Below are 68204 nucleotides of genomic sequence, written 5' to 3'. Positions count from 1 at the left end.
TGCCAAGAATTTGGAGATCATGGATAAAAAGATACTCTATCTAAATATACATGCTATCTAGATGGATAGAGGTTCTGATAAAAACAGGTAATTTCCAACTTCACAATATTCACTCACGAAAATCCACACTCACAGTATTTTCATGGCATTTCTGAATCAGAGATATCTTTACGAAGTGTGGCAGTAACTGGGGAGGGGGGAGGGCGGTGTGTACAGTGATGTGCTGGTAAATGTTGAGCAACAGGCTCTCCGGGGGAAAAGAGCTCTGATTTGTAGTGTTTGCTGATTTCCCTGGTGTAAATACTCCCACCGTGGTTGATTTCAAGCTAACAACATGATGTCACCAAACGCAGACTTGGGAAGAGACGCCAATGGCTGGCTCTCAGGAGCTGGGATGAGCTGACTCCAGCACACCGCTGGATGGGTGGCGTACTCCAATGGAGTTCCAGGGGGTGGGAACCTCTTTGTGGTCCGCGCCCAGAGAGATGGAGGAGAGCCAAAATGATGTGGCATCGCAGCGATCAAGGGGAAAGAGAGTTTCAGGGAGGAAACAGAGGTTGTGCACATTCTCTCCCCAGTGGCATAGAAGGAAGAGGCTGGAGAAGCTGCTAAATTCGGCTGCCTCCTCTCTGCATCTCACCCATCACTCCCCTGGGGACCCCCAGCTCCAGGCTATCTCTGCAGGTCTGGGGCTCTGTCTTGTAAAGGACGCAGGTTCCCATTGGAGGTTCACTCACCTGCGCAGAAGGAGCAAGGGCTGGAGAAGAGAAAACAATACGTTACTGAGGAGACGTCGTGACAGAATCCGCTCTAGAAAAGGACCAGGCCTGCCAAAACTGCCCTGGGTCATCAGCGTGAATTGGGGTGCCAGGATTTTTTTTGGCCCCAGGACATTCTGGGCACCTCTTCTCGGGCCCAAGTGGGAACTCGGCCCCAGGAGAGCGGCTCATTTGTGGCCCTTCCCGTGAGACTCCAGAAGACTCCCTCCTGCCAGATCAGAGTCATAGCAACTGAGAACAATGCTGGACGGGCCGAGCGGGCACTGCGCAGGGGCAGGGGGTCTGGGAGAGCATCAGAAGCTGCTGGGGCCTGTCTTCCCCGAACTGGGCCACTGGTGGGCCTTTCATCTCCCGCCTTCCTCCGGGGCCACTCCAGCGTCCGCATGCCTCTGCCTCTTCCCACCCCACTACCCCCAGTGCGGCAATTAGGGCGCTAATTAGGACGCTTTGATCATCTTTAGAAATGGCCACATGGGGGAGGGACGCTGCCAAGCAATTAGGGGCAGAGAGGCTGGGAGCTCGGGCACCTCCTCAGGGGGTGGGGCTGCAGGGGACCCTCAGACACCCCCTGCCCTCCTCCCTCCGGGAGTGTCTGCTCCCAGCATAGCTGTAAACTCCTCAGGGAGTAGAGGCAGATGGGAATCCCGTCCCCTCATCAGAGCCCTGGAGACAGGGCCAGCCCTTGCCCACCCGCCCCCCTCTGCCTGGCCCCCAGCCCAACCGTCAGCTCTTGTGGCCTGTCCAGGCCCGTTTGATGGAGCCGCAGAAACAACGGCTCCTTTGACAGCAAGGGGGGCCTCAGAGCTGGCATGGTGAGACTTCAAAGGTGAAGGTCGAGCCCACTACCCAGCTCCCTCCCCCAACACTGGCCCCCCACCTCCCGTGTACCGCCCCAGTCTGTCCTCTATATAGCCCCCCAAACCCCATTCCCTTGTGGGCTCCCAGGAGTTAAGGGCCAGGTGAGGCACCAACCAAGGGAAGCGGGTAATTTGATGGAAGAGAATAGAGTCAGATGATTTGAGGGACAAGAACCCAGTGCCCAGGGACAGACAGGCAGCGCAAGGCAGGCACCAAAGGAGAAGCCCCCGGAGGGTGCACTCCAAGGACAGGGTCGCCTGCCCGGCTCCTGGTCACCATGCTGCTGGCTGTGCTGCTGCTGCTGCCCCTCTCAGACTCACGGTCTGTCCACGGGCACCCGCTGTACATGCGCCTGCCCCCCAGCACCCTGCAAGGTGAGCCGGGCTGGTCTGAGGGGGCGGCCGAGGGGGGAGGAGCATAGAAGAAGCGGGTCCCCGGCGGGGGACACGAGCTTGCCAGCCCCCTCGCGAGGACCTTTGGCCCCTTCTGCCCACTCGGCCGGGAGAAGGGCCAGGAACGGAGACACAGGTGGGAGAGGAACGGGGAGGAGGAGGGCAGAAGGGGAAGGGGAGCTGGCGAACACTGCCAAAGGGTGTGCTTTTGGGAAGGTTCGGGTTTAGCAGGGAGGAAGGGGCCCAGGGCAGTATCCCCTTGGCTATCTGGGCCCAAAGGTGGGCAACTCTGCCACAGTTATTTTGCGTCAATAAGCCTGAGTTCTGTGATGTCTGTACCTTTGGGGTGCTGTTTTTCCTTCAAAGTTTTTAAGGAAAGGCCCTTTTCAAAGATTCCAGCCCAGCTCAGTTGAATTACAGAGCTATCTTGGGCTGAGATTCTGGGACCGTGTGCTCTGAGCGCTGGGTCCTGGGGCTCTCCCTCCTCCCCATTCTGCCCCAGTGCTCCTGGAGCCCAGTCTGCTTCCCCATGGGTGTCCCAAGGCAGGGCCTGGGGCCGGGGCAAGGACAAACCTGAGTTTCCTCCCCAACCGTGCATGACTTGTGCCCCGTGACCAGCAGCTCTGTCAGCCCAGGGGACAAAAGTGCTGCAGGCCGCCCAGAGGAGCGCCCTGTGGGCGATAAATCGAGTGGTGATGGAGATCCAGCACAGACTGCACGAGTGCCAAGGATGTGCCAACCACACCACCGCATGCCCCGGTGAGCTTGCACGACTACCCTGGGCCAGTTCTCCCATCCACCGCATCCCCTCCCTTCAGACTTGACTCCCTCTTGGGGACAGAGACTGGGCGGGGCTGCAACCAAAACAACGCTTCTGAAGGTCTCTCCAAGTGGAAAGGCATGCCAGGCTTGGGGCACAGCATGTGTAAAGGCAGGAGGGCAGGAACAGTCCGGGCTCCCTTGGTGAACAGTGAGAAATTTATGCTGCTTGGGGGTGGGGTAACAGAAGGGGAGCCTTAGGGCAGAGAGAAGGCTCAGACCAGCCTGGGGTGGAGGAAGGGTGGGAGGGTGGCATCGAGGCTCAAAGGTCTATTTCTCAGCAGGACCTGGGCGTCCCGGGCCTCAAGGCCCCCTCCTCCAGGATCCACCTGAGCCAGGTGAGGCTGGAAAGGCTCTAGGGGGCAGGGCTGAGAGCAGGGTGGACCCTGGAGAGGCCTCGATGGTGGGGAGGGCCAGGTCTTGTCCCTCATGACACCGCTCCCGCCTTTCTAGGCCCGTGTGGCGAGAGGCGCCCGGGCACTGTCAACGTGACGCGGGCCCACGGCCGCATTGTGGGGGGCAGCGCGGCGCCGCCCGGGGCCTGGCCCTGGCTGGTGAGGCTGCTCCTCGGCGGGCAGCCTCTGTGCGGCGGCGTCCTGGTGGCGGCGTCCTGGGTGCTCACGGCGGCGCACTGCTTCGCGGGGTACGTCGGGCCCCAGACCCCTGCCCAGCCCGGGTCCCCAACGCCCTATCCAACTCTTCCGGGGTTGTCGGCCGGGCGACAGGCGCGAGGGCCGGTCTTTGCTGCCCCCTGGCGGCGGCCGCCCCCCTCCCCAACTCCCCGGCCTCCAGGCGCCCACGCCGCCCAGCCATGGCGCTAATCTCCACCGCCCGGCGCGTTCGGCCCGCTCGGGACCGCCGCCTCCCCGCCCCCAGGCGGAGAAACAGCCTGGCGTGCGGGCCCGCTGGGTGATGCCCATGGGCGGAGGCAGGGTCTCCAGGGGACCTCGCTGCCCTGTTGTCCTGCGTATCACTCGCCACTCGCCCTGCAGCGCCCCGAACGAGCTTCTGTGGACGGTGACGCTGGCCGAGGGGCCCCGGGGGGAGCGAGCGGAGGAGGTGCCGGTGAACCGCATCTTGCCCCACCCCAAGGTGAGAGGGCAGCCCCCAGGCCCTCAGACCTGGGAACAGCACCCCACCCCACGCCTCGTTGACCCTACGCCGCCACCCCTCCCCAGTTTGACCCGCGGACCTTCCACAACGACCTGGCCCTGGTGCAGCTGTGGACGCCGGTGAGCCCGGCAGGGGCGGCGCGCCCCGTGTGCTTGCCCCAGGGGCCCCGGGAGCCCCCCACTGGCACCCCCTGCGCCATCGCGGGCTGGGGGGCCCTCTTCGAAGGTACAGGGCAGGGCCGGGCCTGGGTGAGCCGCGCGTGTGCTGGGAACAATGGGGGCTGGGGTGATAGAGTTTGGGAAGGCCAGGGTGTAAGGAAGCGGACCTAGGCCCACTTGCCTTGCAAAATGCTGCCTGTTCTTGCAAAGGGGGAGGAATCAATGAGGGCGGGGTGCGGGGGGGCTCCAAGCGGGGCCCCTGCTCGGCAGGCCTGAGCCCCCTCCATTGCTTCCCTGTAGATGGACCTGAGGCTGAGGCAGTGAGGGAGGCTCGCGTGCCACTGCTCAGCGCCGACACCTGCAGAAGGGCCCTGGGGCCCGGGCTGCGCCCCAGCAGCATGCTCTGTGCCGGCTACCTGGCCGGAGGCATCGACTCATGCCAGGTATGAGCCCCGATTGATCGACCGATGGTGCTAGGTGGGCCGCTCCCTAGAGCGAGACAGCCTCCTTTCCTTTTACAGTCAGACTGTCACTCAACTTCTCTGAGCCTCTATGTCCTCATCGCTAAAATGGGTACAAGAGTAGTAACCCCAGTAGAGCTCAGAGCTGCCTTACCCTGCCAGGTGTCAGGCTGGCATATGAGGGGGGCAGGTCAATGCAGTGCCCTCTTTCTTGGCTCGGGTGCGTGCAGGGTGACTCTGGAGGACCCCTGACCTGTTCTGAGACTGGCCCCCGCCCCAGGGAGGTCCTGTACGGAGTCACCTCCTGGGGAGACGGATGTGGGGAGCCAGGGAAGCCCGGGGTCTACACCCGCGTGGCCGTGTTCAAGGACTGGCTCCAGGAGCAGATGAGTGGTGAGCGCCTGTTCCTATTCGCCCTCCCCCAGAGTGTCCCGCTAACAGCCCTGGACGCGCCCATTTCCACTCCGTCCACCCCAGCCCCTTTCTGCGTGGGGAAAGCCTGTCTCCCTCCGGGGGAGTGCTGCGGGGTCTAGGGCCCAAAGCAGGGGGTGAGTTGGCCTCTGCTGCCCCCTGCAGCGGCCCCCTCCAGTCGCGAGCCCAGCTGCAGGGAGCTTCTGGCCTGGGAGCCGCCCGAGGAGCCGCTGGCAGACGCGGCAGCAACGCCCTGTGCCTTCTACGGCCACCTGTGCCCGGGGCCCGCCGGCGCCTGTGCGCGCCCGGCGCACCAGCAGTGCCTGCAGCGCCGGCGGAGATGCGGTCAGTCCAGTTCCCGGGGCTGGGCCAGGGAGGCAGGGGGCCTGGGCCACGTCTGACCGCCGCTCGGACCCTCGTCCCGTCCGCAGAGCTGCGCTCGCTGGCGCACACCCTGCTGGAGCTGCTGCGGGGCGCCCAGGAGCTGCTCGGCCCGCGCCCGGGGATGCGGCGCCTGGCCCCGGCCCTGGCTCGCCTGGCTCCGTCGCTCCAGGAGCCTCCCAGGCGCCTCGCCCGCGAGCAGCGGCTGCACGCAGGTACCCCGGGCCCCCGCAGGCCAGCCCCGGCCCCACCCCTGCGCGGCCGAGGCGTTCCCCTAACCCTGCGTCTCCCCAGGCTCGCGGGCTGCAGGCGCGCGGTTCCCAAAGCGGAGGCCCGAGCAGCGCGGGGAAGCGGACGGTAATGACGCCCCCTGCGGGCCATCGCCAGGGGTGTAGGCCCAGGGCTGGCTGAGGCCGGGAGGGAATTGGCCCGGGGTCTGTACTGGGAAGCAGTTGCCCCATGGGACGTTAGGCATCCCCCTCCACCGCAGTAGGGCGGATGACTCTCTGGGGGGACTTGTGGCTTTGGGCCCTCATCAGTATCAACAGAGATGCTGGGCTTGTGTTATTTAACCTCTCTGAGCCTCGGTCTCCCCATCTGTAGCATGAGAAGTCTGCCCACTGAAAGGTGGTCCCGAGGTACTGGTGGGAATCCTACCCCCGGCTCCATGCTGGTGTCAAGTCTCTCTCATTCCCTGGGCGCCCCCTTCCTGCAGGCTGCCCTGGGCTGGAGCCCCTGCGGCAGAAGCTGGCCACCCTCCAGGGCACCCACGCCTGGATCCTGCAGGTCCCCCCGGAGCGCCTGGCCATGGACTTCCACGAGGTGGGTCCCCAGGCTTCCCAGAGTCCTTCACAGTGGCCTCAGAAGGCCGACCTGGGTCAGCCCTAATGACTAGGGGACAGAAGGGACACCCTCCCCAGCAGGGTGGGGGGTCCAAGGGGAAGGGGGTGGAGAGGGCAGCTGTGTGAGCCGGGGTGCTGGGTGGGTGTGAAGATGTGGGGGGAGGTGTGAGTGGGGGGACTTCTGGGGGTGTCCGGAGTGAACAGGAAGTATGCAGGGTTGTGGAGGGGGGTGAAGGAGGGGGGTGGGTCTGAGTGAGAGTTTCTGGGGCCAGGAGGAGAGGGCCCCAGAATGGGGTTGTGGGCCCCTGAGCTCCTTCCTCCCTCGCAGGTCCTGGCCAATCTGGGCTCCAAGACGCTGACCGGGCTCTTCCGAGCCTGGGTTCGGGCAGGCTTGGGGGGCCGGCACGTGGTCTTTGGGGGCCTGGTGGGCCTGGAGCCGGCCACACTGGCTCGCAGCCTTCCCCGGTTGCTGGTGCAGGCCCTGCGGGCCTTCCGCTTGGCAGCCCTGGGGGAGGCAGAGCCCGAGGGACCCCGGATGGATTCGAAGCAGGGCCAGGGGCTGGGGAGGAAGGGGCACCACCCACTCAGCCCTCGGGTTCCCCCAGCGAGGCCGTGAGCCATGTCTCAGCCTCCAGGCCCTGGGCAGGACCTACTGCTCCCAGGGGCTGGGAGGGGTTCGGGGAGCATGATGACAAACTGTCACAGCCACAGTTGGCTGGGGGGTGGGGCGGGGATCCCAGGCCCCATGTGTCTCCCCAGATTTGCCATCAGAAAATCACAGCTGCTTTAATAAACGTTATTTATGACCCACGGAGACAACTCTGGATCTTTCTTGGGATGGGAACCGAGTGGGTGGACATTAGACCTCTGGGGGGTGGGATGGGGGGTGGCAAGCAGGGCCCAGCCTCCAGAAGCAGTGTCCCAAAACCCTGGAGAGGAGCTTCTAAGCCCCCATCTCAGCATCCCTGTCTGCTTCCCAAGAAATGGCAGCAGCTGAACGCCTGTCTCCACTCCCCTATCCATGGCTGACCAGCGCTGCCCCCGCCCCACCGTGTCTGCACTCAGCCCCACCCCCACCGCTAGCTGTGGGAGCACCAGCCTGGGATCTCTGCCTCACGTCCTTGGGCTCCTGCCCTCCCTGTCCCCACCCCCTCATCGCCTGCCCCCGCACCAGAAGCTAGAGGTGTCAGATTGCGTTTCCGGCTGCCTCTTCCCTTTGCCCTCCTCCCCTGCACCTGTCCCCTCCTGCCACCCCCCCACATTCCCCAGCTCTGGGGACAGGAGGGGCAGACGCCAGAGCCAGTCGGAGGGACAGGATGGAGGGGCCGGTGTTAACACTGGGGCTGCTGGCTGCCCTGGTCGTGTGTGGTAAGAGTGGACATCACCCCGCTTGAGGGTCCCTCAGGATGCCCACCTGGGTCCCCCACTGCATGGTCCCCTCCTGCTCCCTCCCACGTGGTGCTCCCTCCTCCAGCAACAGGCCCAGCTCCCCACTCCGCTCTGTGATTTCTCCCTGGAGGGTGCCACCACCAGCACCCTGCTGCTGGGGGGTGGTGTGACTCCTTCACTCCACGGCCCAGCAGGACCACAGGGTAGTTTCCTTCCTGAGCCCCTGCCAAGCACCCCATCCCTGTCCCCGTCCCCCTGCAGGCAGCTGGGGCCTGAACGAGGAGGAGCGGCTGATCCGGCACCTGTTTGAGGAGAAGGGCTACAACAAGGAGCTCCGGCCCGTGGCCAAAGGGGGGAGTGTGGAGGTCTCGCTGGCCCTCACCCTCTCTAATCTCATCTCCCTGGTGAGAGACCGCTCTGTGGCTGGGCTGGGGACGGGAAGACAAGGACAGCTTCCTGGAGGCCTGGCTGGTCTCCCAGACCAGGATGGCCATGGAGGAAGCTCAAAGCCCCTGCTCAGCCCGTGGTAGCTCCTCTCCCCAGGAAACATACTCCCACTGCTGCTCACAGGCCCTGGGCTGATGCCCCTTCCCCTCTAGCTTCAGCTCTGGGGTGCCCCCGAATCATACCCATGACACACTTCAGAGGCCGTGTGCCCGACCTGCTCTAGGTCTGCCCACCCTCTCCCGACGGGGAGTGCTTGGGGCAGGAGTCTGGTCGGGCTGCTGCCATGGTTCCCCACCCCGGGCCCGGCCGGCCGGCAGTAGGCACCTGGGGAACGTGTGCAGGTGAAAGAATGATGCAGGCAAAAGAATGATGCAGGCCCCAGGGGCACAGCCCTCCTGTGTGATTACAGAAAGAAGTCGAGGAGACCCTCACCACCAACGTGTGGATTGAGCACGTAAGGAGAACCCCCAACTCAGAGCAGGGGATGGAGTGAGGGTGCAGGGCCCAGGCTCCCCTGTGCTCGCTTCTGCTTGGGGATCCCCAACCTGCCTCAGACACTGTCCTCCAGGAGGGGCTGGCTCCTCCCTACAGAGAAACCCCACTGTAGGCTGGGGTAGAAACTCCAGCTGCCCTTCTCCCCACCTAGTGCAGGCACCAGCTCAGATAGAGCCTTGGGGTGGATTAGGAGTCTTCCTCTAGGGGAAAATTGTCACAATATCCTGATTTTATTAGAAGATGCTCTCTGCTGTCTGTCAGAAGTTAATAATATAGACATAAATCTTCTGTGTCCACTATGAAAATAGTGCTCCCTTAGTTGTGCAGTGTGCATCCTACACCGCTGTACATGACAGACCTGAGTCCCCGTTCTGTACCTATCTCCCCCAAACCTCTTTTGTCACAGATCCCAGACTCTGTGCAGTCTTCCCCCAGGGAAGTGGGGGGAGTGGTAGAGACTGGACAACAGCAGAGCCCACTGCTGACATTCCTTTCGGGCTTCCAGGGCTGGACAGACAGCCGGCTGCAGTGGGATGCCGAAGAATTTGGGAACATCAGCGTCCTGCGCCTGCCACCTGACATGCTGTGGCTCCCGGAGATTGTGCTGGAGAACAAGTTGAGCGGCAGCCCTCCCTGGCCTCCCCTCCATCACTCTGTCCCCTTGCTTAAGCGCCTGGAGCCGCCCCTCCAGCCCCAAGTTTCTGACCGTCCTCCCTCCGCGGCCTCCCCTGCCCTGCCCGTTCCAAGCTGGCCAGGGCTCACGGTGGCTCTGGCCTCTGTCCCCCAGCAACGACGGCTCCTTCCAGATTTCCTACTCCTGCAACGTGCTCATCTACCCGTCAGGCTCCGTGTACTGGCTGCCGCCCGCCATCTTCCGCTCCTCCTGCCCCATTTCCGTCACCTACTTCCCCTTCGACTGGCAGAACTGCTCCCTCAAGTTCAGGTGCACCCACTTCTCCGGCCACCCCTCACACCAGGGCACCAGGGCCCGAGGGAGGTGAACGACGCATCCTCAGGCAGAGGCCCCTGCTCTATCCTGATTAGAGCCCCCCTCGCCCACTATGGCCCCTCCCACCGTGACCCACTGTACTAGCCTTTCCCCCACCCTCTGCCCACTGCCCTCCCCAGCTCGCTCAAGTACACGGCCAAGGAGATCACCCTGAGCCTGAGGCAGGACGAAGAGGAGGGCCGCTCCTACCCCGTGGAGTGGATCATCATCGACCCCGAGGGCTTCACAGGTGCCGGGAGCAGCAGCCGGTGGGGGGCATCCCTCAGACACTCACCCGCCAATACAGTCACACCGACACCCCCAGAGATGCATGCGTGCACACACACACCTGGGACACGGACACACAGGGACACAGACATGCAGACAGACACAGACGGGCAGACGCACACCGGCCCACACGCACTCTCACCACACACTCACACCAACACAGAGCCGGCATGTTGAAAGGAAAAGAAGCCCCACTGGGGACTGTGTCCCAAAGGCAGAGACAGACGGGCGCCAGTGCCCTACCCCTCCCCTGCCCAGGCCAGAAGACGCTTCTGGGGATGGATGTGGCCAACAGATGAGGGGGCGGTCAGTCTGTCTGTCCTCTGAGAGCCCAGGGGTGTGGTTGGGGCTCCGGCTGTCATCCTGATGGTGTGTATGTTGCCCCCTCCCAACGCCACCCATCGCCTATCTGTGACCAGGCTCAGCTCTTTGACGGGGCCCCCACTGCTCCCCTTGTCCATCAGAGGAGACCCACGTCCCGCTGGTCCCCAGGCTGGTGCGTCATGGTCGGGAGGGGCCTTACTCTCACTGCCTTGTCATCCCCAAGACTCCTTATTTGAACCATATACGGCTGCAGCCGCTACTTTCTCCAAGGAGGAAAATATATCAGTCCCAGAGGAAAACGCCCCCTTCAGATTGAAACTTCCGTCCCAGCCCCCAGGGAGGGACACCCACAAACAGTCCCTGAACCCTTCTCTGCGCACCCGTCTTAGGGCCCTGCAGGCAGGCCTGGCTGCACCTGTGGGCCAGCTCATCCACTTAGCCCCTTGTCCCCCCCAGGGGCCCCCTTAGCCCCCCTGCCCGGCCTGACCCCAAGGCGTCCGTGTGCCGCCCTCAGAGAACGGGGAGTGGGAGATCGTGCACCGGCCGGCCAGGATCAACGTGGACCCCAGTGCCCCGCTGGACAGTCCCCGCCGCCAGGACGTCACCTTCTACCTCATCATCCGCCGCAAGCCCCTCTTCTACGTCATCAACATCCTCGTGCCCTGCGTGCTCATCTCCTTCATGATCAACCTGGTCTTCTACCTGCCGGCCGACTGTGAGCCTCGGCGCCCGTCCCGGCTCCCCGTCCCCGGAGGAACCTGGCATCGGCCACCCCAGCCCTGCCCCCACTTCCTCCCTGGAGCCACATGGGGGTCACCACTCCTGGGGCTCCCTGCCCAGGGTCCGGGCATGAGGGGCACGTGGCCAGTCAAGGAGAGGGCTCTGTGACCCTGTCCAACATCCCCCAAATGGACAGGGCCCCTGGGGGTTCCAACCCTCTTGGACCTGACTTCTGCCTCTCACTATGGGCTTCCCAAGGACCCTAGGGAGAACCACTAGGCTGTCCCTCTGTCAGGGTGGAGACGGGGTCTGTCATGGTCACTACTGTGTGACCGTGGGCCTGGCACAGAGGAGGCCATCAATTGTTGAGCCCATGGGTGGATACAGGGTCTCTAGGAAGCCAGGGCATGGGGGCATGCAGTCTACACTCACCTGGTTCTAGAAGGGCACATGTCGTCAATGCTCCCTCAGCTCCAGAAGATTTCCTATGAGCAGGCACAGCGAGTCCCAGAGACAAAGCGACCCAGCCCGCAGCAGACGGGGTAGAAACTACAGGCCCAGGAGTGTGGCCTGGGGGTGGTGGCACAGGGGAAGGTTTCCTGGAGGAGGCGGTGCCTGAGCTGGAGACGGGGTGGGAGGCACACAGATGGAGAAGGGGTGCTGGGGCAGGGCCGTGGACCCACGACCACAGCAGCCACTGCACAGCCGGCTCAGGAGCTCAGGTGGGAAGAGCAGAGCAGTGCTGGGCTGGGGTCTCTGAGTGAAGGGCTGAGAGTAGGAGCGTTGTCCTGGTGCCAGGAGGGCACCCTGGAGCTCCCTGTGCAGAGCTGTGATTCAGGAGGCCTGAGGGGCAGGGGATGGGCTAACGATGACAGCTGGTGTTCCCTGAGCTCGTTCCCAGGGCCAGGCGAGGTTTAACCCACACTCTCTCACTTTGTCCTCACGACATTTAACAGTTGAGAAAACAGAGGCACAGAGAGGTTAGGCTACTTGCCCAAGGTCACCTAGCCAGTAAGTGGCAGAGCCAGGGTTTGAACCCGGGCACTCTGGCTCCAGAGCCCATGATGTTAATCAGGGCATCACGGCACTGTGGACAGTGGCGCAGAGGCCACAGTGGGATACTCTGGGCGCAGGGCCAGAGGTGGCAGCTAAGTCCGGGCTCCCCCAGGTGGCGAGAAGACATCAATGGCCATCTCAGTGCTCCTGGCCCAGTCCGTCTTCCTGCTGCTCATCTCCAAGCGGCTGCCGGCCACGTCCATGGCCATCCCCCTCATTGGCAAGTGAGTGACGCCCCACACGTCCCACCACGCCCCGCCCCGCCCCGCCCGGGGGCTCCAGGCTGAGTGTGTGCCCGCAGATTCCTGCTCTTTGGCATGGTGCTGGTGACCATGGCCGTGGTGATGTGTGTCATCGTGCTCAACATCCACTTTCGCACACCCAGCACACACGTGCTGTCTGAGGGCGTCAAGAAGGTGAGCGATCTCAGCAGCCAAAAGCTGGAAACTGTCCATGCGTTCCTCTGCAGTCTACTCACACAGGGCCGTACTGTATGACTCCTGCTGCTCCGCACGCCCGCATAGACGGCTCCCCCAGGCGTGAGGTTACAGGAGGAAGCCAGACCCAGAAGAGCACAGACTGGCCATTTCCTTCCTATGACATTCAAGGACGGGCAAAGCGGATCGTTAGTGCTAGAAGTCAGGATGGTGGTTACCTCCAGGGGAGGGTAGGAACTGATGGGGGGAGGCACGAGGGAACCTTTTTGGGATAATGTTCCATATCTTATCTGGGAGGTGTTTACACAGTTGAAGGCATCTGTAAAACTTCGTCTAGCTGTACGCCGAAGACTTGCTCATCCTACTGTATGTTTGTTACACCTCCATTAAAAAGGTGAGGACTGTGGGGCCAGGGTGCCCAGGAGGGGGCTGTCCTTGCCTCTCGGCCACTGCAGGGCCACCTGGCTCTGGGACAGCTAAGGGTGGCTTAATGACTTTTTTGGTCTTTAAGCATTTGAAAAAGAGAGCTCAGCATTTGGGGCATTTTTCTCACTTTTTTGTTTTTTTATATATAATTTGTTTTCAACAAATGAGTTCTGTTCTGTGCTGTGAGTAATGAGGGAGAGTTGGAAGCAACCTAAGTGTCCATCAGTAGGGGATGGGGAGAATAATGACAGGGTCAGACTGGGGAACATTTTGTGGCAGCCAGGAATGGAGTCATGATGTTTGGAGGTGTGAAGGTGACCCACGGTTGTAAAATGGCCTTCCTGTTTCCCCTGACCCGCTGCAGCTCTTCCTGGAGACCCTGCCCGAGCTCCTGCACATGTCCCGCCCAGCGGAGGACGGGCCCAGCCCCGGGGCCTTGGTCCGGAGGAGCAGCTCCCTGGGCTACATCTCCAAGGCCGAGGAGTACTTCTCGCTCAAGTCCCGAAGTGACCTTATGTTCGAGAAGCAGTCAGAGCGACACGGGCTGGCCCGGCGCCTCACCACTGCACGTGGGTCTCTGGTGGCTTGCGGTTTGGCCCAGCCATGGGAGGTGCGGGGGGCACGCCTCATGTCCACCTCTGGCCTGGTGTCCACAGGCCGGCCCCCAGCAGGCTCTGAGCAGGCCCAGCAGGAGCTCTTCAGTGAGCTGAAGCCAGCTGTGGATGGGGCCAACTTCATTGTCAACCACATGAGGGACCAGAACAATTACAATGAGGTGAGTAGCCACAGGGTTGTCATGTACAGGTGTTCAAGTAGTACACTGATCAAGCATATCCTATCTTAAGGCAGCACAGTTACCCTCAGAAACACATACCAACTTAGAGGAGTTCACGGTGCTTGCAGATTTCAGGCCCCCCAGGGAGTGAGAGGCCCAGCCTAGAACCCCACAGCAGAACACTGGGCCAGGCACACAGTCAGGCTCACAGCTCCACCCTGTCCGGGTCGCACTCTGGGCATCCCTTAGGGTCCCTTCTTCCTCCCAGCTGCCAATAATTTTCTTTCCCTGCTCAACTCCAAACCTTATTTGGACACAGCCAGACGTTTAAAAGGCAGCCCTATATGACTGTTCAATATTACACAACTTTTTAAAATTCTCTCTTGAGAAAGGGGTGAACTTTTTCCCGTTCACACATTCACATAGCCATGCTGAGTGGCCGGGAGGGGTGAAGAGGGAGGAGAGGGGCCGATCTACCTTCCTCCACCCCCTGAGAGACTCCTGGCGCCCTGGCTCCTCTGCAGCCCCCAGAGCCCTGCAGTGGGGTGGGGAGGGAGGCAGTGGCTCTGCTCTTGGTCTCCAGGACAGACAGAATGACCAGCCCTGCCTGTGGCCAGAGGGGGCTGGGGCTTGGGGCCTAGGCTGGGGACACGCCAGCACGTCCCATCTCCTGCAAGCCCAAGGTGAGCCACACAGATACGTGAGGCCATGCCTCTGTCACTGGGCCCCAGCTTGGGGTGCGGGTGTGCGTTGTGAGGGCCCTGCTCACCCCACGCTCTCTGCCCCCTCCCCCAGGAGAAGGACTGCTGGAACCGTGTGGCGCGCACAGTGGACCGACTCTGCCTGTTTGTGGTGACGCCCATCATGGTGGTGGGCACGGCCTGGATCTTCCTGCAGGGCGCCTATAACCAGCCTCCACCCCAGCCTTTCCCCGGGGACCCCTTCTCCTACAAGGAACAGGACAAGCGCTTCATCTGAGTGGGCCTGCCTGGCCCGGCCTGACCCAGTGCCCAGGGCAGCACTGAGTGGGGCCCTTGGCCTGAAAGGGATGGGCCTGCGGGGTGAGGGGGAGCCATGTGGACAGGGGTGTCTAAGAGAAGAGAGGCTCTGTGGGGAGGCCAGCTCCTGGCCCAGAGACTCGAGCCCAGTTGGTCCTGCAAGGCTGCGGCGGAGACGAGCCGGGCTCTCCTGAGACCAAGGGAGGGAGGGAAAAGCCCCACTCAGCAGCGGTCCCTTTGCAAATAAAGACAGAGCCATCCAAGGAGGCCTGAGAGTGCACACCCGCTGGGGGTGGGGCAGGACAATTTGGGGGGAGGCCGGGGGCTGCCCCTCAGGCGGGCCTTTTGGGACCCTCTGTGAGGGATCCGGAAGAGAGGCTTCTTCTTGCCTCGCCCTCCCCCAGGTGGGGGTAGGGCAGGTGGCATCCTGTGCCTTCACTTCCCAGCTCCTCCAGCCACCCTCTCCCTGCCAGCCCTCAGCCTCAGGCTTCTGAGGCCCCACCTGGAGCTGAAGTTGGGGGCGCCTCTCTCTCCAGGCCCCTTAGGGAAGTAGGTTTTGGGCAGGGACGGGAGCACCAGGGTAGCAGGATGGCCTTCCCCAGCCCTTTCTGCCTTGGCGGCTCTCTCTGGGTCCCTCTGGGAGGCTGAGGACTGGAGTGGAAGGGTTGGGCTCAGCATCTGCAGAGGCCAGAGCCCATCAACCTCAGGTCACACGCACCATCCTCGGTCCCCAGAACTCAGCCCTCCCCCCAGGAGTGTCCCCTCTTGGGCACCTATCCCTCCTCCCCAAAGCAGGGTTGCCAGGCAAGATTTGGGACATACTTATACTAAAAACTTATTCATTATTCATCTGAAATTCAGATTTCACTGGGCATCTTGTATTTTTATTTGCTAAATTTGGCACCTCTACCCCAAAGGGACCCCCCACCAATCCTATCCCAAGGGCCAAAGGCAGAGGCTGCAGGAACTGGGAGGTGTGGTTCTGTGTGGTAGCCCACCTCCAAGACAGCCCCAGCGATCCCCACCTCCTGATCTTCATATCCTTGTGTAGTGCCCTCCTACACTGCACCAGGACTGGTCTGTGTGACCAAAAGAACGAGGCAGAAATGACAGTATGTCACTTCCGAGATCAGGTTATAAAAGACGTTACCCCTTGTCTCTCTCTCTTTCCCTTGCACTTGCTCCCTCATTGTCACTCTCAATTGGATCTCTCACTTGGGGGAAGCCAGCTGGCATGATGAGCAGCCCTATGGAGAGCCCACATGGCCAGGAACAGAGGCCTCCTGCCAACAGCCACGTGAGTGAACTTAGAAGTGAATCCTCCAGCCCCAGCAGAGCCTTCGGATGAGATCACAGCCCCATGAAAGTCCCTGAGCCAGAACTGCCCAGCTAAGCTGCTCCTAGATTCCTGACCCCCAGAAACTGTGTGAGATAATAAACATTTGCTGTTTTAAAAGGCAAAGTTTTGGGGTAGTTTGTTACACTAGCAGTGTGACCTTGGGTGAGCCACTCTTCATCTTTTAACTTCAGTTTTCTCATCTGCAAAATGTGTGTATAATAAGTCCCGCTCGTGGGGTGTTGTGAAAATCAAATCTCTTAGTAGGTGTAAAAGTTACATGTGTCCTGCAAATTTAAGGGGTGGTTGTTTAACTCATTCCTCATTTGTGGGCCTGAATCACAGAGGATGGGCCTGTGGGGCCCTCACTGGGGTCTCCTGCATCCATGCCTGGTGACTGAGGGAGGATTAGGCAGACGCAGAGGGCCCGATTATTCACCTCCTGATGTACAGGCTTCAGGTCTTCACAGCTCAACCCATTTCCCCTCGAGAGAATCGGGGACCTCGTGAGCCTAGGTATACAGAAGGGGAGATTTTTAGTCTTTCAATGGAACAGAGGGAAAAAAACCATTTAAAACCAAAACTGACCCTAGATAACTGCCTTCCAATATGAACCGTCCACAAATTCAAGGTACAAATCTTTAATTTTTTCCCCCTGAATAGAAAAACTACCTCGGACTTAGACCCATCAGATGAGCAGGAAGTCCGGGCCTTCCCTGAAATCATCCACTAACGCGGGGAGGGTCCCTGTCTCACACACAGAGAGGGCCTGAATCAGATCCCTCGGCCACTGTCGTTGTTTCTCTCTGCCACACTGTGGCGCTGTTGGCAGCAGGTCTTACACAGTCCAACCCCCCACCCCTCCGCCCACCCAGGTGAATCCTCAGTTGGGTCAGGCCGTGCTCAGGTGGCTGTGAACCTTCCAGAGAAGACAACCCCAAAATGCCACACCCGACCAAGGCTGCCTCTGTTCAGGTTCTCAGGGTCACAGCCAGTCCCCCAACAGCACCCACTCCCCCAGCGCTCCAGCCCCAGGGTGCTGGGGACGGTCCACTCTCTGGGTGACATGGAACTCTATCTCCTCTCCTCCCCAGGTCACACCCACGAGGACCAGCTTCCTGTGAAGCCAAAGGGTGTCCCTACATACTCTCCCCAGGCCAGCAGGGCTATCCACCCTCTTTCAAAGGACAATGAATCTGTTAGGAATGCCCTGGGCTGCAAGGAGTGGAAAACCCAGAACCGTGGTTTAAACAAATAAGTTTTTCTCTTTTTCACGTAAGAATGGCGAGGTGGGTTCCCACATTGGCTCAGCTGTCCCACAAAGCTGAGCCCTCCCTCCTTGGTGCGTTGTCTTTGTCCTCATGCTTGTTGCCCCACGTTGCAAGCTGACTGCCACAGCTCCATACTTCACATCTATGTTCAAGGAAGAAAAGAGGCCAGCCATTTCTGATCCCTTTTATCAGGAAGCAAAAGCTTTCCCTGAAGCCCCTCAGCCGACTTCTGCAGACATCCCATTGGTCAAGATATTATCACATGGCCTCGCCTGTCTGCAGGGGAGCCAGCCTTGGTGGTCTACTGGTTAAGATTCGGCATGCTCACTGCCGCAGCCAGGGTTCCTGTCCCAGTCAGGGAACCACACCACCCGTCTGTCAGTTGTCATACTGTGGTGACTGCGCGTTGCTGTGATGCTACAAGATATGCCACCAAGATTTCAAATACCAGCAAGGTCACTCGTGGTGGACAAATTGCAGTAGAGCTTCCAGACTCAGAGAGAATAGGAAGAAGGACCTGGCCACCCACTTTTGAAAAAATTGGCCATGAAAACCCTGTGAATAGCAGCACAGCACTGTTTGATACAGCAGCGGAAGGTGAGCGGATGGTGCAAAAAGACCCAGCAGGGTTCCACTCTGATGTCCACAGGGTCACCAGGAGTCGGAATCAACTCCACGGAAGATTTCCTCTTAATGCGTCCCATACTTCCCCCCAATCCCTCCAGGGTGGAAACCACCACTCCTCTAAGATGACGCACCCTCCTGAGAACACCGTGAAGAGTTCTCAGCCTCTCTCCCAGAGCAGAGAGAAGAGAATAGGAGTTTAAATCTTCATATATAAGGGAGGTGGCATAATTCAAACCAGATGGAAGTCAGTCTCCATAATCTTCCTTTTCCCTCCCAGACACTTGTGGGAGAAGGGAAAGGAAAGTCAGAAATGTTGGAGCATCAGCTGGACCACCTATGCCTGGGGCAGTGCTGGGGGTGTGGGGGATAGGTGGTCCATATTTAGCAGAAGCCAGCAATGATCTTGGGCAAAGTGTGGTCTTGGAGGGGTGTAGAGAAGGGGAGACATATTGCTCTGCAAAACAGGTGAGGGAACTGAGTCGGGGGGCACCAGAGGGCAAAGTGGGGAGAAGGAGCTGTTGGTTTTGTAAACTCCAAAGCAAGTGGGCTACACACCCAGATGCACTGGGAGAGTTAAGGTGGGGCGGGACTGCAATGAAGGAAAACTGAGCGTGGGCCCAGAGCAGGACCGAATGCAAGGACAGCGGACCAGCCACCCACAGTGCAACAGTGAAAGTAGATGACCAGGAAGGCAGCTGCCACCACTACCACTCCCCACCCCCACCCAGTCCCACAGGAGGAACCTGTGGCCCTGCTGCAGGACGGCTAGCGTCCGAGCCAGCCTCTCCTGGACCTCCAAGGACAGGGCCGTCGGCTGACTTCCGGTTTACTGACACACACTGAAATGCCACAGACATCATTTGTGGGCAGGGACATGTCCTCAAACAGTGCTTTCCTTCCAGCCCTCGGAGGCCTCCACCACCCTGCCCCCAGGATGCCAGAGGGTGGGTGGCATGGATGGGAACCTGCGGTTTCTGTCTTGCTCACATACTGGGACATGCTGACCTGTCTGCTTGGAACAGATGGTCAGAAGACAGGTGGCCTGAGCCTGTGGCCATGGCCAGCAGCAGGGCCCTAGTCTCCTAGATCAGCCTCAGCCCCACCCTTCCCCTGACCACAAACCACAGAGTGGATGGAGCTTGTTTTCTGGCCCTTCTGGGTCCCCTCATCCGACTCTCCGGGGGCCACAATCTCGATCCTGTCCCCACAGGACTGAGTTCCCATGAGCAGCTCAGACTTATCCCTGGGTCCCCCTGGCCTAGTGCTGTGCCTGCCACATACTGGGGACTCCATAAGTCTGTGGATGACTTAATACTGAGGGCCCACTGAGGAGCCCCTATTCAGGGGCTATTCTATTTACAAGATCCCCGAGTTCCCGAACTTTCTCAGCCTTCTTTCCTTCAAAGCTTACCAGGCCTATGACCCATGCCTCAGAGACTGGGAGGACCCTGACCTGACACCCTAATTTGCATTCAGGTGTCAAAGCCCAGGGGACATAAGGCATCTTTCTATAGGCATTTTACTCTCCAGTGTCTTGGCCCAGTGGAGTAACCCATGAAGATGTCAGGCTGGTGGGAGAGGTTTGGGGTCCTCACCCATGGCGCAGAGGAACTCAGGTACAAACCATGCTAACCCAACAGCCTTCTCACCTTCCCAGCCCTGACCCACTGGAGGGAGCAGGAGGAGGAAGCCATCCTCGCACTGCCCTCTCCCCCACACCCATCTGTCCCTGGCTGCATCCTCAGCCCCCTAGCTGGAGCACAGATGGAGGGCTGGGACCACTGAGTCTGAGAGCAGGGGTGGTGGCCGGACCGTCTCTGTTGGGGCCCCTCTGACGCCTCCCCAGCCCAGGTAACCTGAGCCCAGCATTGTGTCCACCCTGGAACAGCTGACAGTGCTGTGGTCAGACAGCTGGTGGGGCTGGGCCGGCCTGGCAGGGCTGGCTGGGGTGGGAGCGTGAGCTGTTACATGAGACCCGGAGTCTGCATCTCTCGACCCAGACCCGGGGAGCCGCAGTCCACTCGTCACCACCTGCAGCCGTGGCACCATGCACAGGGGCCAGGGGCCGCTGCTCCTTCTGCCGCTGCTGGCTGTCTGCTTGGGTGTGGACAGACGGGTCGGGGCCTGGGGAGCAGGGGTCCAAGGCCTCAGGGGATGGAGGGTCTGGAGGGCTACTGGAGCCTGCTCCCCAACTCCAGCTCCCTGCCTCTCCATGTCACGCCCTTCCGTGGCCTCCCCCTTTCTGCCCCAAAGCCCCTGGACTCAGGCTCATCGCTGTCTGTTGCAGGAGCTGAGGGCCGGAACCAGGAGGAGCGGCTGCTCAAGGACTTAATGCACAACTACAACCCCCACCTGAGGCCCGCCGAGCGCGATTCGGATGTGGTCAATGTCAGCCTGAAGCTCACCCTCACCAACCTCATCTCCCTGGTGAGCTGCAGGCCTGGAGAACAGCGGGGGAGGAGCTGCTGGGGAGGAAGGCGCTGGCTCCAGCAGCCATGGCAGAGGAAGGCCCCACAGGGGAGAGGCTGGGGAGCTGGGAAACTCCCAGGGGACTACCCAGGAGGCTGGGGTCCTGTAGGACCCAATGGAGGCCTGTAGAGACTAACATCTGGGGAAGGCAGGTGATGTGGGCTTAGCCCTCTGTTCTGCACCCCCAGAATGAGCGAGAGGAGGCCCTCACCACCAATGTCTGGATAGAGATGGTAAGAGGCCACTGTGCCACCCTCTTACCCTCTATCAGGTCCCCCACCCTGAGGCACCAAGGCCCTTAGAGCTGCCTGTTCCCCTCACTCGTCCCTGCCTTTCTGTGCCCCTGGGCTGGGCTCCTGTTCCTGGGGGTGTGGTGCAGTAAAGAGAGGGGCCTGGCCACCCCCTCCCCCTGCAGCAGTGGTGTGACTACCGCCTGCGCTGGGACCCACAAGACTACGAAGGCCTGTGGGTGCTGAGGGTGCCGTCCACCATGGTGTGGCAGCCGGACATTGTGCTGGAGAACAAGTGAGGAGGGGCGCAGGCAGGGGTGGGGGGACAAAAGGACACAAGGGCAGGGCCCAGCAGGACAAGGGGGCTCTGAGAAGAGACGGGTGAACAGAGGGTGCAACCTGGGCGGCCTGGGGAGCACTGGGCGGAGGAGGTGCTGAGGGTGGGCCCAGGGTCCTGATTCTAGACCTGGCTCCATTACTTCCGGGCTGGGCTGCCTGGGTGGGCAGCACCCTCCCTCTTACATGGGGATGAGGACAGTGCCTATAGAAGCCATCAGCAGTCAACAGGACAGGCTGGAAAAGTGCGGCACTCCGGCTCTGGCCCTGTGCAAGAGCTTAACAGATGCTGGTCACTCTTATGAGCATCACTGAAGAGTTGGGGAAGGCAGCAGAGATTAGGAAGCGGCCAAGATAGCCTGGGGGCTGGGCGTGGTAGGAAGGTTGCTGAGGGAGGCAGTGGTTCCTGTGGCCAGTGGGGACCAGGCAGGGGTGTGGCAGGCTGGGCAAGGTTGGCGTCCCCAGGCCCCATCCACTCGGGGCCGAGGGCTGGTCTGGGGTGCAGGTCTCCGTCGAGCAGGGGCTGTCGGGGGTGTGAGCCCCTAGCCCCGTGGCCTGGCCTGTGCGCAGCGTGGACGGCGTGTTCGAGGTGGCCCTCTACTGCAACGTGCTCGTGTCTCCTGACGGCTGCGTCTACTGGCTGCCGCCCGCCATCTTCCGCTCCTCCTGCCCCGTCTCCGTCACCTACTTCCCCTTCGACTGGCAGAACTGCTCCCTCGTCTTCCAGTGAGGCCATTTATTGGGCGAGGGGGGGGCCTTTGGGGAGCTTTCCTGGCTGGGTGTAGGACACGAGGCTTCTGGCCAGGGCCCTGGCTCCCTCTCTCTGGGGCCTCTGTGCCCGTCTTCAACCCAGACACCTGAAGACGCCTACGTCCCTCCCTGCTAAGCCTAGTCCCCTCACTCATCCTCCTTCACTGCCTCAGTTTCCCTATCTGTGCCCCAAGGGGAGAAATTAATGTCCAGGGTGGGTGGGCGAGAAGGCATACACATACCCACGACATACTTGCACACACATACGAGTGCTACCACGCACGAGACCTCTACACTCTACGACCCCATGGAGAGGTGGGGCTGTCTCAGTTTCCTCATCTATAAATGGCAGAAAGGAGGTCTGGGTGGTGGTTTTCCCATATTTTTGAGGAGCAGTCTTTTTACAAGGAAGCCTTGCAGGGAGACCCTCCCCATAAACAGACCCCAGAGGTACAGACTGTTCTGTTCTAACCATTGGGCCTTCCTACCCTGGAGGCAGTGAGAGGAAGGCACTCAGTGGCCCTGGGCACTTGACACTAGGCGGCTACACTGAGCCACAGGCTCTTGGCCCTTCAGCTCAAACTTCCCTGGACCCCAAAGAGCCCGAGTTCCTCCCCCGCATCACGCTGCCAGGGTTTTGTGGAGAACTCAGAAAATCTTGGCTGCACTTTTTTGAAGCAAAACTGCTCACAGTCACCCTCAGATGACCGTCTCTGTGACCTCACAGGTGGGTCTACACACTCTCGGATTTATCCTCTTTCCCTCCCCATCTCCCAGGTCCCAGACCTACAGCACCAATGAGATCAATTTGCACCTGAGCCAGGAAGATGGTCAGACCATTGAGTGGATTTTCATTGACCCTGAGGCCTTCACAGGTAACCTCCACCCAGGGCCCTTGCTGGACCTGGCTGTGAGGGCAGGGCCAGACCAAGATCTTGCCCCCTCCCATGTAACTCAGATGAAAACTACTGTCAACCATAAAATATGTTCTTTTAAGGGCCCAACAAAGTTCTGATTTTCCTCATGATAATTACTCCAGTTTTGAGGGAGGGGGGAATCAAGTAGCCAGTCTTCCCCGCTGCGTCTCTCCCTCCATGGTGCTCCTTCGGGCATATGTCGGCCGCCCCGCAGCTGGGTCATGTGGGCTGCAGGGATATGCCCTGCCCACGCTCCCTGTGCCCACCCTGGCGTGCTGCCCACAGAGAATGGGGAGTGGGCCATCCGGCACCGGCCGGCCAAGATGCTGCTGGACGAGGTGGCAGTGCCGGCCGAGGAGGCGGGCCACCAGAAGGTGGTCTTCTACCTGCTCATCCAGCGCAAGCCCCTATTCTATGTCATCAACATCATCGCGCCCTGCGTGCTCATCTCTTCCGTTGCCATCCTCATCTACTTCCTTCCTGCCAAGGGTACCTGGAGACTGTGGGAGGGGAGCCATGGCCCCAGCCGGCAGCACAGGGGGTAGCTGGGAGAGCACAGGGTGGCACCATCACCCAGGACCAGGGACACTGGGCTCCTTGGGGGGCAGGGAGTAAGTCCCACGGCGGGGAGGCTGAGACCTGCTCTGATGGCCTCTCGGTCACGTGCAGCCGGTGGCCAGAAGTGTACCGTTGCCATCAACGTGCTCCTGGCCCAGACTGTCTTCCTCTTCCTCGTGGCCAAGAAGGTGCCCGAGACCTCCCAGGCGGTGCCCCTCATCAGCAAGTAAGGCCGGCCCTCATGCCTGCCGCCCGTCTCCTCCTCTCCCTTCTCGGGAACTCCAGGCACTGCCCTCCTGCCGCTCCCACCTCCACCATCCTCAACGCCAGTCCCTCACCCCAAGGGATCTGGGGGGAGCAGCTGCTAAGGGTGGGGTGGCAGCTGGGGAAGGGGTGCCGAAGGGTCAGCCCCACCTCCTGTCCACCCACCCCGGCAGGTACCTGACCTTCCTCCTGGTGGTGACCATCCTCATCGTCGTGAATGCTGTGGTCGTGCTCAACGTGTCCTTGCGGTCCCCACACACGCATTCCATGGCCCACAGGGTCCGCAAGGCAAGGCCCCTGCCTGCCCACTCTAGCATCCTCCTGCCCGGTCCACTCACGTGCACCTTCCTCTGCACCCCTGTCTGTAGGCATATTACTCACCTGCCACATTCAGCAGCAAACCTGCCCTGTGTGTACTGAAGCATGCACCCAAATGGACTAATAACAGTATCGAGTGCTTACTACGTGGCAGGTGTACTACGCATGCTAACTCATTTAATCTTCATAAAATCACTATGAAGTGGGAATTACTATCATCTCCATTTTACAGATGAGGAAACTGAGGCACAGAGACGTTAAATAGCTTACCCAAGGTTGCATGGCTAGAAAGTGGAGGAGGCAGGCTTCTGTCCAGACAGTCAGGCTCCAGAGTCTGTGTGATCTGCAGCCCATGTGCAGCTGTCAGCTGGGGCCCTGTTACAAATGCAGATTCCCAGGCCCGCCCCAGGCCTCCTGGGCCAGAATAGCAGGGGTGGGGCCCAGGAACCTGTTTGTAACAAGTGCCCTGGAGATTCTGACGTGCACAGAAGTTTGGGGTCAAGCCACTGTCCCTAACGAGCTGCCTCCGGGCCCCCAGCAGCATGAGCCCTTTGTACCAACCTTCTCCTTCTGCTCCGAGGCCCAGCCTGGCTGCCCAAACGCCCAGGTCTGCTGGCTGCTGAGCTAAGCCACCCAGGGCGTCCCTCTCCAGGTGTTCCTGCAGCTCCTGCCCCAGCTGTTGCGGATGCATGTTCGCCCGCTGGCCCCGGCAGCTGTGCAGGACGCCCGGCCCCGGCTACAGAACGGCCCCTCCTCGGGGTGGACAGTCACAGCGGGGGAGGAGGTGGCCCTCTGCCTGCCCCGCAGTGAACTCCTCTTCCGGCAGCGGCAGCGCAACGGGCTGGTGAGGGCAGCACTGGAGAAGCTAGGTGAGGCGGGGAGCGTAACACTGGGACGCTCCTGCCCAGGGACTCCAAACGGGGAGGGCTGTCTGTTGGCCAAAGTGTCAGGCACAGCAAATGAGTGTTGGGCAAGTGTCCAGGATGGAGGACTGGGGTCTCTAAGGAGAGGTCACATTCTCAGACTGTTTCTCCTCCATTCCACCCCCAAACCTTACCCTCTCTCCTCACCAGAGAAAGGCCCGGAGCCAGGGCAGAGCCAGGAGTGGTGTGGCAGCCTGAAGCAGGCCGCCCCAGCCATCCAGGCCTGCGTGGAAGCCTGCAACCTCATTGCCCGCGCCCGGCGCCAGCAGAGCCACTTTGACAGTGTAAGCCAGTCCAGGGGCGGGGTGTGGGGTGGAGTACCTGGCAAGGGACGTGGTCCTGCAATGCGGACAGAATGAGTGGGGTGGCCATGGTAGTGCAATGGGATTGAAAAAGTGGAGTTGGGAGTGGGGATGGGGAGGGGCATCAGGGCCAAGTGGAAGGAGCGAGGTGAGGTGTGGAAGTAGGTGAGAAGGGCCCAAGCAAACAGAGAACCGAGGCCTGCTGGATGGCCAAGGATGGTACAGGGATCCAGGGCAGGCTTGGTGTTACCGCTGGTCACCCCACACCCTGCCTCCCACCCTCAGGGGAACGAGGAGTGGTTCCTGGTGGGCCGTGTGCTGGACCGTGTCTGCTTCCTGGCCATGCTCTCGCTCTTCGTCTGTGGCACCACTGGCATCTTCCTCATGGCCCACTACAACCAGGTGCCCGCCCTGCCGTTCCCTGGAGACCCCCGCTCCTACCTGCCCTCACCCCATGATTGAGCCAACCAACTGCGGCTGGCCGTGTGGAGTCTTCTCAGCTGTTTTCTGCTGCTGCTGAGGTCATGCGTGTGCTCTTGGGAAGCATCCTCCAAGGCCATGTGAGCCAACTGGCCCTGAGAAAAGCTGGGAAATAAAGAGACAGAGCAGGAGTCCCAGAGTGGTTGGTGATGGGCTGGGGGCAGGGTGTGCGGGGGGTCAGCATCCACGTGACATTGGCTACCTAGTCCTGGCACTCCCCTCACTTCAGTAAAGCATCATCACCCTCATCATTTGTGAAGCCCTAAGGACTCTGTTTCGTATATTGTCCCCAACTAGGCGAGGTCCTTCCCTCTGGGCCTGGGCCTCTCTTCCCTTTATATGAGTTTCCCACAGACTCCTGAAGGAGGGAAGTCAAGAGAGATGTGAAGAGTGGCAGCCAACGCTCTCTTGAAAGAGCAGCAGCCCACTCCAGCTGGCATCTCCCTCCCCTGCCTTCCAGGTGCTGTAAGCACCCAATACTCACCTGTTCCGGTGACCTTTCCATTCACATGCATTTTTGTCACTAATCACAAAAGATTTCATGAGTTTTATGATCTTTTCTCATTGTTAAGATAAGACCTTATCTTATCATGGATAATCAAGAGTCACTATTCCCTCATGTTTCAGATTGGCAAATTGGGGCTCCAGGTAAGAGGGGCTTCCCAGAACACTGGGGGCTAAATAAGATTTGGAGTCCAGAATTCCCAATTCTGACTCAATCTTAGACACCCTAAAAAATTCTATGGCTTGGAAAATGGACCCCTCTTCCTTCTCTTCTCAAAGGCCAGGGTATGTGCACTGGTCCTAAAGGATAGTTAAGACAAGGAAGAGCTAGGCAGGGAGGCTGGTATGTAACAGGTAATCCCGGGCTCTGCCTCCCAGGAGGAGACCCTGACCAGCCTCCCTGGGCCCCACTTAGGAAACAAGAGGGTCAGCTGAGGTCCTCCTGGGAGAGGTAAGGCCCTGCTTTGAGAGTACCTCTGGGGCCTGAGTTCTGTTGGTGACAAGACAACTTAGGCAAGTCATCTGTGCTCCTCGAGCCTCTGTTTCCTCATCTGTAAATATGGGCACAGATATCAGTTCCTATCTACCCTCATCACAGGATCAAAGGGGCAGATGGAGATGATTCAAAAATGTCAAAGTGCCACACAAAGACATGACAATGGGACTTTGGTGGGGAGAGGGGAGAGGATCCGGAAAATAGCCCCTTCCCCACGTACAGGGTCGCTGGCTTTAGGGCTGATCTACCAGCAGGTTCATTTCCTTTATTCCAGCGAGGGTGTATGTGTGTGTGTGTGTATTTGCAGCAGGGACTTGGATCCAGATCCGGGAGGCGATCTGATGATGGTGGGACCATCTCTGGTTCCTGTAAGCCTCTTACCAGCTTTGTCACTGCGGGGGGAGTCCGTCAACCCTTGTGCCTGCCTCAGAGGGCGGAGATTAGCCCTGTAGCCCCTGGCACAAGGAAGCAAAGATTCACAAGGGCTACCACTTACTGAGGGTTGTGTGTCTAGCGCCTGACTGATGATCTCGTTCAATCCACACGGCAACCTGAAGAGGCAGGTGCTACAGCACAGCATCGCCAGTACCCAGGAGCAAACAGCCTCGGGAGGCTGACAGTCCGGGATCGTGCAGCCCGCACCGGGGGCCGAGTCGGGATCTGTCCCAAGCAGTGAGCCCAGAGCCCGCCGCGGGACAGCGTCAGGACGCGCTCCCGGGGGCGGGGAGTGCTACCTTGGAGCCACCGGGCAGGCGGGCGGCCGACAGCAACAGAAACGAGGACACGGTTGACGCCGGCAGCCGGGCAGCCACCAAGCCCGGGCTGCCTCCGCGCAGCCGCCCTGGGCAGGTGTCCCGGGATACCCGCCCCCGACCAGGCCCGCGCGCCGACGTTCCGCCGCGCCCCGCGCAAGCGGAAGTGGCCGGGCCCTAGGCGGAGGGACCCAGCGGAGCGGAAGTCACTCCGTGAGGCAGTGGCGACGGCGGCGGCGAGAGGATGAACAACAAGTTCGACGCGTGAGTGGCGCATGGCTATCCCCGGGGCCTCTTCCCCCAACCGTTTCCCGCGCTCGCCCCCGCCAGGGCCCGCGGCGGCGCACACTCTGCGGCCCCGGCCGCCCTCCTGGGCCTGGGCTGCGCGCCGGCCCCGGCCCCGGCGGCCAGCTGGGAGGAGGGGGCTGGGGAGGCGGCGTGCAGGGGTCCTGGGGACCCCAGGCCGACCGGACCGAGGGCGAAGCGCGGCGGCCGGGGGAGAGGTGGCCGTGCCGCCCCGAAATTTTCGGACGCCCCGCCCCGGCGAGTGCGGGTGGCCAGCGGCGTGGAGGGGCGGAGACCTGAGCGGTTTGGGGTTTCTGCAGCCTGGCCGCCCTGCTTGTGACCAGCTCTCCTCGCACGCTCGTCCTGGCCCCGGGCAGGTCCCCTCTCCTCTCTGAGTCTCAGTTTTCTCCTCTGCAAGGTGGGGACGGTCACAGAGCCCGTCTCGTAGAGTTGTGAAGATGCAGTGAGGGAATCTGGCTGCTGCGCTCCGCACAGCGGCGGCTCGGTTACGGAATTGTCAGCGTCTTCCTGAGACTCCTTCCTGCTTCCTTTCTCCTCCCCCTCGTTTTCCCTTCCAGCACCCTCTCCAAGAGCTGCTCAGTTTCCTGCCCGACCCGTACTTGTCATTGCCCCCTTCTGCACTTTTCTCTGCACCCTTTCTGATGACTAGTCCCAGCATCAAACAATTGGGAGGTGCAGAAAGAAAATGCACAGTATTTTTGCATATTTCCCTCTAGCGATTGTATCTTGAGGTAGATTATATTCTTAGCTCTCTTCTAGCAGTCTAGTAAATCTGTCTTCTCTTCCAAAGACCTAGATTTCCAGTCCCAAACCCACCAGTTACCAGTTACCTGACAGCAGAAAAGTTACCCAGTCTCTGAGCCCTTGTTACCCAGACCCCTGCTGCTGGCTCGGGGAGTAATCAGATCACGTTCAGCAATGCTTAAAGGTACTTTGTAAATTGGTAAATAGCGAGGTATAAATGTAAAGTGGGATTACTATATTAGTTTAGGTTGTGACCTGCTGCTGCTGATGGGAAATTGTTTTTTTTTATGGTACAGTGAGTGGTGGTGTGCAAATTCAGGGGTCTTGGATTCCAACACTCCAGGCAGCTCCTCAGGAATGTTTCCTGGTTGCTGAGAGGGCTCTGCTACTTGAAAAAAATCTTTGGCAGAGCCCTTCTGGAGCCTGCTGCTTAGCTGAACCTATCCCTATACTAACCTCCTCCCCCGTCACAAATCCTGCAACACCTAGCTCCAGATCTAAGGTCCACCTGGGTGGAGCTTTCCACCAACCTGGTACCCCTTCTTCCACTGAACTGAACAAATCAAAATTTCGTTTTAAGAAGACACTTCATGGGTTATCTGGCCCAGTCCTACCCAGACCATTTGGAGGTGCGCAGTAAGCTAATTTAAGAATGGTAATAATGGCTTCCACAGCATCTTACTAGATACTTGTCATATATTATTTCTGCTCCTTCTAATAACCCTGCAAAGGGGATCTTTTTACCTCCTTTTGCAGTTAAGAGAAATGAGACTCTCTGAGGTTAAGTAACACCCACAACAACAGGAAGGGTCATATGATGGGATTCAAACCCAGGTTTGTTGTTTAACCTTGGTTCAAGCACCTCTTGACAAAAATTAACCTGGTCATTTTTAATTAGTTCTAATTATTAACTGTTCCTTATGCTGAGCCAGAATTCTTTAACATCTGACTTCTAGCTATGCAGGAAAAAACCAAAGCTTTCTTTTATTTGAAATTAACAATTGAAGACAGCACTCCTGCCCCTAGTTTTGTTTTTGTTTTTTATGCAAAGCATCTGCAGTTTGCAGACCATTGTTATGTATTTGGCTTCTGCACTCTTCACCACGTGGCTCCTAAGGACATGTTCCAGTTTGCCAGAATCCTAACTGCCTGTAATTGAGTACTGGAGTCTAATCTGATGGGCTGGGATAAAAGAGGACCTCTAGCCTCCTTTACTGTGTGAGATAGACTTCTGTAAATGAAACCTAAGACTGTAATTGCTCCCCGCCCCACACATCTGTCAAGTCGTTAGCTACCGTTACCATTGATCCTGTTTATATGTGAAATCCTAAGATGCTTTCACTACTGTAGTACCAACTGTGGTAAGCTTGGTTTTCAGATCTGGATACCATACTTGATTTTGTCCCTGTTCTGTCTTTGTTAGCTTTTGGCCCATTCTTAACTATTGTCTGAACCACTTATTTGGCACTCATTCTATTCTGCCTTGTATTGCTTTGATTTTAGAAATCCATTCATTAAACGTGTTAGTTTTCTGCCACTGTCTGATGCTGGACATGTAAAGATGAATTAGACCAAGTTCCTACCCGCAAGGAATAGGTCTAGTCAGAGAGTATGAGGACATACCTGGGCAGAAGCTTGGCGAGCTAGTTATGTGCCACTCGGTTGCTCGGTCTGGACAGTCTCAGAGATGCTAATTGGTCCCCTGAGTCTCTGGAACACTGATTTTTCAGTCTTGATTGTATCTTGGCTCAAAACCAGCTTCAAGCTGGGAAGAGTAGCTTCTGGAAGATAGGATGCAAATGACTTAAGTGTAGGTTCCAAAGGCAGAATAGTTGGTTAGCTCCACCCTCAAGAAATAACAGCACAAGATGAAGGTCCATCAAGGTTTCCATTTACTGTCTTAGAAGGGAGTCTGGAAGTGTGGTCCAGGGATCGCAGTAGCATTGTTTTTCTCTGACATAATTATTTTTGTTATTCTTTTTCTGTTTCCTAGTAGTAATTAACAGCAAAACCACTAAAAAAGAAAGGCACTTATATACTTTGCTTGGGGCTAGCAAAGTGAAAGATGCTGGGCTGACTGTGCTCCTCTTCAAGATTTAAAGGGAAGGGCCCCCAAGGATATAGTGGGGGTTGGGAGCTGAGAAGAGAGGGAAATGGTTTGAGTCCTTGGGGTATGCCCTAAAGAAGAGAGTTAAGAGCTGCCTTGGGCTTAGGCAGTAACCTGTGCGGTGTTCGTGATCGGAGACCAGAAACTGGCCGTGGAAGTAGAGCTGGGACAAGTACAAACATGTATATTTGGAGGTTCAGAAAGGGGGAGCCTGACTTAGCCTAGGGCGAGATTAGGAAATAGAAATATTTCCTAAGAGAAAGTGGCCCCCAATCTGAGTCCTAAATGACAGTTAAGTAGGGGAAGAGGGGCTCTCCAGGGAGAGACCATGTGATGAGCATAACAGAGGGTTGATGTCTGGGAACTGCAAGTAGGCTGATACCACTTGAGGGAAAGGAGTTTGTTGGGACCAGGCAGGAGATGATATTGGCACATGTAGGCAGAGCAGGGGCCTTTGTACTAGGCTAAGGCCTGAGTGCGTGTACCTTACCTCCTCGGTCAGGTCCTTGGGGACAGGCACTCTGTAGTATTTGATACACGCAGTGGGTGCTTGGTAAATGTTGTACCTGCATGCCAGACAGGCTCTTTTTTAAAAGGAAACCAAACCAACTCAAGCTTAATAAAGGGGAAAGGGTATTGTAAGCACAGATACTGGTCTCCCAGAAGTCCAGGGAGGCTGAACTAAGCCGATGAGATGGAGCATCACAGACAAAACCACTCTCCTCTCCACTCTGCTCATCTGCTCCATTGCCTTCGCCCCTGCTGGCTTTCTCTGCTTTTGCTCATTGTCTTTATTCCCTCGTGGCCCGTGGGACTGCCCCAGCTCCTGAATCTGTGTGATCGTTCATCTCCTGGATGAAGAACTGAGAGAGGAATATGCTCATCATTTTGAGCAAGGCCCTGAGGTGTGGATTTTGGCCAGACTGGACTGCCCTTTGGTCAGGTGCCCTTCGTAGTCATGTCTTGGCCAGGGTGGAGATGGGGATGCTCATGGCACAGTGCACGATCACCTGAGTACATCCTACCACTAGGGTGTGACGTGGGCTGAGCGGGCCCCCAACACACAGCTAGCTCATCCCTCCTGATATCATTGAGTGATTTTTTACGTGCTGGGCAGTGGGGATTCATGGGCAAAAAAACAAAATACAAAATACTTCACAACGTGTTTCTGTATCTATATAGGGTAATCTCTGAGTTATAATTTGACCATTTCTAGGACCTTTCCTGAGAATTGCATTATTCCATTTGACTGGATAGTCATTAAAGCCAGAAAGGTGATTTCAGAAAATATCCATGATAAGTTAATGGTCCAGCTCCGGACTAACCAGCATTCTTCCTGTCTTTGTGAACTCACCTACCATTTATCTTTTTGTCGGAATCTAGAGAGCTTTAGGGGCACCTGAAAGCCTTTGGGTAATTGCACTGCTTCTAAAAGGGTAGAACCTAAAGTACACTTGACTGGACTTAGAAGGCAAGAAGACGTTCATGCCTTCTTTCAGTCGTTTCTTTTTCTTTTCATTTAATGTGATTAGACATCTTCTTGTGCTACGGTTAGGGCAGCATTTTCTTGTCCTAGGTGCTGAGATACAAAGCTTAATAAGACGGTTCTAAAGGATCCCTCCATCTAGTGGGAAAAACCAACGGCACCTTAGGCTGAGGGATAGTGTTTGCAAACAGCACAGATGTGGGTATATAGCTTGCTTTGGGAGATGGAGGGAGGGAAAGAGGATGTCAGTAGGCAGGAGTCAGATGCTAGAGGATCTTACATTTCGGTGTACTTGATCCTGCAGGATGTGCGTCAAAGGGCAAGGGACAGTTGAGAGTTTTAAGCATGGAAATTAAATGATCAAATTTGCATTTAGGAAGATCAAGCTGGTGGCCATATGGAGGGTGGAGATGATTTCTGTCAGGAAGGCCATTTAGGCATTTATTGTAATAATCGAAGTGGCAGGAGAAGAGGACCTGGACTGAAACAGTAGCAGTGGGGAAGGCTAGGAGAGATGGTTGGAAGAAGTGCAGGGAAGATAGGGAAGTTTTTAAACTTCATTTGAAATGCCAAAGCAGTTAATTAATCCAGAAACTCTTCTCATTATTGACTATTTTTGGCAAAGAAAACAATCCCTTAAACTGTTTACATCTTGCTTCTTTGCGCTGCCTGTTAGAAACTGGAAGACAGCGCTTTCTGGAATTGACAAGTTAGCCGCTGGGCATTTCATTTTTGTTTAATCCTCCTAATTGCCTTTCTACATTCCCTTGCCCTTCTCTCATCTCAAGTGCATCTCATTGCCTGTATTTTGAGTGACTTCGGGTTGGTTACGTGGTGTTTGTTTGACCCGGTAGCTTTGTTAGGTAAGCAAGAATCAGCTCGGTCATGGGATAACGTTGTTTTGCCTTCCCATTCAGATTGAAAGATGATGACAGTGGGGACCATGATCAGAATGAAGAAAACAGCACACAGAAAGATGGTGAGAAGGAAAAAACGGAACGAGACAAGAGTCAGGGCAGCAGCAAGAGGAAGGTGGGTTTTGTGCTGCTCAGGTGTAGTTGCCTTTGAACTTGAGACTTGGTTATCTTGTGGAATCTGTTTGTTTATCTGGAAGATACCTGATTATCTTGATGGCACCCTGGTTTGGAATATCTGATTTTGCTCTCAGAAAGAGATTGTTGAATCACTGGAGTTCATTTTGGGACTTAGAACTTTTCCCTTGCCACAGGATCTTGAGAGATGCTGCCTTGCTTTCCAGCATTCTCCTAGCCTGAGGTGGGGGGATTAACCCTGGAGTGTAACAAAGCCGTTAGTTGCTTCAAAAGCTGCTGCTGGGTATTTCAAATCCTGCACATCCCTTGACATTTTAGACTCTTCAGTCAGTAATAGTCTGAGCTGAAGAAGACTTGGAAAAGAGAAAATTTAGAGAATAAGAGATAGATGGATCAACTTCTTTCTTGAAATATCAAAGAAGTCATTAATTCATTTATTCCACAATATTGAGTACCCTCTAAACGCAAGCAATTTAGGTGCGAAGAGGACACAAAGGTGGATCAAGGAGCTTACACGTACTAGTGGCACTAATAATCGTAGCTGACATTTATTGAGCTCTCACTGTGTGCCAGGCACTCTGCTAAGCACTTTACATCTATTAAGTGATTGATCCTCTCGGCAACCCTGTGAGAGGGTTATTATTTCCCCCATTTTGCAGATAAGCGGCTGAGGGACAAATAGGTTAAGCCACTTGCTCAAGGCCACTAGCCAGTGAGTGATAGTGTCACAGAGGAGGCAGTACTTGGCCTGGGAATATGTTGAGATAAGATACAAACATAAATACCTATGACAGGAGGTAGAAAGTTAGAGAAGCCATTAGAACACAGATAAAATGTTGTAGGAACTTAGAATCAGTTAACTGCTAAAGATGTTTACTGTGTAAGCGGAATCTCAGGCACATTGCAGATAATTGACGATATGTCCTTTTTAATTGTGGAGGTGGTAAGGAGGGAGACTGTAACGTGTATTCTCAGTCTCAGAGCACGTGGAAAATGCCCAGGTTAACACACGTTCTTTAATTCACAGGCTGTTGTCCCTGGACCAGCAGAGCATCCCCTGCAGTACAACTACACTTTTTGGTACTCCAGGAGAACCCCCGGCCGTCCCACCAGCTCACAGAGCTACGAACAGAATATCAAACAGATCGGCACCTTTGCCTCTGTGAGTACTTAGTGGTTTAATGTAGTGAGCCTTGGTAGTACATTCATGCCTGCGTTTATATCATTGTGTTTGTTTACCTTCTTGGTAACCTATTTAGGATTCTGTTTTCGTTGGTCGACTGAGCTGAGTCCCTGAGGCCAGATTTGTTCATTCTTAGATTTCTCATTAGACATTCATAGGTAACATACATCGGTATCAACAAGTATGTGAATTGTGGAATTCAATAGAAGGCAACAATACAAAATTACAGGTTAGTTTGTTTAAGTAGATATTTATTGAGTTCTTACTATCCGCAAAGTGTCATGGGAGATACAAAATTTTATAGTACATGAGTTTTATAGTTCTCATGAAGCTTGACAGTAAAGTCGAAAGTAGAGTTTAAAAGTTTCTTTTGTATTTAAGAACCTCCCGTTAGAGTTTTGAATATGTTAGTGGTTATGCATAAAATAGCATCTTTTTCCTGTGTTCAGAAAGAAAATGAAATCTCTGATCATTGTTTCCGTGGGTACTGTCAGTAGAGAGAGCCCAGGCTCTGTCTGAGCTCCTTCACAGGCAGGTACATCTGTGTTCCCTGAGAAGCTGTCTGCAACTAAAACCAGTCCTGCTCTACAAAGATTATTATGCACTGTATGTGTGCTGTACCTTCGATCTCCAGGCAGAATCAAATGCAAGATTTGTTATTTTCTTGAAATGTGAGGTGTTTGTCCTGTTTAAAATGCAGACACTGGAAAAGGAAACTATAATAGACATTAAACATTAATACTAAATTAGTACAGAGGAAGGACAGGGTAATAGGCACTTTGAGTGATTTCCTTCGATTGTTCGGGTAGCCCTGTGAGGTCAGTGATGTTATCCATAATTTATAAATGAGGAAAGTGAGACTTGGGTTAAGTATCTGTTCTAAAGTCTCAAGTCAGTCATAATTCACTTGATTCAGTGGAGCAACCAGTATTGCAACTCTGGAATAAAAGCCACATTCCAAAGCCCATATTATGTCACTCTTCTGATACACCAGAGTGCGTGCCGAGAGGCTCCAGTTTAAGAGATGTTTGCTTATTAGACAGACTATATTTATTTATCCATTTATTTTTAGTCTGATTACTATGCTGAGTTGATGTAATTTCAGCCAGAAGCAAAGATGTTGTTTTAGTTGGCCTGTGGCCCCTTATCACTGGTAAAGTTAGGCTTTTTTTTTTTTTTTTTAATAATTTATTTATTTATTTATTTTCCCCGAAAGCCCCAGTACATAGTTGTATGTCATAGCTGCACATCCTTCTAGTTGCTGTATGTGGGACGCGGCCCCAGCATGGCCGGAGAAGCAGTGAGTCGGAGCACGCCCGGGATCCGAACCCGGGCCGCCAGCAGCAGAGTGCGTGCACTTAACCGCTAAGCCACGGGGCCGGCCCGAGGCTTTTTTGAAATATTAAAGATAGCTTTTACACTGGTGCTTATTGGGTTCAAGAAATGTTTGTTGAATGAATTCAAGGCACCAATAGGGTTCTAAAATGAATTAAGCCCCTGCCCTTATTTGCCCTGGGGAAATAAGACCTGCTCTGGGATTTCTAATGCAGGGAAACAGTGAGAAGTGCTGCAGGGAAGGCATGGCCACGGTGCTCCTGGAGTGCAGAGGAAAAAAGGAATTCCTTCCAGCGTGGGGAAAGCCTCTTTGGAGGAGATGGGCTTAAGATTGAATTTAAAGAATTTGAATATATAATAAGAAAACAAAGGAATTCTTGGCAAAGGGAACAACAGAATTAAAATTTTGACCATACGTGTATTCCTAACCTTCCTGAATCCATCACAAACATGTTGATTCCTGCTATGTGAGGCTAGACAGCACAGGTGAAGTGGCAGACATTGTGTGACGGGCAACTGGTTAAGCACTTAGAGGATCGGAGAAGAAACTGAACTGGGTAGTTTTCATTAAGGATTCTGTTCCATTATTTTGGGATAATTATGAATATTTTTGGCATTTTTCCTTCCCTCTTAAGGAAAGCATATATGAATTTACTCAACGTGTGCAAAGAGGGTTTTTGTTTTCTTTTGACATGTATGTTGGATAGAGTTTATCATCCGCATCACCTTGGGTTAACGCTTCTTCAGGACTCACTGGACATGTGACAGAGTTTGTAAAATCTGGTGTCATGTAATTTAAGGCATTAGGAAATGGCTTACAGTATTAAATTCCTCATAGAGAAATGATTACATTGTGAAACCTTTTATCAAATCCAAACCACTATTTCCCAGTGCTCCTTAATCCTCATATTTGACATTTAAGAGTTCTTGAGATCAGGGTGACTAAGAAGACTGTCGTGAAATGGAAAGAGCGTTGGACTTGGGGATCTCAAGGCTCGTCTATTCTGGTGCTTGGCTTTGTGGGCCAGGGCAAGTTCTGAAACCATTTTCTCAACTAGAAAATGAGGAAGGGAGTTGAGATGTTTTCTGAGGTCGTTTTTGCACCTGATATTCTGAGTCTGAACGTTTCTTTTATTTTTTGGTTTCAATTAGGACTTTCAAAAACCAAAATTGCCTAGAGAGAAGGAAAAAAATCTTTTCAAAGTTTAGTAATATTTCCTGAGCTCTTTACTTCATCTTTCATGGTTTAGATATAAGATTCTGTAGTCTGTCTATGAGATTGGAGGAGAACACTGTTAATAAAGCAGTGCTTGATTGGGGAATTGGGGATGGTGGGTGTGCTTTCTCCCCACCAACCCCTCCAGTTCCTAATTCACAGTGAGCCACAGTTTCAAGTGGGTGTACTTTGTTTCTTTCAACTGAGTTAGTGTGGGAAAAGGTTATTGCTCGTTGTATACATATGACCACTAACTGTGCCACATCGCTGTGTGCAGTTAAGCACAGCAGTTGCTGAGAGGGAGCACTGCAACAAAGCCCCGTTCCTGACTCCTTTGTAACATGAGACATTTCCCGTGTTTCTGTTCTGTGGAGGAACTGATGGGGCAGCCGTTTCACACAGTGTAAGGTCTTTTCTCCTTGGTTGCTGTCCAAATCTAGAAGTATGACCTGAATCTCTGCTCAGTACCCATTTTCAGCTGCACTATTACAGTGTCTTGCTGTGTATTTATTTAGAGCCTCCTCACCAGTGTGTTAGCAAATACCAACTGTTTCTTCAAACTGTTCCACATTTTCTCTGTCCTCCTAAAGTGTGCCTCTTGGCTGGCCAGTAATTTGTGGGTGTCCTCTGTGAATTACAGAGGAGCAAGGAAGGAATCTCTCCTGTCAAGGCACTAACGAAGGAAACAGGAATAGCACAATGAGTATAAACAAGCCTACATTTGATAGAGAAATAGAAATCTGGTTTTCTGACAGGATTATGAAGGAGGGACAAGGAGAAATATGAATTTTCTAGCTAAGAAGAGGGACTTACATGGCAAATGAGAAGCTAAGTCCTGTTTGATTTTGGAGTGTCCCGGCCTTAGCAAAGGCACCAGGGGATAGAGCAGTGGGTGTGGTCAATTCTGTCATTTGTGCTCAGTAAACTAAACAGAACTGAAGTGTATTTCGTTGTAGCTAATGCTGTATGTGCCAGTAAATAGTCCTTGATCAAGAAGTGATTTGGTTCTAAAAAATACATTCAGGCTGAGGTTATTTAGCACTTACGATGTACCTCAAGACTAAAATTCTGTAAAGCAAGGTCTTTACAGCATGGAAGATCATCCTGCAGCCTTTGTGGGAGGGTACTTATTGATGTGGCTTCACCACCTAAGGCTCCTGGTTGAGGATGGCAATTCTCACCTAAAGAGTTTATTCTTGGATCAACAATATTACATTTTCCTTTTATCCACCTATACGATATGCTTGCTCTAACATGCCTTCCTTCCCACAGAATCTTCTAGATGAAAATAGATCCCCCAAAAAGTGTAGCCTGTAGCAGAGTGTCTTCCATGTTTATGCTCTTCACTTAAATAAATCGCACATTCATTCAAAGAAAAAGACACATCCTTTATGCTCTGGGCTCTTCTCTCTGCAGGTGGAGCAGTTCTGGAGGTTTTACAGCCACATGGTACGTCCCGGGGACCTGACAGGCCACAGTGACTTCCATCTCTTCAAAGAAGGAATTAAACCCATGTGGGAGGTAAGGACTAAGGGCTTCAGACTGCTTTTCTGAGCAAGTTTTTTGTTTGTTTTTAATCCCTGCCAAGCTTAAAAGTGTTTTAAAGTCTTCTCTCAAAACTGCATCACTGGTACATCTTTGGAACTGGGACTTCTAGGAAAAGGCACCGATGCTGTTGCTTGTCTGGGTGGTTTTTAAAGATTGCGTTATCACTAAAACGGCATTATAACAACATTAAAAGATGCTTTTTTAAAAATCACCCCTATTCCTGTAGTACTGGTTGTGTGTGTGTGTAATGTACTACTGTAGTATTCATGATTAAAGTGGGTGAAAATCAAGCTCACAGGCAGTAAGCTGAGCTTTGTGATCTCTTTGCTGTGATCCATCTTCTGTTCTGATGCCAGGGCATCAGATATCATCGGAAGACAGATATGATCACATCTCCCCCCTCACCTCCTCCATTAAAAATCTTAGACAGTTCTCTGTGGCTCACATGATCTTGCACCTCGTTTACCTTGCAGGCCTCATCTCCCACCATCTCTGACTCTTACCTTCAGTGCGGCTAGACCCTCCTCTTCGCATCTCTCTGTCTCACGGTCAGAGTTTGCGCGCAGAGACGTTCTTCCCTGTGCCTGCAGAGCCCTTCACCTGCTTTACCTGGCTAACTCCTATGTCCCTTAAGACCCAGCTTAAATATTTCCTCTTCTTGAGTGTTTCTGACTGTCCTGTTCTTCTTTAACTTACTGTGCATATCTGTTAGAGCAGCACTTGTCAGACTCCTGCTGCAATTGGTTTTCTTGTCTGTCTTTTCTGCTAGACTGGATCTGGGTAGAGACTGTGGCTTCATGTCTTTGTATTTGGGACATGGTGACACTAGGTAAACTTTTAGCAAATGAAGTGAGGAATGATCTGTGTTTGAAATTTGACATCGTTTCATTTTGATTTCTAAAGTAGTTCCAGAAAAAAAGGATTATTGTTAAAGGGTCTGTTTAGCCATTTTTCATAATGGCTTGTACCAAGGATCCCCACCTTGGTCCCCCCCCCCCCATTTTCTTCTCTCCCTAGTCCTATCACCATTTTTCTTGTAAAGTTGAATAACTGGAAAGTGACATCACTTCTTAGTGTTCAAGGGATCCTTGGCATTTTACTGCCTTAATGCAAAAGAGAAAGAGCTGTGAAACCATATTTTAACTTTAATGCTTTCTCTCTTTTTACAGGATGATGCAAATAAAAATGGTGGCAAGTGGATTATTCGGCTGCGGAAGGGCTTGGCATCCCGTTGCTGGGAGAATCTCATCCTGGCCATGCTGGGGGAACAGTTCATGGTTGGGGAGGAGATCTGTGGGGCTGTGGTCTCTGTCCGGTTTCAGGTAAGCCACCCCATGGGCAGGTGTGGTTTCATGTGTTGCGTTTGCTCTCCTCACTGCCTCCGGTTTGCTTTGATGAGTCCTTCTGTTCCTCCTATAGGAGGACATTATTTCAATATGGAATAAGACTGCCAGCGACCAAGCAACCACAGCCCGAATCCGGGATACACTTCGGCGAGTGCTTAACCTACCTCCCAACACCATTATGGAATACAAAACCCACACCGACAGCATCAAGTACGTGTTGGGGGGGCTTGGGGGGGCATATCCCAAAGCTTAGCAGCAGTAGGTCTTGGGCCCAGAGGAATATGGTCATACAGGAGACTGACTTATGGAGAAGGGACAGACCAATCTTCCCCTCTAGTGCTTCTGGCCACTTGTAGCAGTTCTTTGCTGGCGAGGCTGTCTTTCCACCTACACTGTGGGGTGCTTTGTATCTGAGAGAGCCCTTCTGCAGAATCCCAGTTGCACTGCCTGGGCTTGCTTTATTTACACAGGCTGTCTTGTCTTTCATTTGCTAACCACTGTCTTTAAATGAAAGACAAAGCACTCGTCTTTTTCTTGCTGTTTTTTAAGATACTTTCACTGGACAAGAAAGTCCTCCTCCCTGTCCACCCCACACCCCACTTTTGCATGTCTTCTTAACCTGTTAGCTTCAGTCTGTTTTCTGTGTCCTGGGAGACTGATTTCTTATCAGGAACAGTGACTTGTGTATAGAGCTGAAATGGTACAGGAAGCAGGATAGTGTCTTTGTGAGAGTAGAATCTAGGGGAAGCATGAATGCCAAAGGGGAATGAGCTTTGCATCCACCTAGGACTCAGGGAGATGGAGCTGGACATCACAAATGAGAATCACTGGTGAGAGTTGCTCCTTCAGTGATTGAATGTTGTAAATAAATTCAGGTTGTTATGAAGAGGTCGTGGGAAGTGGCTGTTAGACTGTCTCAAAACTGGAGGGAGAGCTAGCCAACTGGGAGTCTGGACTTGTAGGTTTAGTTCTGTCGTTTGACTCCAATATCAACACGTGCCTTTGGCAAGTCTCTTTGCCACTCTGCTTCAATTTCCCCATCTATAAATGGGGGATAATAATACTTTACCTAACGGGGTTGTTGTGGGATTGATTTAGTCTTTGTAATTGAAGGTCCTCAGATGGAGAATGCTCTTACGGGGCCAAGTATTATTATTGCTATCCTCATCATCAGTAATAATGTCATTATCATGTTATTCTTATTCAAGACTAGTAGCGAGCCCAACGGTAGTGTTGAGCAGGCAGACCATTTGGGAATCTTTTTCCCATGCATTCACAGATAATGTTGTGGGTGGAGTTGGCTTAAACTAGCTGAGTGCCAGTTTTTAACTGGGAACACTGCCACAGGAGTTGGTCCATAATCAAATGGCTGGGTGTGACTCATCGTAGCCACCAACAGTTATTAGCCAGCCATGGCCCTGGTTGCTTGCCTTAGCAGTCCTGGGTTAGCGCTATTTTTCTCCAGGCATATTGATCCTACTCTTTGTTCTGAGATGGAAGTAGTTTCTGCCCTCAGACTCAGTCCAGGCTAAAGACTTCCACACCTACTTTTCCTAGGACTCTTAATGTTCAAGGCTCCCAAATGCCCCCGGCCCATGCCCCACAAAAGCAAGCTTTTCACCTGAATAGGAAAGGGAAAGAGGTCTTTCTCAGCTCTCCCCTCTCCACTGTTCTCCCTCTCTAATACCCTGAGGCAGTTCTTCCTGACTTTTTGTAGAAACATGTACAAATCCTTACCGAGTCTGGGAGAGCCTGTGGGGTTTTTGCCTTAGTCTGCTGCTCGCTGCTTTATCCAGAGGTCTGCCTAATACTCCAGCTACAGGGACCAGAAAACCCTCCTTGACACCTAGATGCTACCTTTCCTTGCGTCTCCCTCTCTTTCCCAATGTGCCAACCTTTTACACTTCCACTAGAATGCCAGGCAGGCTGGGCCCCCAAAGGCTCCTTTTTCAAAACCTCTGGAAGCCGCGGTTGAATGTGCCATGACCCTCTCCCTCTCTGGATGGCACCATCACTGAAGCTGGCATCATCGGAGTCTCTTGTTCTGTTGGCGTGCTACCTGGAAGATCCTTCTGGACAAGAGGAATTGAAGAGCATTTTATGTTTTAAGAACAGGCTGACACGCAGCAGCTACGACAACAGCTGAGATCACTTAATAAATGGTGCTAAACTAGCTTGTCTCCTGCTCTTGCTCTTTATGGTGCATCAAAGAAGTGGCCTTTCAGACTGACTGTCACCATATGAAGGAATGGCACAGACTTCTCCATGGAGGGCCATCCGGGGAGTGCAGCCTCATTTCCATGAGTCCATTACATAGTGTCACATGGTATTTTGTTCCAGTTCTGCTGTGATCTGACATAATGAGGTGACATCTAGCTCTCAAAATGAGACCCCATTTTCTGGTACTTGAATGTTAGTTCCCGTCTAATCACGCTGATAACCGGAACAGAGTGATTCCTGATTTAGAATTCAGCTTGAAAGTCTGTTAAGGTTGGAAAGGGGGATCCTTGGCCTTTGTTTTGCTGACTTCATTTGCCTTTACTTCAAAGAAATCTCTTGCTTGGAGCTAAAGCCCTCCTTCCGTCTGTGTGTGGCTGTACGTCTAGAGCTTCCTTGCTTTGTGTTAACAGGGTTTTCTCACTGTGCCAAAGCTGCCCAGGCCACAAGCTCTTTGCCAGCCTTCTCCCTTCTGCTTTCCCTTTAGAGCCAAGTCATCTTCCTCTTTGAGCTAGCCCTGCTTGCCAGGTCCCAAGGTTAGCCCTTCCCTTTCTCCCAGTCCTCAGGGTTATTGTACATTAGGAACTAGGGTGGGGAAATGTCTTCATCTTGCGTGAGTTTGCTCCTTAGGATATCTGACCGTAGCACATACCAGCCCCTTCTGTGCTTTGTGGCTTGGCTTGTATGTGCTGAGGCTTGGCCCTCAGGCCCCTAACCTGCATGTAGAATTTCAGTAAGCCTCATGTTACTTTAGGTTATTTTAAGAGCTACCACCAAGATCAAAAATGAGTGATTTTTGTAGACACTAAGTCAGGTTCCCTGATAGCATCTGTGAAGGTGACTGTGGGTGTAATGTGGGGTTTTCCAAAGTGGCTGTTCCATTTTGGCAGCGACATCCTGCACCTGTACCATCCTGATTGACCGCCAGTCTTCACGTGGCCTGGGATCCCACAGAACACACATTAGGACTGGTACCCTGGGCTTAACATTCTGGAGGTGTTTGTGTCATTGCTTCTTTGTTTATTGCATAACTAAAATTGGTTAAAGTACCTAGAAAATGGAAGATTCTTTGGTATGTGGAAATGCCTATTCTCTATGTTTCCAGCATTTGTCAGTTACCTTTTATAGCCCTTTCCCACTTGCCTTCTACTGTTATGTTACATGTATGGACCTTAATTTTAGCTAATATAACTGGTCCGAGGATGAGCTTGATGTCACTTTCCAGAGTAAGAGTGGATCAGAAAGCACCAAACTGACCTTGAGACCCCTCTGATCCTTGCCACGTATGAACAGAAGTCAGAGCTGTTCTGCTTTGTTCTATTCTTTGTGGGTCTTCAACAGGTATGGTTTTGTTTGAGCCAAGGCACGGCTGCAGAGACTTGAGAAGTCCAGGGAAATGAAGGAAGAAAGAGCCAGCAGTGGTTCTCCCCCAAGTACTCTGGAGATTAGGGCTGCTGGAAATGGTGAGGAGAATGTCTTTAGGCGTGGCTTAGATTTCTCAGTCAGGTGTGCCTCCACCTTGCTCGTTCAGTCCAGTTTCCAGTGTCCTTTTCAACTGTTTGGTCTTTCCAGCCTTCCCCTGATCACACTGCTTGTGGCCTTTCCTACGGCACTCCTGGGTGAGCTGAGAGGCAAAGGCTGCTGCACACGATGCGTGATGAGCTGCTTGGCTGCAGAGGGGCTGCCTGCCTGCTGCCTCCTACCCTTGTTTACTGCCAGCAGTTCACCCTTAAGGGTGAACAGGGCCCACCAAGAAATGGGAAACTTGTTAAATTGAGTGTCAGCTTAGGTGCCTGGCTCCTTTTAATGAGGCCAGTTGTTGCTGAGGTTTCATAGGTTTGGGTCCTTGCAAGCATCACTTGACTCACTGAGTCCTCCATTTTGAGGAGAAATCTCATTAACACAGCCAGACTTACATCCCAGAATCATGGGACCACCAGGATAAAACTTTGGGCACAGAGCCACATGAAGCAGCAATGTCTTTTGTGAGGAAATTCCTCTTTGAAAGAGCCCCATTGAGTCCGTTTGTGCCTCTGGCCTGGGATGGACAAGGGGAAGACAGAGCCAGCTTCACTCAGTGGGCCACAGTCTTGGGGAGACTGACCAGACCCCTCTGCAGAGAAAGTTGAGGGTAGGTAACTTTTCTTTATTCTAGAGGAGATACTGGTCAAATTGTGGGGACCTTCCTTTACCACGTCCATATTTCATTTTATTTAAACATTGAACTTTGTAGGCAAGGACCGGCCATCTCTTCTGTCATGGCTAAATCATAGCCTGGTGGCACTGGATCACCAGCATAATTGCTGGTCTGGCTTTGGGCTTTTGAAATGTTCTCCCACACTGATGTTCAAAGTAAAGAGAGCCCAGACTAGCAGGAGCTGAGCTCGTGCATGAGCCCTGAGGGCCGGCTGAGTGCAGGGCTGTGAACCAGGCTTTGGACAGGGGTGGGGGCAAATACAGAGTTTCATGGGTATGAGAGCTCTGCTCTCAGAATTTGCTTTCTGATAAGTGAGCTAGGACAAGAGTGGTCTTTAAGACTCTTTGTTACTCTGTCATTTGAATCTGTTTCAGAATCCCCTGTAGGCTATTTTCATCTCTGGATAATTTTTATTATTTTTAGAAATTCCATTCATATGACACTTTTAACATTTTACTTGTTCTTTCTTTACCTTTAATAAAAGCAAGTTTTAATATTACCTAATATGCCTGGGATGCCAGATGGAAAATAGCTAAAATATTCACACCTAGCTTTAGATGGTTGATTTGCCTCTTAGCCAAGCATTGGCCCACGAGAATAAGAGATTATATCAGTGGCTGTGACCAACTCTTTTATTTCCACTGAATCCGTGTGAGGAGATTTCTTTACCCAACTTCTTCATGTTGAGGTTTAACATATGAAGAAGATACTTCTGAAGAAAATGAGAGGGCAGTTTAATACTGGAATGGATTAGCGGGGAACTCTGAAATCCATATTTCTGCAGATTCTGCGCACAGAACTGCCCTGTTTGGACTAGTGTAGGCCTTTTTGGAAACAAAAGGATAAATGAGATGAAGCTTCAACACAGCCATGTACTTTCTTGTTGACACTCAAGTTGCTTAAAATAGAGTTTAAATCTACTGTTAGAATGAGAGAGGGGTTTCCTGGGTCGTTGCCCAAGCATCGGATTTTGCTTTGCCCTTGTCTTCATTTGAAGCGAAGAGTGAAATGGCCTTCTGAAGTCGCTCGTGGACTCACAAAGTTCATCGCGTTACCATCTCTCCAGAAAGGGCTGTGGAACAGATGTGTTGCTGTGGAAATTGAGTTTGAATTGACAAAGACTGGCACGCTGGTTTGGCGGTCTTAACATTTTGCTTCAATTCACTTAGCATCTATTAGTAGGGTTGGTAATCCTCTCTGAAGAAACCATTAACTGCAAATCAACCTCATATTCTCAGAGGTAGATCGTTAACTTAGAAATGCTGCTGTTTAAAAGAGTGAAATACTAGTGAAACTGGTATAAACATTGCCTGGAAGAATGGATTTGTTGTGCCAGGTCCGTATTTAATCCGTCTCTATGTAAAAGAAGAAGAAAAGCTAGCTGTAGAAGGCCTGGTAATGAAGTGTATTTCAGTGGCCATATGTTAAACTTGTAGTGAGTGGCGCAATATGTTGTCACCCTGGGTAGTGTCATCCCTTTAAACTGAGAATGGAATAACTGGTAATAAGGAATTTTTGATTTAGAAGCACCAAATTACCCATTTTATATATAATTCCCAGGGAACTTACCAGATACCTTGTCCCTAATGGGGCTGAAAAAGGCAAAAAGGTAGGAGATCAGCCCCTCTGAGAAAACTGGAGGTGGGTTAGAGGTTCCAGGGGTGTGGGGGATCTGCTCTTCTCCTTCTGGTGTTTGGCCAGCGGTCACCAAGGGCCTGTTCCTCGTAGAGCACCACTCCGAGAGACTGTACCCCTCAGTCACATTTCTTATCCCTTCCTAATCCCAATTTCTAAATTGAGTTAATCAACATGAAAGTTGTAATGAGCATTGTTCCCTGGAAATCTTGAACAGCTGTGATCTACACAGCTTAAATTTTAAGATAATAGTTATATGGATATTTTCAGAACAGAGGGAGCCCAGTACAAATTTGGAGTCTGAGTTAGAAGGGTCAGAAGGTAAGAAATGCGAAAGCAGTGCAAGTGGTGTAGTTTCCCCACTGCCTCTCTGGACATCACGATGCTGTTGGGTACCTGCCTTTGCCCTCAGGGCGAGGCGTCATGAAGAAAGATAGTTTCTACCAGCAGGACTCACGTCCCCGAGGCAGAAAGCGCTGCTGCCCTTAGCTCCAGTTAATTGGAGGTGTCTCCAGTGATGGTTGAGCTTGGCTCGCACCTCATTCCCGTCCCTGGTAGACTTGTTGAAGGAGCGGACAGAAGGACTTCGCAAGTCCTGGAGGGAATAGTGAGGGCCAGACCGCCAGTGGAGCGAGCCAGAAGTGCCGCCTGCCCCTAAAAGGTGCTGGCCCCCACTGCTGAGCTGAGGAGAGTCTAGGTGGGAGACCTCCCTGCTGTCGTGCTGGGTGTCAGTGGGCTCCGCTTGACCTGGAGGGTGTCTGAGATGGGGTGTGGGGTTATCGTGTCTGCTCTCCTTGTTAAAAAAAGCTTTTGATCTGAATGTGCTATTGTGTTTTTTGTCTCTGGTTTGCCAGGGCCTGGGAGGAGTTTCATGGCCTGGTGAACAGCAGCGGCCGCTGATCGGACGCTCCCCCTCTGTCTCTCACACTCAGGGTAGGGCCTTGTCTATCTTCTCTGTAACCTTGCAACATACCTCTCAGCCATAGGACCCCCCTTCCCAAAGGGACGCCCTCTCCCCGTCGACCCATAGCCTTGCCTCTGCCAACATTGGGCCTGCTCTGGCCTCTCCTCTTTGACTGATTATCACGGTCTCAGAGAAAAACACTGAGTCCAGAACCGCTGGGTTACCGTCCTCCCTGGGTCACCTATCTCCTGGTGCACCCCGGGCACATTGCTTTACTTCAAGGTACCTCTGTTTTCTCCTTTGGAAAATGAGGTTCCCTGGGCTAACATGTCTCAGATCTCTCCTGATACCAGCATCTCGTGATTATAAATGTCCCACAAATCTTTTTTCTTTTGCCCAGACGTGGCCATTTTTCAGCCATCTGGCAGTGTTCTGTGACTGACCGGGCAGTTACACAGGCCCTGGTATGGGTGAGGTGAGGGGTATGTCTCTGGTGTGCTGCTGCTGGTTGTCAGTTGTGAGTTCCTGTGGTGGTTGCAGCAGTGAAGTTGAACCGGGGGTGGACGTCAGGGCTGCTTGGGAGGCGTAGCTCCAGGTTGGACTCTGTAACTAGACCGTCACGTGTTTTCTGGCAGGGAGAGGCCCTGGGATCCCGAAGGCTGAATTCACTGAAGCCTTCACTTTAAGAACATTTGTATTTCAGTTAAGAGAGTGCCCAGTCCCTGTCTGTTTAGCAGAGAGAGTTGGGTAATATTCTGGATGAGAAGGGTGGATGAAAGGATGTGATCTGCATGTGCCTGACGTGCGAGCATATTCCTGAACATTAATTCCCCCCTACCCTCCCTAAGAAATAGAGAATTTCTAAAACTGGAACAGAACATGTCAGCTGAAGTAGCTCCTTCAGAACGCCCCTTCCCAGGAAGGAGGTAAGGCTTTTTCAAGAAAAGGAGACCTGCATCCCTAGATGGGCCAGAAGAGAGGATGACACTGTGAGGGACAGAAGCAGGTGGCCAGGGGTCTGAGCACTCTGTGGAGCCCATAGAATTGGGGGATAAACAGTCCCTGCATCCCTGCCCACACGGAACATGGCACTTATATATTTTTTTAATAGTTTAATTCCTTTATTCTAAGTTGAATTTTTAGATGATAATACTAGATTTTTAAAATTGCAATTTAAAAGGTTTCTTTGAAATATAGTCACCATAGAATTCTGAGATGGCTGCTAGTATAACAAGGAGGGTGGAAAACAGGCCTCGGCTCTAATATTGGATCCATTGATTTGCAGGCTGAGAAATAGCAGATACTAGAAATAAATTAATAAGTTAAATTTCCAGAGGCCTGGTGCTATAATGGAATTATTTTAATAACATTACCATATTTAATTATTTCTAAAATCCCTTTTTTTTGCTTTTAATATCCCTCAAATCAGGATGCTTACAGTGACTGTGATGAGAAAGGTTGGTGTCATAGTTTAATTGGCAGTGTTTACTTCTTAAAGTACATAAAATGATGGTACCTTTAAAAATCAATAGCATCTTAGGTTCTATGGGGGAAAAAAGGCTTTAAGATGAAATTGGAATAGTCAGAATGGAAGAAAACTTAAAATTATTCCCTCTCCCCTTAGCTAACACTAAATCCCCCAGGAAAAATATCTTTTAATTGTTTTGAATGTTGTAGATTTGCATAATTGCCATTTTATAGTCTTTGTTCTTTTTGTTGCCCCCACACACACACACACTGTATTTATCTGGCAGATGAAGGGAGCACTTCATGGTTTCGAGGTTCTCCTTGAAGCCCAGACTTGGAAGTCTAAGAGAAGTATTAGAGTCTGAACAACAAAAAACATCAACTCACTTCATTGTCTTAACAGACTTGAAAAGAACTTCGTATTTGGTCTTTGTTGATTTAACCTTGAAAGAGGTGAAAGAGGTGTTCTAGAAGATGCATACACCTGGCTCGTGTGTGAGCTGCTGTTTTAGAGGCCCCAACACTTCAGCCTTCTCATCCTCTCTCCCTTTTCTTTTCCCCCTTCCACCTAGATCATGATCCATGAAGAAAGAAAAACTGCTATTTAAATAATAATTCTTGAAGCACAAACACTTTTACTCAGTTTATCTGATATTTTATGCCATTATATGTGGCTGTGAATATCTTAGGACTATTTCATTTGACTTCCATTACAAATAAGTATTGCCCTTTTAACCATGGCCTCAGTAGAAGTCCCAGCCAGCTGTTAGGGGTAGATTCTGGTTCCTTATATGTCTGGGCTGGCATGCACAGAGCAGTGGTCTGTTTTGTTGGGGAATGAAGATGACGTGGTCGCTGCGTGGGAGATTAGAGGTTGAAATTTGCCCCACTGAACCTAGGAAGAGTTTGCAGTTTTATGTAATATGCAGGGAGGAAGAGAGGAGGAAGCTAGAGCTGGCCTGGGGTGGCCAGCTGATAGCCAGAGCATGTTACCCTCAAGACCATGTGTACTTAAGCCTGTCAGCTGATTTGTGAGTGCACCCACGGAGCCCCTTTCAGACCAGAGACTCGGGGAGGGCTCCTCAGTGGCTTGCAGCTTTCCCTTGACCCAGAATCACTTGGGTGCTCCTGCTGGGCACCAGCACAGTGGCAGGTTACCGCAAGAGCGGGAGGAACTGACCACCTGCTCTTCTCGTGTCCACCCTCAGGAGCTGACCTCTGCCTTAGCTTGTCCAGAGTTTGAACTTGTCCATTTCTCTACAAGTACATAAAGGCAATCATTTTGAGGCAGAGCAGATTAGAAAGCTGTTTCAGAGTATTTGGGTAGCAGTTTCCCCAAGATGCCTGGGAATGTGAAGTTGGAAGCCACTTTGGATGGGGCTCTGGTGTTTCTGAGGCCCTTTATCAAGACGAAGGGTCATCCAGTAGAGGAAGTCCTTTTGACTTCCTCCAGCATTGTGGGTCTTTCGACTCCGTGTCCTGTGCCCTGGAGTGCAAAAATGCTCTGGAATAAATTAAGATATGGTAGAAATATTGATGTCTGAAAAGCCATTTTAAATCAATACACTAGGCTCAGTCCCAGTTGCATATTTACATAAATTTGCAGATGAGGATGTAAAAATGTCCTTATTTCCTTCTCAAAGATCTGTCACATCATTGAAAAAACAAAAACAAACAAACAAGCCCTTCCTGAGAATTCACGCACTGTCACAGCATTGCTGACTGGCTGGAGGGGCTGGCTTTCAGGAACTCACTCTGGCTTTTCTAAACTTTAGTTTACTTTTAAAAGGACAGAAGCCGATCTTTTTCAAAAAAGATGGAAATCGCCTCTGCCACATCCTGTCCACATTCTCCCTTTCCCTGTGTCCTAATCCCTCTACACTGCAGCCTGGAGTGAGGGATATAACTGAGGATTAGTTCCCAGCTGGTTTGAGGTGAACACATTCCTCAGACTAAATTTGGCACCAAGCTGTTCTCAACCCACTTTTTTTAGAAAGGCGGGACCAAAGCCACCAGCTGCCACAGCCTGCTCAGCCTGTCACCATCAGGATCCCATCACCCACCCTTGTTGCTCTTTGTTTTCCTTGAGATCAAACTCTGGAAAAACTTGGCTGGATTCTCCTGGCTCCTTTCTTCTTCCCCTCCTCTTTTCCAGTTTACACATAGACCTTGGAATAGTTGTGACCTTTTAGGCTTTCTGACTGTGAAGAGATCTATGACAATAGAAATAATTAGAATAAATATTAAATATCTGAGTGGCAAAGTGTTATAGAACTCTTCAGTTTACCTGCGACAGAGAGAATTTCTCTCTGGCCCAACCCCGGCACAGTCCAGGAATTCTTCCAAAAGATAAGATGACCTGCTTATGGTGATGACTTAACCTGAAAATTCTCTTTACATCACTAAGCAGCTGAGAGGACTGGGTCCGGATACTTGCCTGCCATCTCTCTTATTCCAAGATAGGTGTTTCTCCCCTAGTCAGCAAGTTCTCCCATTCTACCTTCTCTCACCCTCGCCTTTCCGTTCACTCGTCTTACTTCTCCCTGCTGACTGACGTTTGTGGTCCAGTTGCTCTGTGGGGATAGAGATGGCATCAAAAGGGAAGAAATGGAACAGAGCAAACTATTCCTTGCTAGTCACTTCTTTGTTAGAGGTGTCCTCTGTCATGCAGACTCAGCACTACAGCACATCGTCCTTAAGGGGACGCAGAAGCAGCACACACACGTCAGTTATGGCTGCTTTTCTCTGTCTCATGATCAGATACGGTCCTTATCTTCCTTTGCTGGCCACCTGTGGCACCTCAGTGGGTCTGTCCTTTTGAAAGGCCTTTTACAAAGATGATCACCCCCATTAAGTTCTCTTGGTGTTCAGGCTTCAACTCCTTAGACAGAAATCATTGACATGCTCATTAGCCATTGATAAATGAGCTACATGGTGGTGCATGTCAGTTATCAAAATGCCAGTGGGCTTCTGAGATAGCACCAGTTTCTTCCCAGCCAGAGTTCACCTACACCAGCTCTAGAGTCCCTTTCAGTTACGTGTCTGCAGTCATTCTCTTTGTGTAGAAGGGCTATTAGTTACTGTAAGCCTGCCACCATCATCGAGGAGAATCTGTTAGCCAACAGCAGGAGGAAACTGCTGTTTGGCTGGGCTGAGCATATTCTTCCTCAGTATTTATTTACTCTGGACCAATTGCCACATGCCTTATCAATTGTAGCAATTTTAAGATAGTTCAGTTAAAGGCAACGCTTCTAAAATATCTCATTAAAATGAAAAGGAAATAATGACTCAAAAATCATGTTAATGAGAGTTTCTGTTTCAAAATTTCAGACAAATTTAAGTCTGAAGCTCTGGGCCAGAGCAGTAGATGAGGTAACCTTTAAACCACCTGCCAGCCCTGAAATTTTGGGATTCAAATGGTAGTGTGACCTGCCAAGGTGTTGTTGGATTTCTAGCGTGGAGCAGGAAAGGTTACTTGTGGGTGGCCGAGCCTGCCCATATCCAATAGAAAGCAACTATGAGGACACATCTTAGGATCTGTTAGACACACACACACACACACACACACACACACACGCGCGCACTCTTCCATTTCAGGAATTACAGCTAAGTTTCTAAAGTGAAAGGGTACCCAAGTTTCACCTCTTAGAATATCATTTTGTAAGCAGTTGTAAGTTTTGAATCAAGAGTTGTTGGTTGGTTGGTTTTTTTTTTTTTTTTGAATACATAATACAACCACATGGTTCAGTTTTTTTTTTAAGTATATGTGTGTGTAAGAAACAGAGAGATCTCCCTCCCACTCTAACTTCATCTGCCCAATTTCTTCTGTGCCCCCTTCCCAAACCACTGCCCCAGGTAACACTATTGTTGGTTTCTTGTGTAGCCTTCCAGAGTTTCTTTGTGTATATACAAGCAAATAGGAACTTACTTCCCCCACCCCCGACTTACACACACTATGTACAAACTATATGTACTATGTACATACTATGTACACACACACTTCTGCACCTTATCAATTTCTCTTGGAGATCTTTCCATATTAGTAGAGAGTTTCCTTGTCTTGTTTTTTTCAAGCTGTACAGTGTCCCATTGTTGAATGTGCCATAACATTAATATTAACCAGTCCCCTATTGATAAGCATTTGGGTTATTGCTAATCTTTGGCTGTTGCAGACAGTTGAGTGGAAGTGTTTGAAGGGACTTGGGAGGCGGTTTGCTGTGTTGGCATTAGATTAGCAAGGAAGGAGGCTCCTGGGGTGTGTCCCTGTATGTGTGTGGTTGCCCATAGATGATCTGTGTACTGAATGCTCTATTTTCTCCCATTTTTTTTTTCAGGGACAATTCAAGCTTTCGAAATACAAAAATCACATTGTGAAAGTACACAAGCTGGCAATAATCCTTTTCTGTATGTGTGTGTTTGTCCAAAACGGATGGGAGGTCTCCAGCTGGTCCTTCCATCTGCTCACTGAAGGGACGTCCCTGAGCCGTGTGCTCCCCTTTTGCACTCATTCCTGGAGGACGGATTCCGCTAGACACCCTCCAGCATCGCTGACTTTATAAAGCGGAAAAACGGAAAACGTGACTTTGTGATAGACATACTTTTTTTTAATGGGATTCTGTGGGGGGAGTTCAGCCTTTTGTTTTGCTGTGTGCTGTCCAGATGCCTCGGGCATTCTGTGTGCTCTTCTCTGCTGTACGAAAGGCATTGTGACCACGTGTACCAGCCAGAGCTGTCAACTGAGTTATCAGTATTATGAATGTGCATCCAGGAAAAGCTTTTTGTTGGAGAGTCCCGGAATAGCTATAAATGCTCTCTTCTAGCTCTGCCATTAAATTATTGGGACCTTTTGTTTATTTCTCTCCCCTCTTCCCCAAGCCCACCACTTTCTGAAACTGTGTTACTGATTTTGTATAGTCTCCTGCCTTATGCCCTGCAGTCTTGCTTCCTGTGGGACTCTTTCCTTCTTAGGCACTGCTGCACTTAGAATTTTATTTTAATCCAGTGGGCCGCACTGGTTTCCCTGAGGCGGCTTAGAAGGGATGCCTTGGTAAACTAAACTGGAGCAGAATCCAGTTTGGTTAGGGGCTAGATTATAATAGAGGTTCCAAGTGCAGGATTTGGAGCTGAGGGCAGTGTCTGAAACCATTTTCGCAGATGAGTAGGGCCTGCGTGTCCAGCCTGTTTCTGTGGGTTCTTGCGTGCCCCTCAGTAAGGAAGGGAAGCAAAAGCTGGTTGTTGCCAGGTATTAACACTTAATATGGTAAATTCTATGATCCTGAAACTGAGACATCTGTAGAAAAGGTGACTGTGATGGATGGCTTTCTTTGCATGACTGTGCCTGTCTGCAGTGGTTGGAGAAGCTGCCTTTAGTCCTCATCACTGGGTATATATGTTAGGAAATGTGTGCTGGTCCAGGAGGCCCAGACAGAAACCTCTCGCAGGCCCCTGCAGGCACGCTTTAAAATGACCAGTCACGCATCAGAGAAGCCGGGTGATCTGACTGCAGAAGGGCTGAAGTCAGGCGGGTCCAAAGGGCACCCAGAGTTGAAACAAGTCTGAGTATGAGCCCTACAGCAACTCCAAGGAGCACTGTCTTACTTGGCTCTCGTGAGCAGAGATCGCAGTACCTTAAATTAAGGCCTCTCCTAAAACCTCCTTGAAGATCAGGAGCTGTAGCCACCTGGTCTCAGAGAAATCGCAGAGAGTAACAGGCATTTCCTTACTGTGTTTATATTACTCTCTTCCTCTTTCCAACTCCTATACACCGTCTAAGCACCACTGTCTTGGGATGCTTTTTCCTACAAGAATGGGGGAGGACAGGGGCCAGAAGAGAGGTGCTTCCATTACAGAGGAACTTAGAGCGGAGCAGAAGGTCTAGCAGTGGTTTAAACTCCAGGAATACGAAGAATGAGTTCCAGTGCCCAGACAGTTGTGAAGGGCTCCGGCAAGTCCAGGAGCATCGTGGGCTCCAGTGGGAGCAGAGGCTGCCTCCTGAGATGTGCTCAGACCCCAGCGAGCTCTTCATTTTGCCCAAACTCAAGATTTGCCGTGAAAATTCCAAAGAGAGCAGACATTTGGATTTGCCCTCCTTTGGGCCTCTTCCTGATATGTGTGTTTGTGTGTGTCTGTGTGTGTGTGCGCGCGCGCGCGCACGTAATGTGTTCATAAGTGAGGGGTTTGTCAGGCCGAGTGCTTAGGTGTATTGTCCATATTCATGTTTTTGCTTTTTTTTGGTCTTATTTGTTCCGATTTTTTAATCTCCTATGTTTTCTAGAGCTGCTCTTTGTCACTGCAGTATTGGAAAGTTATATTTTTCCCATCAAAAATATGCTGACCCTCTGCTGGTTATAACAAGAGTTGTTTCTGTTAGGCAGCATCTTCCCCCACAAGCTCTCCCGATACTGTGCCTGACAGCCTTAAACAGGAGATGGACGAGTCAGTTTATCCAAACCACCCATCTTCCAGACTAGCTTGAGAGACCTGCTCATTTCTTTTTGACTCCATGGACCCCTGCTCCACTGAGCTGTGACACAGTTATGGTTATGACGTCACCTGTTCTAGAGACAAAAGGGAAGAAGGTGCACCAGGGCCAACCTAACAAACGTGAAGTGCTGTGGGAGATGGAATCACTTTCTACTTTGCACAGACGAGCTGTTTTCCCATGGCCCCTCTGCTGAATTTTCCATGAGAAATTGGCCCCTGCCCCTCTCCAGTGCTCTTCTCATTTTATCCTTCTATTTGTGTGTGTGTGCACGTGTGTGTTCCCTTTGACATTGGCAGTGGCAGTAGTTTTCCACCCAGAGAGAAGCTTGTGGTCCACGGTGCTCCAAGAATTAATTTCCGAGTATTTGCCGGTGGAGGAGCAGAGGCTGAGACAAGAGTGATTTAGTGATGCACTTTCAGAGCAATTGTCTACTGCAGTAATAAATGGAAACTCAGCAAGAACCAGCCTGTGGACTCTTTAATGCAAGGGAAATGGGGATGCTGGGAGTTTGCTGCTACTAATTCTACCCTTCAGTGCATGGGTCTTCATTTTAAATGCATTCCAGAACAAATATATGGGGTAGTCCAGACAATGCCAGTATCACTGATGTAAATGCATTACAAGAATATTCTCTAATTGCTATTAATCATTGTCAAAACTCAATTTAAGATTTTATATCAAAATATAGTTAATTTTAATTCTTCTCAACTGAGGGTAAGGGATATTGGAATGGAAGGAAGCTCAAAGAATTAAGATTTTGAAGTAAGAAATAACTGCAAGCCTGGGCTTGGAATGTTTTATTTAGATTAAGTGGCTTAGCCCAGAGATGGGATACGGGACGTACAAATGATCAGTGCCTTTTGAAACACCAAGGGAGGATGAAACTTGTCCAGAGCCTCAGGTGCTGTTTGTGAAGGATTTAAACAATACAGTCCTGAGACTCTGTTTTCAATAGATAGAAATTTCCTTTCTGTGCGTATCAGTCATGGTCCAAAAAGGAGACAGAAAGCAATCAAGTTATTTTAACAGTACAGTAAAATTGTTGACTCAGCCACTAAAGAGGCAAAAAGAAAACTGAAAAATCAGAGGTAGCAACTCTGGGAGGTGCTGTCTCAGAGGCTGGATGCTGCTCACCTGGTGCTGGTGTCTGAGGGCACAACGAAGGTGGTTCTGAGCTGGGTGGAAGTGGCGCCTGGATTCTGCTCGGCTGTGCGGGCGTGCTGAGGTGAGGATGTGAGGCTGGAGTAATGCTGATGGGAACAGGAAGGAGCACGTCCCTTTTTCTTCCTCCAGCAGCGAAGTGTCCCTCCAGTGCACCGTGGGGGAGAATCCAGTGGTCTGGCAGCTGGCCAAGCAGAAGTGTTTGCAGAGTTCTGTGCCCAGTGTCACAAAAACGGAGTTAAAAATGGTGAGTGTGAAGCTGAGAGACAAGAGCTTAGTAAGTGGGACAGTCCCCTTCAGCCACTCTGTATGCCCCCAGCGTCTATATGCCCCCTTCTACATACACTTGAACTGCAGTAGTGTCACAAAAGCAGCTCTGTTTCTGCCCAAGATACGACAACTGCTGAGATGTTCCTAACCTCTCCCCAGACTGAGGAAATGCCAGGCTCAGCAGTCCTTGTGTGGGTCTCCGGGCCGTGGTGACTCCACTCCAGACACAGTCTCATCTGAATGGAACATAGAATAGCAGAAGGCTACCTAGAGACTAAAGGGTAAAGTTAACTTCCAACAAAACCTGATGAAATAATGAGGAAAGAAGAAAATTATGTGTGCGTGTGTGTGTACACACAGCAATCAAGGAGGTGGAGTCTGCCACTGTCATGAGGCTGAGTTACCTTTATAACTTCCTTTTCCACCACCTAGTCTGCATTTCCTTTCCCCTTAGCCAGGATCTCCACTGGTCAGGAGTCTATTTGGCATGGCTGATCCTAACCTTTATTCCTCAAGGGTTTGGATTAATTGTCCAACCTCTATTTGTTACAGTTCTCCCCATTCCATGTTTGCTGTTTCTAAGAGGGACCCTAGAGGATTCTCCGGGTTGCAGCCATGGTCCTCCCTACCCCTATTGTGTAGCAGCACCCACATTTTCCCTGGGTAATTCTCCTCAGTCAGTAGAATAATCCCATTATTCGCTTGTCTGTTCAGTGTCCCCAAGAGCCCAAAATAGCCAGGTGAGCCTCAATTTGCAAACCAATGGAGACATCGCTGTGTCCCCTGATAGACGCATTCCCCTGAAAACCAAGACCTCCGTGCTGCCAGAAGTCCATGTTGAGGGGCCTGGTGAGAGGAGCCACTCCTGCTTCTGTTCCTTGATTCCTGGGCCCGCGAATCCTGGTTATGGGTGAGACAACTCATGCAAACGTTTACTGCAAGCTTTAAGACAGAACCGTGTCCTTTCAGGATATTGTCTCCCATGTGGCGCCATAACCATTCCACTCTTTTCTTTATCCAGCTGCTTCTGCGTGGAGAGGGATGTGGTAAAACCTGTGAATTACATGGTATAGCCGCATTGCCTCACTTCATTTGCTGTGAAATGAGTTTCTTGATTAAAAGTAATATGTAGAATATCATGCTGGTGAATAAGGCATTTCGTGAATCCATGGATCGTCATGCTGGGAAAAGCATTATGCGTGGAGAATGCAAATCCACATCCGGAATATGTGTCTACTTACATGGTCTGCCAGAGGGCAGTGGAACTAATCCAGCCCTTTTCTTTGAGCTCTGTCCCCTGGCTCTGTGGATGGCCCACATTTTGGTATTTCTCATCTCCTTACATCTCTGCCCATGGGTCTTGCTTGGGTCTGCTTTCCCTTGGCCACAGTCCTGTTTGATGTCAAAGTGTGAGCCATGCCACTTATCCCCCAGGCCTATTTCCATGTGCCCTTATACTGAGTTCGCCTCCAAGATCATTTTGACTCAAGCCCAAATGTCCTGGACAAATACCCCATCCCCATTCCAACAGTTCATAAAAGTACAGCTCGCTGATGTGTCAGCTGCAAGAGAACTGAGTCCACAGGAGGCTTCTATGGTCCTCAGAATGTTCATCCAACAAACCCTCACCTCCTGTCTGGGAGGCTGGGCCATGTGGCAGGTATGGTGATAGATGAACAGGAAGCCTGGGGAGCTTCCTTGAGCCCTTGAGGAGCTCACAGTCAGAACACAGCAAGTGAGATGCAGAGGGAGGTGTGCAGAGTGCAGTGGGAGGACTCAGGTGGAGCACTAGCATCCTGGGTGGCCCTGGGAGGAAGGAAGGCCTCCTGGAGGGTTCGGGGTGCAAATGTAGTCAGTGTGGGCGAGTCCAGTGGGCAGGTACCCTCACTCGCCTTGACTCGGAAAGTGCAACATGAGACTGGTGGGCCTCATGCTGGAGGTGTTGCCCATGGGTGAGACTAGTATCCTGTGTAGTTACTACTCACACACTCTCTGTGCTGGGCGCTGGTAACGTCACATAGTTCACTGACTCACAGCAGCCCTGGGGGTAGTTATTATGGTCCCCATTGTACAGGTGAAGAAACAAGCAGGAAGAGGGTAAGCAACTTGCGTGTGTTACATGTCCTGTAAGGTAGGGATGGGGCTGGACCTGGCGTCAGTTGAGTCTCGAGCTCCTAGACCTTCTAGTGCAGGGAGGCTACGGCCCACCTGGTCTGCAGGCCAGCTCTTGGATGGATGGATGGGAACAAGGGTCTCCAGAGCAGACCCGTGCCCTTTGGCTGTGAAATGACCCCTGCTGCTGCTGCGGGGAGTCCCCGTGGCTAAGAGGTTCACCCAGCGGGCCACAGAAAATCAAGAACGAGCAAGCAGGGGCAGGCCCAGTGGCATAGTGGTTAAGTTCGTGCACTCCGCTTCGTTGGCCCAAGGTTCGCGGGTTCAGATCCCAGGCACAGACCTACGCCCCACTCATCAAGCCATGCTGTGGCGGCATCCCATATACAAAATGGAGGAAGATGGGCACAGGTGTTAGCTCAGGGCCAGTCTTCCTCAGCAAAAAATAAATAAATAAAAAACGAGCAAGCAGGGTATCTTCTTCTGAGGTCCCTGTGAGGGGCAGGAGAGCACAATGGTTTGCTGGCAAGGTGACATTCTATGTCCTTTCCTCTAATCCCATATCATCCTTCCAACACTAAGAAAGCCTGAGTCTTGTTCTCACCCCCAGACCCCACCATGTAGATTCCCAGCATCTCTGTTCCCTGTTTCCACAACCATGAATATTTCTATGAAGTCCTCCTGCCCGAGTCATCCTCTCCATGTGAGTCCACCAGGCCCATTCTCTCATCAGACCCTCTCCAGCAGCTGTGTGGGAAGCAAAATTCCCATCTTTTTTTTTTCTATAATTTTATTTATTTTTTCCCCCAAAGCCCCAGTAGATAGTTGTATGTCATAGCTGCACATCCTTCTAGTTGCAGTATGTCGGACGCGGCCTCAGCATGGCCGGAGAAGCGGTGCGTGGGTGCGCGCCTGGGATCCGAACCTGGGTCGCCAGCAGCGGAGCACGCACACTTAACCGCTAAGCCACGGGGCTGGCCCGCAAAATTCCTATCTGACAGACAGCAAAACGCCCCGTGTTCTACCAACCCGTGCCCTCACCCCTACCCCCCCATAAACGCAGACAATGAGGTTTTGTACCCAGGGACTTGATCTCCACCTTGACCTCTATCTGTGTGGATGGGGTCTCAGAGTACCCCTCTACCCACCACACTCTCCACTCCACTACCCTCCACTCTCTGTCTTCTCATGAGCCCAAGAAGGCAGGTGGATCAATCAGATGTCCCTTGGCCAGTAGATCTTCCTCCTATCACTGACAAGAGGACCACTAACGCTGATGCCCCAAGAGCCCGAGGCCTGTCTCGGCCTTGGCCTCACTCCGCTCTCCCCAGCCCCACTCACACCCCACTCAGGACGGTTCCTGGAAGGTAGTGAGAGTCCTGCAGAGGCTGAGCAGGTCTGTGACCTGGCTAGCCTGGCACTGCATAGCACGGGCTCCTGGGGGGTCTCTGGGTGCTGGCCCCCCACCCTGTGCTCTGTTTTCTCAGGTCTGTCCTCCCTGCTCTGTGGCTCACAGTGCCCACCACACCCCTGCTCTGGCCACCCGGGCTGCGGTCCCAGCCCACTCATTGCCAGGCTCCTTGATGTCACTAATTCCACTGCGTATTTGCTTCAGCCCATTCCCCACCCACTCATGCGACCCTCTGTCTCTGACTGTTCCCACTCTGACCCTTTGACCTCCAAGACCCTTCACAAAGGGCAGGTGGCTGATCCCTCCTACGTAATAGAATGGCCAGAGGCCCTCGGTGGACAGATCCCTGCCCTCCCCTTAGTGCAGTGCTTCTTAGGAAGTTCTAGTGGGCAGCTGAGGTCGGGACCATGGCCTTGAAGGGACCTTCTTCCCTCCTTCCTGCCCCCCAGCATGTGCTGGCCTCTGACAACCTGACGTCTCCCCCACCCTCAGCATCTTCCCCTCATCTAATCCGTGTGCTCCCTCCTCCCCTACGACACCCTCTGCAGCCCCACCCGCTGTGGTAGCTCACACTGTTGAGCTTGGTACTGTTGAGGGATTGCCCGTATTTCTTCATTTAATGCCCTCCCAGCCCACACTTTGGCCAAACCGAGTTCCTGGGTGCCCCAGATGCACCCTTGTTCTTCCCACTTTCACACAGCTCATCTCCTGTTGAGGAAAACTGTCTCTCCACCCTTTGCCCACTGCTATCACCCTTCAGATATTGCTTCCTCCAGGGAGCCCCCCTGGTTTACAGAGCCCTCCTGAATTACAGGCACTTCCTGTGTTCCTGCAGCCCTGGGCCCCCACCAGTGCCCTTGTCTGTCCCTCCTGCTGGGGGTGGGTTCTGTGACGGCAGGGGCCATTCCCTTGTCTCTAAACGGGGCTGGCTTGGAGCAGGCACCCACAGATGCTGGCTGCCCAGAAAATTTCTGCCAAAAGCAGATGTGCAAAATGCCTTGGTCATCGCTCTGGTATTCCACACAGCACTGCTTCTGAGCAAAGAACTCACTTTACAGGAAATGCAGGGCAGCAATGGGCTCGGGTTCGTGGAGTTCCCTGGTCCGACCCTGAACAGCAGTGTGAAACGATTGATTTCTCTGTTTGAATTTTGTTCGCTGGGAATTAATACATTCTTGCTGTTTTTAGTAGTTTTCCAGATGATTCGCTTGGATTTTCCAGGTATGTGATCTTATTATCTTCAAATAGCGAAGGCTTTACTTTCTCCTTTCCCATTTTTATAGCTCCATTTTCCTTCTCTTACCGAATTGCATTGGTTAGCACCTCCAGTACGTTGTTAAATCAGGCTGGTAACAGTCGGCAGCCTCTCTTGCTCCTGACTTGATGGGAATGCCTCTAACAGTCTCCATCAAATATGACCTTGGCTTTGGAATTAAGATATATTTTATCCTGTTAAAGAAGAAAAGAGGGCCGGCCCAGTGACGCAGTGGGTAAGTGCACGCTCTGCTTCGGCGTCCCAGGGTTCACGGGTTCAGATTCCCGGGGCAGACCTACGCACTGCTTGTTCAAGCCATGCTGTGGCGGTGTCCCATATAAAGTAGAGGAAGATGGGCAGGGATGTTAGCTCAGAGCCGGTCTTCCTCAGCAAGAAGAGGAGGATTGGCCGATGTTAGTTCAGGGCTGATCTTCCTCACAAAAAAAAAAAAAGAAGAGAAGAAAAGGTATGAAAGAGTTGTGTGGCAGAGTGTATGGCTGTACAATTTTTTTTTTTACCAGTCCCCTAAAATAACAAGCACCTAGATTATTTCCAATCTTTTGCTAATTGGAGGAAACCTGCCACAAGTAACTTTGTATATATACCCATCATTTTGCACATGTACAAGTGTCTCTGTAGGGTGAATCCCACTTCCTGGAAGTGGAATTGTTGGGCAGGGTCAAAGAGTAGATGGATTTGATAAATAGTGCCAAATTTCTCAGAAACTTACACTCTCACCAGCAATGTAGGAGCATCTGTTTCCTCACAGCCCCACTGCGATATTCTGATTTACAAGAAATACGTATATCTGGTCATTCAGATGACCAAAATGTATGTCTCAAATATATTTGGTTTTCCTCCTCGGTTCCTGGTTTACAGCTCCCAAAACCGTTGGGATTTCCTGAGCAATGGGAGCATCTTTTGTTATACTACTTGGTCTCTTGTCCTCAGTTCCTGAGCCATAAAGGTGAAATGGGTGTCTTGTTATTCATAACAAGCCCCTTTCCACCACAACTGGGTTTATGTTAATGAGGTGACTTTTGGAAAGGACTTTTAAGGATGGGGGCTGGTTGCCAGGGGAACCAACCAGGAGTAGAGGGGTGGGACTGACCTGGAGGTCTCCAGGGAGGAGAGGGGGCTGGAGGCTGACTCAATCTCCAATGGCTAATGATTTAATCAATCATGCCTATGTAATGAGGCCCCCATGAAAACCCCAAAGGAGGGAGTTCAGAGAACTTCCAGTTTGGGGAACCAGGACACTTCTACCTGCCACTGAGTCTGGCCCCAAACTCCACAAGGACAGAAGCTTCTTTGTTCAGAATGTCTTCACCTGGCTGTTGATTCATATCCTTTGATCATTCCTTTGTAATAAACCAGTAATCTAGTGAGTAAATGGGTTTCCTAAAGTCTATGAGCCGCTTTAGCAAATTAATGGAGCCCAGGCAGGGGATCATGGGAACCTCTGATTTATAGCCAGTTGGTCGGAACAGGTAACAACCTGGACTTGCGATTGGCATCTGAAGCGGAGGGTGGTCTCGTAGGACTAAACCCTTAACCTGTCGGATCTGGTGCTATCTCTGGGCAGACAGCGTCAGAACTGAGTTGAATTGTCGGACACCCAGCTGGCATCGGAGCATTGCTTGTTGGTGTGGGAAACTCCCCCTCCACACACTGGAATTGGGAGCAGAACCCAAATACCCACCAAAAGAGTATCTTATAACACTTCTTGATTTTTGCTAATTCTGATAGGTAAAAAATGATATCTCAGGCATCATTCTTATTATGAGTAAGATTGAGTTTCTTTCATATATTTAAGAACAATTTGAATTTGCTTTTCTGATCATATCTTGACCATTTTTTTATAAAGTTGATGGTCTTTTTGTTACTGACTTCTAGGAGTTCTTTATATATTAAAGAGACTATCCTTTTGTTTGTGAAAGGACCTTTACTCATGCAGGAACCAACACAAGCTAGTGGGGAGTCGAAGGTGGCTTACCCAATATGGTGGGATGAGGCCTCTATGGTGCTGGCGGCCAACGATAGGCAAGAGAGTCGAGGATGGGTTGTATCTTCTTAGCAAGAAAACTTGTTGTATGCAGGCAAGTGTGGATCTAAAGTGGCTGCCTATATAACTTATTATGGAATCTCTAAGGATTAAGAAGCCCAAGTGTCATGAGGGCGATGGAGCATTTTTCCTTTCTCCCAGCGGGAGGAGCTATAGTGTGTCCTGTCGTGGTGGCTCCACCATCTCCTGTTCCTCTGGACTGCGTGAGCAAGGATTCTGGTCATGATTTGTGGGTTTGCTTAGCTCCCTCCTCTGTCCAGCAATCACTGTCACCTGTTGACAACCCTTTGCTCTGCCCTGCTGGACTGTCACGTGCATTCATTTGCCCTCCTTGAAGTCACTGATCAACAGAGTCATAAATATTCTTTTCTAGATTGTCTTGTTTCACCCAAGGTGTTTTTACATCCAAACTCTTGTTGCTACGTATTTGAATTGATTGATCTTTTATTTTATGGCTTCTGGAGTTTTGAGCCAGACTTGAAAGGCCTTCTCCACAAAACCTGGATCTTTTTATAGAGAAGGGTAAAGGTTTGGAAGAGTCCCAGGGCAGGGGTGGGGAATGGAAACCAACCACACCAGCACAAAAGGATTTTCAAGGAGTGCTGAGGGCCTCACCTGGTGCCTCAAACCAAGAATGAGCAAGTCCAGTTGAGGGCTCCAGGGACAGGAATTGGCAGAGCTGGTGACGCTGGAAATGGAGGGCACAAACCAGAGAAGGGTGCTGGCAACGGGTAACTGAAGTGATTGGCCAAGGGGCCTAAGGCAGCAGGGAGATGGTGAGTCTTGGCAGAGCCACAGGGAGGGATGGAGGCCAACAGCAGATAGGAGTCAAGGAAGACTGGAAGGAAAGGGCTGCAGGTACGTGGTTCCAGAAAGAGAGTGTTTCCAGGTGATGGCCAAGACCAGAGGGTGAGCACGGGAGAGGAGCAGGGAGGTCAAGGACCGCAAAGGAGGGGAGATGTGCGTGGACCAGGATGTGATGACATTCAAAGGTGTTGAAGCTCAAAGGAAGACCAAAGCCCAGAGTAAAGCTTGCCCACACCATCCCCTAACTCGGCACATCTCGGCCTCGATGATGCATTGTACTCACCAATGTCTGGGCCCAGGCAGAATCACGAACGAATCACTGTTCTAACTTGAGTCCCTGTTAATTTACTTTACAGTGAAGTGGGGGAGCATGAATTAAACAAGACCGAGAGGACTGAGAGACCCTGTTAGTTCATCATCCAACCCCATGGATTTCCTGAGCTTTGCCAATGCCTCAACTCTCACAGCGCTAACAGCCCCAGAGCAGGGTCACACCTGATTCCCTAGTCCTGAGCTTAGATCATGTGCAGCCTCAGGGTGGATCTGGGCATGAGCTTGGGCTCAGAAGTGTCATTCTGGCAGCATGTCAACTCACCTTGATGAGTCCAATGTCAGGCAGAAAAATGTCTGCCAGGTAAAGGGTGTGTGGCGATGCAAGAGGCTGAAGTCACTGGGGATAATGGCAGCTTACTGTAGCCTTCTGCAGCATGCAACATTTATTACTGCCCTAAAAAGGCCTGTTAAAATCGTATGAGATGCTGGGGTGAACCCTGTAGGGCTGGATTAGAGTAGGAGATGTCAGTATGAAATTGTGTTTACTTTAATACACACACATACATACACAGAGAGACAGATACAGAAATATAGATATGTGTATAAACATGTGTAAGCATACATAGATATAGTCCCCAGCTCTGTCCTCTGAGAGGGACCAGCAGCAATGACCCCCAGTAGCAGCAAGCACACCTTACATCCAGATCTTAGTGTCTAAATACCATTCTCTAATAAAAAGAACCATGCTCCTTGGAGAAATAGCTGATTCTAGGGCTGGAGCAGGAAAAACACAAGATGAGCCTGGAGCATTTTGAAGTGCCAGAAAGTGAGAAAGTATTATTAAAAAAAAACTCATTATTGGGGGCTGGTCAAAAGGACACAGGAGCCAATTGAAAGAGCTCCCAATGGCCAAAGGAACAATGTGAGCAACAAAATAAATAAAGTAGTATTGATTATAACCCAAAGTATAAAATAAATATCCATGAGTCCACACTGATATAAATAAATAAATAAATTTTTTATTTATTTATTTATTTTTGTGAGGAAGATCAGCCCTGAGCTAACATCCATGCCAATCCTCCTCTTTTTGCTGAGGGAGACCGGCTCTGAGCTAACATCTATTGCCAATCCTCCTCCTTTTTTTCCCCAAAGTCCCAGTAGATAGCTGTATGTCGTAGTTGCACATCCTTCTAGTTACTGTATGTGGGACGTGGCCTCAGCATGGCTGGAGAAGTGGTGCGTCGGTGCGTGCCCGGGATCCGAATCTGGGCCGCCAGTAACGGAGCGCGCACACTTAACTGCTAAGCCACGGGGCCAGCCCCTAAATAAATTATTTAATAACTAAATAGATAGAGGAGAAAAGACAAATCCCCTGTGGAGAAGAATTTCAAATAATTTATGGAATGACCCCTCACTTCTTAAGTGTAGGCTATGCAGAGTGACTTCCTTCCAAGGAGGACAGTATGGAAAGGGGACAAATAGAGTATCTACAGCAGAGAAACCTGACATACACGACCTCAGCCAGGTGCTCAAGGTCAACATCGACAGGGGGTAGGTCGTGTTATAGTGTGTACCCTTGATATGATGTGATAAAAATGGCACTTTACCCCTGTGGTCTTGGTCCCAAAGACCCATAACCCCAGTCGAACCATGAGAAAAACATCAGACAAATTCCAGTAGAGAGGCATCCTACCATATACCTGACCAGTACTCCTCAAAACTGTCCAGGTCATCCAAAACAACGAGAGTCTGGAAACTGCCACAGCTCAGAGCAGCCGAAGGAGGCAAGATGACTGATCCTGCATAGGATCCTGGGACAGAAAAAGGACATTAGCTAAAAACTAAGGAAATCTGAATAAATTATAGACTTTAGTTAATAATGTGTCAATACATTAATGTATCAATTAATTGTAACATTGTACAAATTTGTGTTTTGTGATGTAACAAAATTGTAACAAACATACCATAGTAATATAAGATGTTAATAATATGGGAAACTGGGTGTGGAGTATATGGGAATTCTGTATACTATCTTCTCAATTTTTTTGTAAATCTAAAACTGTTCTAAGAAATATAGTCTATAAAAAAAAAGAATATAGGAGCCAACCTGAAAGAGTTCCCAATAGCCAAAGCTAAAACAATTTGACCAAAAAAATAAGATAATATTGCACTATAATGCAAAGGATAAAATAAATATCCACGAATCCATACTAATATAAATAAATGATTGACTAAATAAATAAGGGAGAGGGGACAGATCTTCCTAACGATGAATTCCAAATAATAACTATAGAAGGGATGAGGGAGGGCCGGCCCCGTGGCTTAGAGGTTAAGTGCGCGTGCTCTGCTGCTGGCGGCCCGGGTTCGGATCCCGGGCGCGCACCGATGCACCGCTTCTCCGGCCATACTGAGGCCGCGTCCCACAGACAGCAACTAGAATGATGTGCAGCTGTGACATACAACTATCTACTGGGGCTTTGGGGGAAAAAAATAAATAAATAAGAAAGAAGGGATTAGGGATATAGAAATCACCGTTCTGTCACCATGGTGATCTGCTACAGGCAAGAGCCAGGCTGATGGAGGCTAAAAATAGCAAAACTTGAAGGAGAAACAGGATATTTTCCATAGCCTCAAAGTATCTCCCCCAAAATATTTATTAGTTATAGCGATGACTTTAACATATGTCCACAAACATGTGATACCTTGCCTTCCAGGAGGTAGTGCTTAATTTACCTCCCTTTGAGTGTGGACTGAATTTAGTCACTCCCCTCTAATGAAGGAGTGTGGAAAAGGAAAAACAGTAACTTTATAGTGGAGAAAGCTGGCAGACACCCCCCTAGCCAGGTGATGGAGGTTAACAGCATCAGTGGATCATGTTGACATCATGTGCCCTGTTATGTGATGAGAAGGACACTTCACCTCTGAGGTCTTCTTTCCCCGAATCCATAACCTGTCTACTCATGAGACATCAGACAAACCCACACTGAGGGACAGTCTACAAAATACTAAAATACTTGGCCAGTACTGTTCAAAAGTGTCAGTGTTATAAAAGACAAGGAAAGACCCAGAATCTGTCACAGACTGGAAGAAACTAAGGACACATTATGACTAAATGTAGTATGGGCTCCTGGACCAGGGAAAGGACACAGTGGGAAACCTGGGGAAATTGAAGAAAGTCTGAAGTGGAGTGACTAGTTCATGTATGAGTGCTAACTTCTGAGTTGTGATCAATGTACCACGGTTATGTAAGATGCTAATATTAAGGGAAGGGTATATGGGAACTGTGTGTCCTATCTTCACAAGTCCTGTGTAAATCTAGAATTATTTCAAAATAAAAAGTCCAAAAACTTGCACGAGGGGTGATGCTTGATTTGAATGCCTGGATCTTCCTCTATGATGGAGCCTGGGTTCCTGCTCTCTAGAGCAGGTTCCAGTGGCTCCATCAGGGCCAGCCAGCACCAGGGTCTTGACCCACAGACCTGTTACTACACCAGCCAGGCTCCACCGACCCCGAGGCTTGTCCTAAGTCAGCACACAGCCTGCAAGAGCTTTGGGTTCCCAGCCTGACAATAAATGAGTGCGAGCCCCGCTTGGCACGATGGAAACGTTTCCATGAGCTCAGGTCAAAAAAGGCTGTGCTTATGAGGCTGAGTGGTATCGCCCCACCCTGCCCACGGCAGGAGGAGTGGACCCAAAGCAGCAGGCTGTGAAGAAAGGGGCCCAGAGAGGAGCTGTGGCTCCTGAAGGACCAGCAGAGAGGGGGCAGGGTGAGCAGCCCCAAGAGTGGAAGGCGTAGCCCAATTTGCTCATCGAGGAGTCCCTCCTGATCCCCACCCTGGCTGGGCTCTGGGTGGTCCACACAAGGCAGGGAGCAGGAGTTTAAAATGGAGGAGGCACTGCCACCAGTTGTGGTCACTGATGGGCCAGTGGTCAGACCGTCCCCTCCCAGGTTAAGAGTACACAAGGTGGTCATAGGTCATCCAAATCATGAGGGAAAGGCAGGAAAAAGGCACCATACCGAGACAGGATCTCGAGGACAACTGTTGGTAAGGTGTAAGTTCAGAAGGGGCTGGGGCTTGTGAAAACCTCTGTGGGCAATAGAAAGGATCTTTTAATTGATGATCAGAGCATGAAAGGAACAAGGGGCAATTGGTGTGAGATTAACAGGAAGGACAAATTGCCTTCTCTGTTGGAGAACGGGTCATCAGGATGGAAAAGGTGGGCCCAGCAGCATGGGTGCAGACAAGAGGCAGGGGAATCATGGACCCCCAGCACTAACCCAGGCAGGAAACAGGAGGCGTGCTGGCCACCGGAGACAGGGAAACCTAATCTCCATTCCCTGGAAGAGGAGAGGGGGCTTCAGCTGACTGTATGCAGGGCTCCTCGATGAGATGGAGGGTCTGAGAGAGAGGAGGGTGGCCACTGGTGCTGCCCGCAGAACAGCTGAGGCCCTGAAGCCCTCTAGGCTGGAGAAGGGAACAGAGACAGGAGAATGGCTTAAATATCTAAATGATTGATGGTGGAAAATGGCCT

General features: G+C 51.9%; 4 protein-coding genes and 1 long non-coding RNA gene across 10 annotated transcripts; 4 read left to right on the top strand and 1 right to left on the bottom strand.

Annotated features, from left to right (window-relative positions):
- The first annotated feature begins 1914 nt into the window (after positions 1–1914).
- Positions 1915–6892, top strand: PRSS56 (serine protease 56). The gene is made up of 13 exons (XM_087424526.1): positions 1915–2011; positions 2651–2788; positions 3133–3186; positions 3302–3491; positions 3841–3940; positions 4027–4186; positions 4420–4562; positions 4811–4973; positions 5157–5336; positions 5423–5587; positions 5667–5729; positions 6088–6194; positions 6543–6892. Exons 1-13 carry the CDS (start codon positions 1915–1917, stop codon positions 6828–6830), a joined length of 1848 nt encoding a protein of 615 aa, XP_087280652.1. The 3' UTR covers positions 6831–6892.
- A 638-nt stretch (positions 6893–7530) lies between these two features.
- CHRND (cholinergic receptor nicotinic delta subunit) lies at positions 7531–14853 on the top strand. 2 transcript variants are annotated; one of them, XM_004427683.3, is made up of 12 exons: positions 7531–7582; positions 7865–8007; positions 8460–8504; positions 9051–9160; positions 9333–9488; positions 9674–9783; positions 10660–10860; positions 12034–12145; positions 12223–12337; positions 13149–13353; positions 13441–13559; positions 14355–14853. In XM_004427683.3, exons 1-12 carry the CDS (start codon positions 7531–7533, stop codon positions 14535–14537), a joined length of 1551 nt encoding a protein of 516 aa, XP_004427740.1. In that variant the 3' UTR covers positions 14538–14853. The 2 variants fall into 2 exon arrangements, with proteins under 2 accessions (XP_004427740.1, XP_087280810.1); XM_087424684.1 differs by lacking the exons at positions 7531–7582; positions 7865–8007; positions 8460–8504; positions 9674–9783; positions 10660–10860 and having other exon boundaries at positions 9054–9160.
- A 4985-nt stretch (positions 14854–19838) lies between these two features.
- Positions 19839–25383, top strand: CHRNG (cholinergic receptor nicotinic gamma subunit). The gene is given in 11 exon segments (XM_087424682.1): positions 19839–19893; positions 20079–20218; positions 20449–20493; positions 20676–20785; positions 21397–21552; positions 22354–22451; positions 22779–23277; positions 23489–23603; positions 24286–24502; positions 24707–24840; positions 25144–25383. Coding segments are annotated over 11 exon segments (1746 nt in total). The 3' UTR covers positions 25321–25383.
- On the bottom strand, positions 21512–27348 carry LOC147912294 (uncharacterized). The gene is made up of 3 exons (XR_015550069.1): positions 26835–27348; positions 23904–25443; positions 21512–23677 (listed from the first exon to the last, which is right to left on the bottom strand). It is a non-coding gene; the product is annotated as an uncharacterized LOC147912294 (long non-coding RNA).
- Positions 27250–56795, top strand: EIF4E2 (eukaryotic translation initiation factor 4E family member 2). 5 transcript variants are annotated; one of them, XM_087424680.1, is made up of 8 exons: positions 27250–27354; positions 32651–32765; positions 33813–33947; positions 37936–38040; positions 39237–39389; positions 39487–39623; positions 55611–55725; positions 56539–56795. In XM_087424680.1, exons 1-8 carry the CDS (start codon positions 27335–27337, stop codon positions 56587–56589), a joined length of 831 nt encoding a protein of 276 aa, XP_087280806.1. In that variant the 5' UTR covers positions 27250–27334; the 3' UTR covers positions 56590–56795. The 5 variants fall into 5 exon arrangements, with proteins under 5 accessions (XP_087280806.1, XP_087280807.1, XP_004427744.1 ...); XM_087424681.1 differs by lacking the exon at positions 56539–56795 and adding an exon at positions 56463–56507; XM_004427687.3 differs by lacking the exons at positions 55611–55725; positions 56539–56795 and adding exons at positions 46317–46395; positions 52168–54778.
- The last annotated feature ends 11409 nt before the right edge of the window (positions 56796–68204 follow it).

The sequence above is a fragment of the Ceratotherium simum genome, chromosome 37, assembly GCF_057802395.1.
Source record: "Ceratotherium simum simum isolate JZ-2026a chromosome 37, ASM5780239v1, whole genome shotgun sequence".
NCBI lineage: Eukaryota > Metazoa > Chordata > Mammalia > Perissodactyla > Rhinocerotidae > Ceratotherium > Ceratotherium simum.
This window is presented reverse-complemented; position numbering and strand designations above follow the sequence as displayed.

Coding starts and splice junctions, on each gene's coding strand:
- PRSS56 (XM_087424526.1), top strand. CDS start 1,915: ATGCTGCTGGCTGTGCTGCTGCTGCTGCCCCTCTCAGACTCACGGTCT. Junction 3,941..4,026: donor GCATCTTGCCCCACCCCAAG/GTGAGAGGGCAG, acceptor ACCCCTCCCCAG/TTTGACCCGCGGACCTTCCA. Junction 4,563..4,810: donor GAGGCATCGACTCATGCCAG/GTATGAGCCCCG, acceptor GGGTGCGTGCAG/GGTGACTCTGGAGGACCCCT.
- CHRND (XM_004427683.3), top strand. CDS start 7,531: ATGGAGGGGCCGGTGTTAACACTGGGGCTGCTGGCTGCCCTGGTCGTG. Junction 8,008..8,459: donor TCTCTAATCTCATCTCCCTG/GTGAGAGACCGC, acceptor GTGTGATTACAG/AAAGAAGTCGAGGAGACCCT. Junction 12,338..13,148: donor TGTCTGAGGGCGTCAAGAAG/GTGAGCGATCTC, acceptor GACCCGCTGCAG/CTCTTCCTGGAGACCCTGCC.
- EIF4E2 (XM_087424680.1), top strand. CDS start 27,335: ATGAACAACAAGTTCGACGC. Junction 38,041..39,236: donor GAATTAAACCCATGTGGGAG/GTAAGGACTAAG, acceptor CTCTTTTTACAG/GATGATGCAAATAAAAATGG. Junction 55,726..56,538: donor CAAAAACGGAGTTAAAAATG/GTGAGTGTGAAG, acceptor GTCCCCTGATAG/ACGCATTCCCCTGAAAACCA.